Source organism: Emydura macquarii, unplaced genomic scaffold (genome assembly GCF_026122565.2).
Source record: "Emydura macquarii macquarii isolate MOO-44397 ecotype Brisbane River unplaced genomic scaffold, CSIRO-AGI_Emac_v2 contig_1748, whole genome shotgun sequence".
Taxonomy (NCBI): domain Eukaryota; kingdom Metazoa; phylum Chordata; order Testudines; family Chelidae; genus Emydura; species Emydura macquarii.
In genome coordinates, this window is record NW_027131885.1 from 209,064 (window position 1) to 278,010 (window position 68,947).

The 68,947-nt window shown below is 55.8% G+C and overlaps 2 protein-coding genes across 3 annotated transcripts; both read left to right on the plus strand.

The window, feature by feature from the left end:
* Window positions 1–8,207: 8,207 nt before the first annotated feature.
* Window positions 8,208–19,225, plus strand: SH2B1 (SH2B adaptor protein 1). 2 transcript variants are annotated; one of them, XM_067556379.1, is made up of 10 exons: window positions 8,208–8,315; window positions 8,994–9,958; window positions 10,391–10,492; window positions 10,992–11,083; window positions 11,363–11,469; window positions 14,632–14,838; window positions 15,326–15,543; window positions 15,637–15,808; window positions 16,653–16,749; window positions 17,151–17,232. In XM_067556379.1, the coding sequence occupies exons 2-10, from the start codon at window positions 9,092–9,094 to the stop codon at window positions 17,167–17,169; spliced, it is 1,881 nt and encodes a 626-aa protein (XP_067412480.1). In that variant the 5' UTR covers window positions 8,208–8,315; window positions 8,994–9,091; the 3' UTR covers window positions 17,170–17,232. The 2 variants fall into 2 exon arrangements, with proteins under 2 accessions (XP_067412480.1, XP_067412479.1); XM_067556378.1 differs by lacking the exon at window positions 16,653–16,749 and having other exon boundaries at window positions 17,151–19,225.
* Window positions 19,226–27,130: 7,905 nt separating this feature from the next.
* Window positions 27,131–48,189, plus strand: ATP2A1 (ATPase sarcoplasmic/endoplasmic reticulum Ca2+ transporting 1). The gene is made up of 22 exons (XM_067556380.1): window positions 27,131–27,415; window positions 29,108–29,125; window positions 29,887–29,969; window positions 36,834–36,938; window positions 37,239–37,377; window positions 38,487–38,567; window positions 39,042–39,127; window positions 39,504–39,801; window positions 40,069–40,235; window positions 40,333–40,421; window positions 40,746–40,848; window positions 41,267–41,398; window positions 41,700–41,825; window positions 42,519–42,737; window positions 43,567–43,902; window positions 44,106–44,326; window positions 44,758–44,960; window positions 45,047–45,132; window positions 45,269–45,610; window positions 45,806–45,923; window positions 46,729–46,769; window positions 47,616–48,189. The coding sequence occupies exons 1-21, from the start codon at window positions 27,298–27,300 to the stop codon at window positions 46,731–46,733; spliced, it is 3,075 nt and encodes a 1,024-aa protein (XP_067412481.1). The 5' UTR covers window positions 27,131–27,297; the 3' UTR covers window positions 46,734–46,769; window positions 47,616–48,189.
* The last annotated feature ends 20,758 nt before the right edge of the window (window positions 48,190–68,947 follow it).

Genomic DNA, 68,947 nt, shown 5'->3' on the forward strand with positions numbered 1-68,947 from the left:
AGCTAGACATGGAGCCATTGATCACTACTCGTTGAGCCCTATGCTCTAGCCAGTTCTCTATCCATTTTATAGTCCATTCATCCAACCCATACTTCTTTAACTTGCTGATAAGAATACTGTGAGAGACAATATCAAAAGCTTTGCTAAAGTCAAGGTATATCACATCCACTGCCTTCCCTACATCCACAGAGCCAGTCACCTCATTATAGAAAGCAATCAGGTTGGTCAGGCATGACTTTCTCTTGGTGAATCCGTGTTGACTGTTCCTGATCACCTTCCTCTCTTCCAAGTGCCTTAAAATGGATTCCTTGAGGACCTGCTCCATGATTTTTCCAGGGGTTGAGGTGAGGCTGACCGGTCTGTAGTTCCCTGGATCCTCTTTCCTCCCTTTTTTGAAGATGGGCACTATATTTGCTTTTTTCCAGTCCTCAGGGACCTCCCCTGTTGCCACGAGCTTTCAAAGATAATAGCCAATGGCTCTGAAATCACCTCAGCCAATTCCCTCAGCACCCTCGGGTGCATTGCATCCGGCCCCATGGACTTGTGAATGTCCAATCCTTCTAAATAGTCTTGGACCTGTTCCTTCAGCACTGCAGGATGTTCGCCTCCTTCCCGTTCTGTGCCACCCAGTACAGTAGTCTGGGAGCTGATCTTGTCTGTGAAGACAGAGGCAAAAAAGGCATTGAGTACCTCAGCTTTCTCCACATCCTCTGTCACTAGGTTGCCTCCCTCATTCTCTAAGGACCCCACACTTTCCCTAATCTTCCTCTTGTTAGCAACATACCTTTAAAAACCCTTCTTGTTCCCCTTCACGTCCTTTGCTAGCTGCAACTCCAATTGTGCTTTGGACTTCCTGATTTCATTCCTGCATGTTCAAGCAGTGTTTTTATAATCCTCCCTAGTCATCTGACCAAATCACAGATATACAAATGATTAAAAGTCCATTTACATCAGGTTTCTGGAAGAAATGTGGATTTGCAGGCTTATATAGTTCCCTCTGGTTTACATCCAGTACCTGGATGGGTCTAAGTCCTTCAGTTCAGTTGCAAGATGAATAGATCCAGAGGTAGGTGTGTGTCTGCAGCTAGACAGGAGCAAAGACAAAATAGTTTCTCTGGCTTGATCTTATAAACCCCCTCCTCCGGCCATGCGGCCTGTGGGCAGTCACAAGACCCAAAATGGAGTCCATAGTCACATGGGCCAATCCTGGTGACTCCTCCGGTGTGCCTGGGGTCCATAGTCACATGGGACAGTCCTGATGCTTCATCAGGTAGGCTGCCTGTAATAGAGTCCAGAGTCACGTAAGCAGGTTCTTATGACTCAGTGGTGATAATGGTTTCTCCCTCAGGGCCCCTTGCACCTGGGAATGCCTTAATGGGCCATTATGCAGGCCATTGTTCTGCAGCCTTCCTATCTGGGGTGTTGCCCAGGCAGAACAATTTGAAATACAGATATCTCAAATACATCTATAACTTCTATTTCAAATATTACACATGAACATAAGTATTATTATCTTACTTAGCACATTATAACCTTCCTAACAATACCTGACATGGCATATCCCACATGGATTATTATGATTCTGCCATACTGATGTCACCCAATATACTAAATGCCCCCCCCCCACACACACACACAAGCCAGCCCGCATGACACCTTGTTAAATGCAACATCACAGGCTTCGGTCTACTTCCAGACCTTGTTCTGGCCAAGGAGTTCATGTAGTGGTTTTAGTAGTGTTGCTGACTGTGGAATAAACTTTCCATAATAATTCAATAGTCCTTGTCATGCTAGCTGGATTGGGGGGGAGGAGAGGGGGAGCATTTATTATATTGTGTGACATCAGTATGTCAAACAATCATAATAATTCATGTAAGATATGTCATGTCAGGTACTGTTAGAAAGGCTATAACATGCTAAGTAAGATGATAATACTTATATTCATGTGTTATATGTGTAATGGAAGTTATGGATATATTTTATATATCTGTATTTCAAATTGTGCTGTCTGAGGCACACCCTAGACAGTGGCGGCAGAACAATAGCCTGATTAATGGCCCATTGAGACATCCACAGATGCAAGGGGCCTAGGGGGAAAAGCCAGAGGTATACCTGATGAGTCACCAGGACTTGCTCATGTGACTCTAAACTCCATTTTGGTTCTTGTAAAATTCCACAAACAGCATGGCAGGGGCCAGAGGATATATAAGGCAGAGGCCTGGGAATCCATTTTGTCCTTCAGTCGGGATTCAGCTTCAGCTACCAACCTACCTCTGGATCAGCTCATCTACAACCGAACTGAAGCTGTGAAACAAAGGACTGAGACCCATCCAAGTACTGGATGTATACCAGAGGAACTATACAAGCCTGCAAACTCCACAATTCTACTAGAAACCTGATGTATATGGAATTTCAAATCATTTGTATATATCTGATTGCTTTTATCCTTTAATATTCCTCTTATGGTTTGTTTCTTTCTTTTTATAATAAACCTTTAGTTTTAGTTACTAAAAGATTGGCTGGCAGCATGGTGTTTTGGGTAAGATCCAAACTTATATTGATCAGGTACTATGGCTGACTCTTTGGGGTCAGACGGAACCTTTTTAGTAAAGAGCATAGAGTTTAAACAACTGGTCTCTTTACTGGACCTAGTGGCTGACTGGGGGCCGGAGACTGGAATGCAGTAAAGGGGGCTGTGTGTATTTGTATACTGACTTCTTGATAACCAGTGTGGGAAATCAAAAGCACAGTTTGTGGCTGGTTGAGAAGTCTGGCTTCAGTGCCACCCACCAGTGCTGGGAGAATCTGCTGTCCTTTTACAGCCTGCCCTGACCTTAGCATTCTCAGGTGGCTACCCTAGGCATGGAAAGGTCATAGCCCTAAAAAAGAGCGAAGTTGTCTTACATTTTGAGGAGGTGGAACTTCCATAATAGTCTTGACTTTTGCAGGAGCCTTACAAAGACCAGTAGCATCTATGATATGTCCCAGATATTCAACAGAGGGCCGGAAGAAATCAAATTTGTCTTTACGGCCCCCTGGGCCATACTCTTCCAGTCTTTGTAGGACAGCCTCCAAGTTCTTAAGGTGATACTCCTCATTCTTGCCAGTGACCAGGATGTTGTCAAGATAGCACTGGACTCCTGGTAAGACATTCCAGATCTGGTCCACAGCCATCTGGAACAAAGTTGGAGCAGATGTTATTCTGAAGGGCAAGCGACAGAATCAGTACAGCCCTTGGGAGTTCTTATCGATGTGCGTCTGTAAATACGCCTGACACAGATCAATCTTGCTGAACTTTTGTCCACCAGCCAAGCCAGCGAAGAGTTCATTGATGTGGTGAAGAGGGTATTGTTCTGCACACAACACTGGGTTAACAGTAACCTTAAAATCCCCACAAATCTGAATGGAGCCATCTTTCTTCAATACTGGAATGATTGGCATTGCCCCTTGGCTGTGGGTAACTGGTACTAGGACTCCATTTTTGACCAAGCGCTCCAGGTCCGGATCGACTTTCAGCCCTGATGGCATATGGTACAGTTCTGGCTTTCAGACATTTTGGTTGGCTGTCAGGCTTGATGTTCAATTTCACAATGATTCCTTTCATACTTCCCAGATCTCCTTAAAAAAACAGCAGCATGTTTCTTTAATACAGCTGTCACACCTGTTTCTCTCTTAGCCATCATGCGCACTTCTGCCCAGTTCAGCCAGATCTTCTTAAGCCATGATCTTCCAATTAAGGCAGGGTAATTGCCTTCCACCACAAACAGTGGCAGTGTCCATTGAGCTCCACTTTAACATCAGTAGTACCCAACATGGATACAGCTTCTCCAGTGTTACATCTTCAGAACAATTTTTGTCAGCTTAAGCAGAAGATGCTTTAACTTCTCCTTATACACAATGTCTGAGACCAGCGAAAGTTCTGTTTCTGTGTCCAGTTCCATGTGTACAGGTTTACCTTCCAACAGTGGGGTTATCCAATATTCAGACCAGTCAACTGCCATGGAGAGGATGTGGAGTGGCACTACTTCTTTTGACTGAGTGTCTCTTTGATCATCCTGAGCCTGCTCTACCGTGTGCAGATTTTTCCTTTTGGTCTGCCACACAGCAGGCTTCTTTTTCTCCTGCTTGCCTGTTCTGTTAGACTCTTCTTTCTTATGTTTTCAGGCACACTCAATGTGTCTCTTTTTGCCATATTGTTGACACACTAGGTCTTTACACCAGCATTCCGATGCATGGTGACCCAGCTTTCCACAGCGATAACATTCCCGGCTCCCCACTGTCTTGTTGGTAGGTTCTTGTGATGCCTTATGTACTCTGGTTGATGCACTTAGTTGTTGTGCTTCCTTTGCTGCCAGTTCCATGGAAACTGCAATTTCAATGGCCTTCTGCAAGGTGATATTGGCCTCTGTCAATAGGCGCTTCTGTATTGCTTCACTGTGCAGACTACACACTAACCTATCACGCAGGTTGTCATTTAACACATCATTAAATTCACAGTGCTCAGTAAACTTTTTAAGAGCTGCTACAAATTGGGCAACTGTTTCACCTTCTTCTTCATTCCTTTTGTGGAGCCTAAATTTCCGCAATTACCAGTGGTTTTGGGAAAAAATGTACCTCCAGGATTTTCATAATGTCACTGTAAGATTTTGTGCCTGGCTTATCAGGTTGCACTAAGCTGTGCAGCAGGCTAAATATTTTAGCTCCCATAAAATTTAAAAACTTGCCACCTCTTATGATCTCCAATTCCATTTGCAACAACAAAAAACTCAAAACGCTCAGTATATGAGCTCCATTGCTCCACAGTTTCATCAGAATGTCCCGGGGCCCAGTGAGCGTAGTCATTGCTGCCTTTTTTTTTTTCTTTTAGTGTCTTTCATTCATGTGTGTTGGGGGTCATTCACACACAACTACTAGTAATTTCCTTTCACTAGCACAGCTTCCTTCCTCCCGCTTCCCAGTCTGTCTGCTTTACTTTCAGTTTCTGCCGTTAGCACAAACAGCACAGGCCCCATAACAGCGAAAGGTTTTCCTTACATTTTACTTCCACATAGATTCATAGACTTTAAGGTCAGAAGTGACCATTATGGTCATCAAGTCTGACCTCCTGCACACTGCAGACCACAGAATCTCACTCACCCACTCCTGTAATAGACTCCTATCCTCAGCTGAGTTATTGACATGATCCTGATCTATGAAGGCCTGTGCTGATATAAGGGGAGGTGCAGAGCTTACATTCAGTCAGAGCTGTCCAGAGTGGAGCTCCAGTAAATATTTTCAAACCTACGGGGCTGAAGTCCCCAATGGGGGTGGAGGCACTCCAGGGAATACTGTATGAGAATTTAAACCCTGTGGAGGTGATTTCTGATAGCTCTTTAATCCAGCAGAAAAAGGTAGAAGGAGCTCCAGTGTCCAGTAGCTGAAGTGAGACACATTCATATGAAAATAAGGCCCAAGTTTTTAATTGTGATGGTAATTAACCATTGAAACAACTTACTTGCGGACAGGGTGGGTTCTCCAGCCCTTGAAGTCTTTAAATGAAGACTGGCTGGTTCTTGTTACTGTGACCCATCCATGCCCAAGGCAGCCACCTGAAAATGCCAAGGTCAGGGCAGGCTGCAAACGGAGAGCAGGTTCTCCCAGCACTGGTGCACGGCAATGAAGCCAGTCTTCCCAACCAGCCACAAACTGCACTTCTGAATCCCCACAGAAGCCAGTATACAAATGCACACAGCCCCCTTTACTGCATTTCAGCTCCAGGCTCCCAAATCAGCACTAGGTCCAGTAAAGAGACTAGTTATTTAAACTCTATGCTCTTTACTAAAAAGGTTCCCTCTGACCCCAAGGGGTCAGCCACAGTACCAGTTCAATATAAGTTTGGATCTTATCTAAAATACCACACTGCCAGCCAATCCTTTATTAACTAAAACTAAAGGTTTATTGTAAAAAAAAAGAAATAAACCATGAGAGAAATGTTAAAGGGTCAAAGCAAATCAGATACATACAAATGATTGAAAGTCCATATATATCAGGTTTCTAGAAGAAATGTAGAGTTTCAGGCTTGTACAGTTCCTCTGGTATACATCCAACACCTGGATGGGCCTTAGTCCTTCGGTTCAGTTGCAAGTGAATTGATCCAGAAGCAGGTATATGTCAGTAACTGGACAGGAACAAAGGCAAAATGGTTTCTGTGGTTTAATCTTATATACCCTCTGTCTCTGGCTATGTGGAAACTTACAGGAGCTAAAATGGAATCCAGAGTCACATGGGCAAATCCTGCTAACTCTTCAGGTATGCCTTTAGTTTCTTCCTGGGCCCTTTGCTTCTGTAACGGTTTTGATGGGCCATTAAGCAGGCTATTGTCCTGCTGTCTCTCTGTCTGGGGTGTGTCTTATAGAGCATAGTTTGAAACACAGGTACATCAAATATGTCCATAAACTTCCTCTACACACACAGCACATGAATATAAACATCATCATCTTACTTAGCACTTTATAGCCATTCTAACAATACCCGACATGACATATCTTACATGAATTATTATGATTGACATATTGATGTTAATCAATATGAGAAATGCCCCCCCCCCCCCCCCCACACACACACACACAATCTAACCAGCGTCACAGTTACAATTAAGGCACAAAACAGGGACACTCAGTTTCTGGTGCCACTTTACTCAAGACAGCCACCACAAAACTCATTCAATTGAAAGCTTTAGCAACAACATGCACCTGCAAAACAACTGAGCAGACCTCCCCAGCGGACAATGACAACAGGTGTACCAAATATGTAGGCTACATGAGGCAGTTGTGTGGGTTCTCAGGTTTCTTCAGATTCTCCAGACTCTCAACTTCCATTGAAAGAGTAAGTGTCTAGGCCTCATGGTTGTAGCGATGATTTAGACACCTCCATCCTTAAAGATGACAAAAGCCCTGGCTGGGATGATTTAGTCGGGGTCGCTCCTGCTTTGAGCAAGGGGTTGGACTAGATGACCTCCTGAGGTCCCTTCCAACCCTAATCTTCTATGATAACCTTTCCCAAACAACCTATGTGTAACTACTGCTGCCTGAGCCCATCTCTTGTAGAGGGAGGCGCTGCCCCCAGTGTGACCAACACAGCACCACTGCCTGAGTCTGCCAAGAGCCTGAGCCCATTGTTCCAACCCCCCCTCCCCCCCCGGGCCTTATTAGTTGGTTTGGGGCACCAGCGCCCACAGGAACTGTTTAGTGGTGGTAACAGGGGTGTGGGTTTATGCGTTGGGGGGGGGGGGGCATAGAAGATGAGGGTTGGAAGGGACTTCAGGAGGTCATCTAGGCCAACCCCCTGATCAAAACAGGCCCAACTCCAACTAAATCATCCCAGCGAGAGCTTTGTCAAGCCAGGCCTTAAAAACCGCTCAGGATGGAGATTCCACCACCTCCCTAGGTAACCCATTCCAGTGCTTCACCACCCTCCGAGGGAAAGTCAGGAGCTGTTGCAGGACAGGGGTGCGACCCCCATCTGTGCCACCCGGGGCCCTGGTGTCCAGGCAGGCCCTGAACCTGCCGCCGCCTGTTCCCTGCCCGGCCTCCGAGTCCCCAGCCGGCGCTAGCAACGCACTGCAGGACGCTCTGTCCCCGTGGGGGCCGGCCTCTATGGCAGGCGCCGCTCTAGCCTCGCTGTCAGCCAGGACTCGGGTATGACAGCAGCTGCTCAAACTCTCCCCCCCCCCGCTCTATGGTGTTGTTTGCCTCTTTCGAGGTTCCTTCTAGCCCGACCACCCCCCTCTATGGTACAACGGTGACGTTCTAGCCTCCATCGGCTCATCTCTATCGCCCACTGGAGTCGCTCTGGCGCCGCGTCTCTCTATGGTATTATTTTTGCGCCCCCTCCCCCGGGGTTGTCGCTCTAGCGAACGCGTCTCCTCTCCATGGTAATTCTACCCCGCAGACGTCGTGCTAGGCAGCGGCTTCTCCCCTCTGTGGCGCTGACCGCCAGCGGATGCCGCTCTAGCCTTCCCCCAGCCCCTGTCGATGTGTTTCTATGGCCGCGGCAAGGGAGACGCTCTAGCCGGGAACTGTTTCCTCTCTATGGTACGGTCGTGGCGCAGCCGCTCCGGTGCGGCTGCCGGCGGTGGGCTGGGGGGAGGTTTCCGGTTACTTCCCGGAAGCGGAAGTCGTAGCGTGTGGCGTAGGGGCTGAGGAGCCCCGGAAGCAGAAGTGACGAGACCCCCCCCCAGGGCCTTGGCCCCCCCGTAACGGAGATAGACCGACTCGGAAGCCGCCGCCGCTGCTGCCGCCGAGACCCGGGAGGAGCCTGAGCTGCCGGGCGGGATGGTGAGACTCGGCCCCGCCCCGCTCCCGCGGCCCCGTTAGGCCCCGCCCCACCCCCGCCCCGGTGAGAATGGAGCTGGGCCCGGGGACAGGAAGGTGGGGGGCGCCCAGCGGGAGGGGGACAGATCGGTCCGCCCCCCCCTGTCCCCTGCTGTGGGGTCCCTCCCCCCATCTCCAGTGTCACCCCTGGAGCCACCTTTTCCCCCTTTCCTCTGGGTGTCTCCCCCACCCCGTGCACCCCCAGGCGCCTCATTGCACTGGGCCTTGCCTCGCCATGCCCCATCTCCCGGGGGGGACCCCCCACCCCATCTCCCACTGCCTCTCACTGCCCCTCACTGCAGGGTCCTGGTGTCAGTAGCCTGCCACGGACCCCCACAGCCCGGTACCATGCGCCCCAGAGTCTCTCTGGGGCTCTCCCCATCCCCTGGAAGCATTCCCCAGGCTGAGGTCTCTCTCTGACCTGTGCCCTTTTCCAGCTTTGCTCAGCTTCCCTGTCATCTCCTGTGTCTCCTCATGCTAGTTCTTCTCTCTCTCTGGAGCTATGTCCCCTTTGCCCATCTCTTCCTGGCATACCTCCAAAGTAGCTGTGATCCCCTGGCCTCTCCCTTCTTCCTTAGTGCCGTGTTCCCTGGTTTTCTTCCTTGCTTGTCTTCTCACTTTCTGTCTCCCTCACTTCCCCAGGTGAGCACGACAGCAGCAGCAGCAGCAGTGCCCTGGTGGTCAGGATCCTGGTGCCCAGCCCCTCCCGGGGCTCCTGTCTCCTGGGCTGCGGTAGCAGCATGAACGGCAGCGTGGCGCCACTGGGGGCGGTGGAGGCGGCAGCACCGCTGCCCTCACCCGGCTGGCGGGATTTCTGTGAGGCCCATGCCCGGGCGGCTGCCTTGGACTTTGCACGGCGCTTCCGTGCCTTCCTGAGCGAGAACCCACAGTTTGCAGCACCGGGGGCAGAGGCTGCCTTCTCCCGCCGCTTCGCCGAGCACTTTGTGGAGCACTTTGAGGCAGAGGTGAGCCGGGCCTACGCCGGTGACTCACCCCCCCGCTGTGACATTGCTCCCTTCACTGGCGCCCACCATTGCCCTGGGGGCATCTCCTCCTCCTCCACCCGTGACCTCTCTGAGACCTGCAGTGACTCTTCGGTGGCCTCCCCAGTGGAGCCGCAGCCCGGCTTGGCCTCAGGCCTCTCCAGCAGCCAGTCTCGCAGCTCTGAGGATGTCTCGGCCTCTGTCACGGCTGCCAGCACCAAGCCTAAGCTCAAGAAGCGCTTCTCCCTGCGCAACGTCAGCCGCAGCGTGCGGGGCAGCGTGCGGGGCATCCTGCAGTGGAAGAGCTCTGCTGAGTCTCCCACCGAGGAGGAGGCTGGCGGGGCCAACACCAATTCCAACTCCTCAGGGGGTGGGGCCACGGACTCCTTACCCACCGAGCGCTGGACGCACAAGTTTGAGCGGCTGCGGCTCAGCAAGGCACCAGCCCCCAAGGTGGAACTGTCCAGTGTGCGCCGGGAAGGTCTGCTCAATTATATCGTGGCCGATGACAGCGGGGGGGGAGGTGGCAGCCGGGCCCGATGGCAGAAATGCCGGCTGTTGCTGCGGAAGGCCGGCAAGGGAGAGGGCGAGGGCTACCTGCTGGAGTTCTACATCCCCCCCAAGGTGAGGGGGCAGCGGGAGTTACACACCATCCTGGGGGGCAGCCACTCTTTGGGTGTGATGGGATTCTCATTGGGGGGGTGTTGGCAGGAGGTGAGGGGGGTAGAGTCTCAGGTCTGGGGTGGCAGAGAGCTGTGGTTCAGGATTGAGGAGCCAGGGGCAGAGCCGTGCGGGTTGAACTTTGGGAAGAGAGAGGGCTTAGGGGGCTAAAGCTGGACTCCTCAGTTCCTGATCTGGCTGTACAGCCTTTGCAGAGCCCCTTCCCGGGTCTGCATCCCAAGTGTAACAGATGGATAATGACCCCATGTCCCCAGCTGCCCAGCCCATTCCATCAGCCCCATGTGGGGAGGGGACATGTGGCTTGACCCATGGACCCTCTCAGGCTGAGTTGACTGGGGGTCCCATCTCACCTCACTGTCTCTGACCTGCCCCCAGTCCACCAAGGCCCGGGTCAGCATCCTCTGTTCCGCGGTGACAGACGTACGGACCACCACACCACTGGAGATGCCTGACAAGGAAAATACCTTCGTCTTAAAGGTGGGTGTGTGGGGGGGGAAGATTGCTCACGGGCCGGGGGAGGGGGAATCAGCACAACCCCATTCCCTGCACAGCTGCTGCTCCTGTAGGTCACACTCAGGGCTGGGCTCCCCCTCCATGGGTGGAGCAGGTGGAACCAACTGGGTGTGTGTGACCCCCAGTGGGGGAGCAGGGAGGAGGGAAATGGCCCTCAGTGTTGAGGGTCTGAGTAGGAAGGCCCAGTGCTAGTGACCCATCTGTAGAGGAGGGGTGTAAGGGGTTCCCATATCAGGGAAGGGGGTGCCCCACAGACTGGGAGGTTGGGGGTGGCCCCACAGAGGTGAGTAGGGGGAGTTCTGGAGGATGACCTGGAGGTAGGGTGGGATGAGTGGGAGGTTTGGGATTCCGGAGTGGCAGAAGAGGGGTGCCATAGGGATGGGGAGTTGGTGGAGGGAGGGCACTGTGAGGGGCAGCGAAGGGGGTGCCCGGGGCGCTGGTGCTGATCCGGTGTGCCTGGCAGATGGAGAACTCTCTTGAGTACATCCTGGAGACGGTCGATTCGCTGCAGATGAGGTTGTGGCTGGCTGACATCCAGGACTGCATGAGCCCAGGGTGAGTGAGTCCAGCCAGCGTCCGGCCCCGACCCCCGCTCTGACATCTCCCCCCACGCGTCCCCCTTGCCCTCCCTGGGGATGCTGTCCCTGTGCTGTCAAGACTTCCGCTGCTGCAACTTGCCCCCTGTCTTGCCCTGGCTGCCTCCCCTGGGCCTGCGCTCAGTGCAGGGGGGGCCGCTGTGCGCTGGGTTCAGATCCCCGGTCCCGGGAGGGAGGAGTCTGGCAGGATCCTTGGGGGAGCGTCCGTTCCCTGTGCATCATCCCGGTGTCCCTTCAGGGAGAACGTGGACAGCATGGACCTGCCCTGCCTCAACCACTCAGAGAGCATGCCAAGCCGCGAACTGCCCATGGTGCCTGGCGACAGCAGCGAGCGGCTCTCACAGGGTGAGTGACAGCGGAGACTCCCGGTCCTGCCGCCCCCCCATGCCAGCTCCCCAACCATTTCCTCCCATACTAGCATCTCGTAACCCAATCCCCAATCTCTCCCCCGTACCCTCCCCATCCCTGCCCCGCCCCCCCGTACCAGCACCACCTAGCCAGACCCTACCTGTACCCTCCCCAGTCCTGCCTCCTCCCATACCAACACCCCATAGGTGGACCTGTATCCCCAGGCCTGTTGGTCACTGTCACAGATCCACAGGATCAGGGCCATGGCCCTAGCTTTGGAACAGTCTCTGCGAGGAGCCTTCAGTGGGCCAGACCCCCGGGATCTCCTTCCTGGATAAGCTGTGTGGCTTCACCACCTCCTTAGACGGGACTTCTTAGCCTGCAGCCCCGCCTGTCTCTCCAGCTCTGTTCAGCGGGTCCCACCGAGCCAGACTGATGGAGACGTGCCCATACTGCAGGGACGGGTGCCCCTCTCCCAGCATTTGCAGGGACGTTCACATGGCTGGCACGCAGCAGATGTGTGAGTCAGCTGCGCGGCCCAGGTAGCCCTTGGGGGAACACAGGGGTGCAGGATAAAGCCCGGCCCATTCCGCTCAGCCCGGAGCCTGGCCAAGCTGAAGGGATCCCTCTCAGGTCAGGCTCTGTCTGTCCGATCTTCTTTGTCAGACTCCCAGGTGCGTGGGCTGTTGGAGGCAGTTGGGGCACTTACCTTCCATCATTCACCCCCCCATTCCTTTGTTCCTGAGCTGGGGAGATGTGGCTCAGCCCCAGCTAAGAGGCCGGAGTGATATTCCCTGCATCACTGAGTTGCTGTGTTCCCTTAGCTCTCTAGCCTTTTGCACCACTTTCCTGTCAGAACAGTCACGCACAGCCACTGGCATGTCAAATCACTCCCAGATGTGTACATGAATGCTGGCACCGCCATCTCTGAATAGATACAGGGCGCTGCCCGCGTATTCCCAGGCCCAACCGGGACATCCAGAAATGTGCGTCTTATGCTGCTCAGTAGCCCCCGGACGGCATCAGCTCGTCAATAGTCCGATATTCTAGCAAAGGGTAATGTTTTGCACCAGCCTTTTGTTATCCCAAGCAGAGGTTTCCCCAAACGCTTCACTGGTTTAGGTAAAATAATAACATAAGTTTATTAACTAGAGACGGATAGATTTTAAGGGGTTATAAGTGGTAAAGCATAAAAGTCAGAATTGGTTACAAAAGAAATAAAAAGATAAAACTGCATGCTAATTCCTCAACTTTACCAAACCAAATAAGGTTTGAAGCAAACATCATTCTCACTGTGCCAGATGCTGCAGGCAATTCTCAGTTCACAGGCTGGGTTTCCTTCCAGCCTGGTACCACTCCCTTCAGTTCAGTATTCTTCAGGTATTCATTGATGATATGAGTGGAGTGATGTAAGGTAGGAGGTTAGAGGCATTCCCCCTCCCCCCCTTTTATACCCCAGCCCTTGTGTGCTGGAAAAATCCTCGCTAGGTGATGTGGGCAGGCAGCTCCTTTGCGTACATGAGCTCCCAACTGTCTTTCAGATGAATTGTAAATTTCTTGCTTACAATTTCCCTGCTGGTGAATCTCCGATGAAGCAAGTAGTGGCCATTTAGCATCTAGCTGGCTTTGAGATATTGGCTTATGGGTGTTATACAGAATTACAATGTATTTCGGCGACAATCATACAGCAAAGCCTCATTTGACAGGCAGTGATGTTACACGCATTTCAACAGGATAATAATGTTCAGCAGGTTATGAATTTTCAAATGATACCTCACACGGCATCCTTTATACCAAGTATATCACGGCCATAGAACAGTGGTGACCAACGGGTGCAGGGTGTCACAATGGGGAAATGCACATGGCTCGGGGCTGTTGGTTGCCAGGTATCAGTGTCCAGGTAACTGGATTGGTCATTGTTTTCTGAAGAGCTTCATTGATGTGGGCCCTGGCAGCACCCGTACCTGTGTCTTTGCTTCTCTCAAGAGTGCACAGGTCTGTTCTCTGCAGCGGGTGACAGGGCAGCACATGAGGGAAACTGAGGCGTGCACAGGTTTCATAAAAACGTTACAAAAAATTCTCACTTTGTTACAGTTCTCTGGTACCAGCACCCCATAGCCAGTCCCCCAGTCCTGCTTCCCTCTGCTGGTACCGGCACCCCATAGTCGGCCCCTTAGCCTTGCTCCCCATCCCAGTACTAGCCCCATAGCTTGCCCCCCAGCCCTACTTTCCCCGGCCAGTACCAGCACCCCATAGCTGGCCCCCAACCATGGTACCAGCACCCCATAGCCGGCCTCACAGCCCTGCTTCCCCCTCACCCGGTACAAGCACCCCAAGACCTGCTTCCCCCCAGTGCCAACACCCCATAATTGCTTCCCCAGACCTGCCTGCCCTTGTATTGTTACCCCATAACCAACTTCCCCCCACCCTATATTAGCACCTCTTCACCAGATCACCAATCCCTTTTTTACCTTGTACCTTCTCAGCCTTGCCTGTCAGATTGTCTCAGCAACCCATAACTAGATCCCCCAAACTATCCCTGCTTCCCACCATACCAGCACTCTCAGATACCTGATTCCCCCCATTCCTATATACCAAGCCCCCCGGCTGTCTTTTCCAGGTACATCTGCCACCCTAGATACCTAGTCTGTCTCTCCATACCCGACTCCCTTCTCCTCTGCCTGATTCCTCCTGCTTATACTGGGCTTCTGACTTCTCTGTTCCCATTTTCTCTTGTTTACAGCTGTAGGGGGTGCGGTGAGCCCACGCTCAGCCAGAGCTAGCGTGGCCTCCCTGTGGCTGGGGGCGGGAGGGGGTGCAGGAGGAGTTACCCCCCGGCCCCAGGGGATCCCCAAGCAGCGATGGGCAATGGGGGCTTTATTCACCCATGTCTTAGGCAACGGTGGGATGCGCGGGGGCCATGGAGAGGAGATGGAATAACTGTGGGAGAGGAAGGGGGAGCTGAGGTGGGTTCACAGGGAGGCCGGATCTGGGGAATGTGCTGCCCTGGATACCGCAGGGTTCAGGGATTGGGGACTTCTAGGGAAAATCAGACCAGCTGGCCCCGCTGAGGAGGGAGCATGAACCAACCTTGCACTGAGTCCGTCCAAGCACCCCAGCTCTGTAGAGTTGGTAACCTCACCTGCCTCTGTTCCCCAGGTGCGTATGGGGGTCTGTCCGAACGCCCCTCAGCTTCCCTCTCCCCCAGCTCCGTCTCCATCGCTGCTTCCCACTTCAACTCCATGGAGATGCTGCCCCCTGAGCTGCCCCCCCGGATTCCCATTGATGAGGCAGCTGAGCGGTTGCAGGGTCCCTACCCCCCCAGCCTGCTGCACACGCCCTTCCCCGACACTCCGGATGCCACAGGTATGGGGCAGAGGAGTCGGGGACATTGGGGGAGGAGGAACTGGGGGTACAGTGGGGGTTCGTGTAGCCAGAGACGGGGGGGTTCCAGGTGCTGTACAGGGGAGCAGGGCACAGAGAGGGGAAGAGATTTTGCAGGAAGCACAGGTTTAATTGGGGAGGGGGTGGGGTCGAGGGGGAGATCTTTGGTGAGGGGTGTACTTGGGGGGATATGGTACAAGCAGGGAGCAGGTCGGGGGCTGGGGACACTGGTTTGGTGGGGGGCGGGGGGATTGGGTTTGTGGTGGGGACGCGCTGGGGATACAGTACGAGCAGGGAGCAGGATTGGAGGGAGGCTGGGGGTACTGGTTCGGGGGGAAGGGACAGGTCTGTGGTGGGAACATGCCAGGAATGCGGTATGAGTGGGGAGCAGGGCCGGGCAGAGGGGTGCAGTTGTTGTGGTCAAACATGTCCCCCCCACATGCTGTTTCAATCCCCTCTGCCATGTCAGGATCGTTCCTGTTCCAGGGGGAGCCAGACCCTGGTGGGGGTGACCCCGAGCACCCCCTCTCCGAGTACCCTTGGTTCCATGGCACCTTGTCCCGGCTCAAGGCCGCCCAGCTGGTCCTGGCCGGTGGCACCAGCAGCCACGGTGTCTTCCTGGTGCGGCAGAGTGAGACCCGGCGTGGGGAGTACGTGCTGACCTTCAACTTCCAGGGCAAGGCCAAGGTGAGCACACAAGCCGGTGCCAGGGAACAGGGCCAGGAGCGGGGGGCCGGGGTATCTGCAGCCATGGGCTCATCCATTCCGTCCCTCTCCCAGCACCTGCGCCTGTCGCTGAACGACGATGGGCAGTGCCGTGTGCAGCACCTCTGGTTCCAGACCATCTTCGATATGCTGGAGCACTTCCGGGTGCACCCCATCCCGCTGGAGTCAGGCGGCTCCAGCGACGTCACCCTGGTTAGCTACGTGGTGGCCTCCCAGCGGCTGCACGGTGAGAGCGTGGGGGGCAGCCCTGCTGCACGATGGGGTGGGAGCACCGGCAGCCCCAGGGCGCTGCATTGTGGGGTGCCCAGGGTGGGTACGCGGCTCATTGTGGCGCTCGCGGCATATTCATAACTGGCTGGAGGAGGCGTGGCTAGGGGGTCCCGTCTGCCTGCTCCCCCATCAGGATCTGGGGGGAAGGAAGGGGAGCGGTGTGGCTGGCTGTCCCCTCTCTGTCTGTCCTGTTTGTCTGCGTGTTTGGGTCTCTGTGCCTGGGTGTCCCCATCTGACGCTGGAGAGTGTGTGTGGCGGGGAGGGGTCTTTTCAGGCTGGCGCTTCTCCCATCTGGCTGCAGGGAACATGTGTCTGTGTCTTGCTGCTGGGGGAGGAAGCTGGCGCGTGGTGGGAGGGGAGGGCATGTGTCTCTCTGGGGTGGGGGGAAGGCGAGCACACGAGTCTCACCCGGGGAAGGCTGGGGGAAGGTGGGGCAGGGGGAAGGAGGGTGTTTGTTTTGGCCTGAGGGGGGCATCTGGCCTGAGGGTGTCTGGCCTAGGGAAGGGTGTGGGGTTCGCGTCTGGCCTGGGCGGTGGGAAGGGGAGCGCAGAGGGGCAGAGGTGGGCAGGTGCCTATGGCCCCGGGGGGGGCGGCAGGCATGTGTGTTGTGGGAGGGGATGGTCCAAGCCCTCTTTGTCCCGTGTCTGTCCTTCCGTCCGTGCTTTGTCGGTGTCCCGTCTCTCCTCACATTTGTCTGTCTGTCTTCCCTGTATCTCATGGGCGTCCCTGTCTCCCCCCGTCCATCCGTCCCTGTATCTCACGGGCGTCTCTGTCTCCCCCCGTGCCCCCCACCCCTGCAGGCAGGGACAGGGCCGGCAGCCGAACCGCCGCATGTGAGCCAACCCAGCGCAGCCCCGACTCGCCCGGCCTCGGCTCCATCGGCGCGAATGACTGTTTGTAAGTGTGAGCCGTGCCCGGCCCGGCCCGCCCCGCCGGGGAGCGAGTGTCTGCAGTGTGCGTCATGGCCCATCATGCCGTCCATGGGGGGGGTGCGCTGGGGAGCTGCCGCTGCTCCCCATAGAGAGCTTGGGGCACCAGGGATCCCCAGCTGGGGGGCAGCAGCTGCTACATCCCACCCTGGGGTGGTTTGGGGCGTCCCAGGGGTGGTCAGGCTGCTGTTCCTTGCCCCCTCTGCCCTTGCAGGGGCCCATTGGGCCGTGGCAGCTTGTGACCCTGTTATTCATGTCGGGATGGGTGCCTGGCACCCCATTACTGATTGGGGGGACCGGAGGCTGGGGTTTGTGTCAACTGCATCAGCTAACACTGGACCCCCTCTGTCTGTCTGTCTGTCTCCACAGAGCCGAGCACCTCCCATAGCCCGCCCCCCTCGCCCCCATCCCGGCACCCAGCTCCGGTGGGAGGCCCCCAGCAGCCCTCCTGGCTCATCCCTGATGCCCCTGTTTCTGGTGGCCCCTCCCTGCTGGAGGAGGAGGAGGAGGGGGGGGGCCCAGGGGACCCGGAGGATGGGGCTACGGGGAGGCTCCTGCAGCTCCAGGCTGAGGAGCCAGAGGGGGGCATGGGGCACGCCCGGGCCATCAACAACCAGTACTCCTTCGTCTGAGCCATGCCGCCCCACTGAGTGCCCTACAGCCCTGCGAGGGGGAGCCCCTGCCCCCTTGGACCCAGCTTCCCACCCCCTCCCCACCTTACATGTCACGGAGGCTCGCCCCTCCCCCCGAGGCCGGCCTCAGCGGTACAGACCCCATTGGGACATGAAGCTACGCCCCCCCCCCCTCCCCATTGGCAGAGGGCTGGTCACTGAAACACTACAGGGCAGGGCCCCTAGAGCCCGAAGGGGGAAGTGCGGGGCTCTGTCCGATTCCCCCCAGGGCGGGGGGGTCTGTCCCTCCCTGGCCCCCCACAGCTCCACATGTTGTCACTGAATGTATCCAGTCTCCGAATGTACCCACATGCATCCCTGTGTGACCTCTGACTTCCAGGGAGCTCAGCTCCCTTCTGTTTTCCACCCCCCACCCCCAAAATCAACTTATTTATGCGCCTCCCCGGAGCCAGCTACGGGACCGGAACCAACACACCACGTTCGACTGGCCGCACCTTATGGACCCCCCTCCCCCCCAGTAAATTAAAGAGAAGATGCTATATATGTACGTCCCCTCGTATGTCCCGCAACCTGTGCGCTGCCCCTCCCCCCCAGTTCTCTCCTCCCCACATGATATCACCCCCTCTGCGCCCTGCCCCGTGGCCCTGGCCCACCTCTCATGGGGCGTCCTCAACTCCCCTTTTTAAAATTTATTTTTCTACTGTGGAATAGTTGGATTCTCTTCCCCCTGCAGTCCTGACTCCGCCCCCTCCTCTGACTCCACCCCCCAGTCCTCTGACTCCGCCCCATCTGGTTTTTATTTGGGCCGAGGTCTGTCTCTGTCTGTCTGGTTTTTGTTAATTTTTTTTGGCGTTTGTACGAACCTCGTTCACCTTTTAAAGAAAAAGAGGGAAAGAAAAACTCGCCTGCAGCGGCTGTGGCTCTGTCTCTTCTGTGCCCTGGGGGCGGTGTGGCCTGGAACGTCCCACGTGCATCCCCGCCTTCGCCCCCAGGAGCAGCCACCCCAGTGCAAAGGGAGTTTGGGAGAGAGACACCCCAAAGGGGCCTGGGCTGGCAATGGAGTGGGGGGTGACTATGGCGGAGTAGCGCCCCCCAGCAGCCAGTGTGGGATGGGAGGGGCTAAGCGTAGGAGTGGTGACACTATGGGATAACACCCCCCCCCCCCCCAAGGGCAGAGACAGCAGGGTGCTGGGAATGGCGGGCAAACATCTTCTTTGGGACTCCAGTCCCCGGCCCTGGGTGTGAGCATGCCAGAGACGCAGGTGGACCCCAAAGATACCCACCTGGCCCCAGCTGTTAGGGCTGGAGAGTAAACCCCTCCCCCCGTCAGACTCACAGCCCCACGGCGCGGTGAGGGTGCTGCTGAGGATGGGGAGCCTTGCCTTGGCCCTGCTCTGCAGCCTAGCTGTGGGGGTTGCCCCCAGGGGGGTGATACCCCTGCCCTGGCCAGAGCTGGGCTGGGCCATTATCTTGGTGCAGAGGGGACGGGGTGGGCCCCCGGGGGGACAGTGGGGGATCGCTCCCTGCTCCAGGCTGGAGCCGTGGGTGACGGCATGTGTGGGGGTGAAGGATAAAGCTCTACTGGCCCCCTCATCCCTGAGGTTGGCTCCTGGCTTCAGCTCCTCTGTGCCCCAGCCCTGTCTCACTGTAATGGCTTGGGTCCCCCTGACCGGCAGCTCCCAAGCGGAGACTGGTCCGCCCGGGTGCTGGGAGCTGGCTGAGCCACCAGGGGGAGCTGCTGGTCCCTGTGGTTTCTTACAGCGGCCCTGGGCCCAGCTGCTTCCCTTCTGCTCCTTTGGAGCCGGGGTACCCCTGGGGGGTGGGGGGAAGGGCGTTTGGAAGCTGAGAGAGAATAAACCAGCTTGCTGCAGATGGGACATGGGAGTCATGGGGCACCTACAGGGCTGGGGGGTAGCCTGGGCCTGGGACAGGGGGGCAGGGGGTCAGGAATGAGGGGCACTGGCAGAACTGGGGGGACACAGCCCAATTGGGCTAGCAGGGGCTGCAGGTCAGGAGTGATGGGCACCTGGGGGGCTGGAGTCCAGGACTGGGGATTGAGGGGCATCAGCAGAGCCTGTGGTGGCCTCATTGGGCTTCTATCCCCAGAGCAGACACCAGCTGCCCTTGTTCTGGGGGCTGTTATTGGGGGGTGCTGCAGAGGGGTGAGGTGTGGGGTTAGGGGGCTGGCCCAAGGGCCGGGGGGCGGGGAGCAGTGATCGGAGGGGATTTGGGGCAGGGAGGGATTGGGGGCTGTTGTGTGCTGGCTCTTCCCATCGGGATCCCCCCTTCACCCAGCCTGGGGCAGAACTGACTCATCCCACTCCAGGTTGGAGCAATGTCTTGGCACAGGGGGCCATGGGTCCTGACCACATGGGCAGCTCCGTTCCCCACCCACTCCCCATGGTCTGGGGGGGACACTGGCTGGGGAGATCAAGCCAAAGCCCTTGGTCCCCAGCTGGATCTGCCCGTGGAGGCTGAGTCCGGTTCTATGGGGCAGCCAGCTCCTGCCTCTTCCCCATGGTCAGCCCCAGTGGGTTGAATGGGTCAAAGAGACGGCACTCCTTGAGGGGGCAGGAGGCTGTGGAAACCTAAGGCCACCTGAGAGCCTGCTCCTCTCACAGCAACGACCACCCCAGAGCATCCCACCAGCCCCCCAACCAGCTCTCGCCCCTTGAGAGCCTCCCGGCCACCTCTTTTTACTGGTTGAGGCTGCTCTGTGTGACCTTGTTGTTCCCAGCAGTGTGGAGACAGACAGGGCCAGCTGTGTGCTGCCTGGGTGGGGGAACCAACCAGCCCCCTCAGGGATCCCTTGGAAACCTGACCCCTTGTTAAACTGCCTGTGGAAGGGGTGGGTGGAGGAGGGGGGCTAGAGAGAGGACACAGGCAGGGTTATTCCTGCTGCCCACCCCAGTTTCCTGCCCACAACATCATTTGGACCCCTGGGCCTTATGAGCAGCCTTAGTGCATTGTCCCCAAACCAAGAGTTGCCCTGGGGCAGCAGCTCAGTCGGGCACATGGATGCTCCAGCAGAAGGGCCCAGCTCAGAGAACCTCCTGCAGGGCTCTCTGCGTAGCCCCAGGCGGGGAGGTGGGGGCAGGCTGGGCTTTCAGAGAGAGAGGCCCCGAACCCCGCAGGGTAGGTTGGCCCAAATGTGTAATGCCTAGAGGAGGTTGGAAAATTGCCTCCCCCCCTCCCATGGATTTCTTTTCCCGGGAAAGGGGAACCTAGTGAAAATGTCTTTCCCACAGGACAGGTTTAAACTAATCCAGATTGCTTTTTCATTTTGGCTTCCCATGGTGACGACGACGTATTTACTTGTATTGCAGTAGCACCTTGGAGCTTCAGGCACGGAGCAGGAGCATTTCACTGGAAAACAGCCATTTTCCCGAGACATTTTATTTTTAACCCAAAACCACCTTTTTGTCCCTGATTTTTGGTCCATGTCTTTTAATCTGGTGTGCATCTGGCTTGGTCCTTTGAGCTTCTGCCCCACCCGACTCAACCAGTTTCCAGGCAAGCCTGCTGCTGGGCATGCAGACCGCCGCCTCGGTGTCTCCCTCTTGGTGGGTGTGGAGTTGAGGCAGCTGCCCCAACCCCAAGTATTCAGAAATTAAGAGAGCAGCTTGAAAACCGGGTTTTCCACCATGCAAAATGCCAGAGGCTGTTTATTCGCCTGCTGGCCTCTGCACCCTTCTGGGGCTTGCCGTCCCCCAGCCTGTCTCACTGACTGCAAAGGGCAAGGGTCTGACTTATGGATGCCAAGATCCTGCTGCAATCACGGGACTCCAGGAGCTGGGGCTCAGTGGCAAACCTCAAACAGGGTGAGAGCTGGCAGCAGAGCCGGAGCGGGGCATGGAGCCGGCTGGGTGGGGCCATGTACAGGTTCCTGCGACCTTTTTGCCACCAGCAGGAGTTGAGGCTTGGGTGAGAGCCAAGGGCATGAGCTGCTTCCTTGGCTGCTGGGCAGATGTCACTGAGGCAGCAGCTCCCCGAGACCCTGCTGCCGGGCTGAGGCTAGAAGGCTCCTATGGTTTTTGTTTGGCTGTGGAAAAAGGCTGGGGGACTGAATTGCAGCCCAGGGCTCCAGCTGGCTGGCTGGGGGAGCACTGTGGCTAGGAGGAAGAGGATCACGGCCACCCCCCACTACAAAGGGGACTTTGTGCCTCTTCCAGGGACCTGAACTGGAACACAAACGTGCTCAGCCCATGGGGCACTGGGCCCTCTCTTTGCCTAGACACAGCAGTCACAGCCCATGTATGGGATGTGGGGTGGGGTGAGTGCCCCACACGTGGGACATCGGGCGGGGTGAATACAACCCAGAGGTTCCTTGGCTAAGGGTCCCCTGTTCTTTGCAAACAACTCGCACCTGAGATCTGACAAACTCACTACGCCAAACAGGATTGTGTGGGGGCATCGCCAGAAAGATTGATGGCCCTTGTGCGACGTGCGGGTGGGCACAAGTTGTGCACAAGGAAAGCGTGTGTTCTGGCCTTGGAGTAGCGCTCAGTTGCCGGGAGGGCTGGGCCTTGGAGCGTGTCTCAGTGTTGTCCCCCTCCCCAGGCAGCCAGGGGGTGCCAGGGTCTCATCACCCCGGCCACATCCCACACCAGTCAAAGGGAAGCAGAGACATCTCCCAAGGACCTCCCTGGGGCCGGGGGGGGCAAAGCGAGGACTGCAGCCGGCTGGCGGGTGCCTGCCGAGTACAGCCCAAGGATTGCCAGGACACCGGAGTGCAGGGAATAGCCCTCGGCACTCAGTCGTCAAGGAAACCCCTGGAGGTGAGGGGGGCTTTCGTGGAAGTCTGGCTCCTGCTTCTTGTGAAACCAGCCGGCGCAGCTGGGGCTTTGCAGGGAGAGCCTGCTCTGTGAGCCAGGCCCAGAGACTCGGATGGGCGGCACCGGGGTGGCGGTTCAGGCTTTGTCCCGGGTTGTAACTGGTTGTTTCCATCCCTTCCTCACTGCCAGGCAAATCTTTATTCTCACTTCCATACATCTGCTTCCCTTTCTCCCGAGGGCGGCTGCTCCTTGGGGCGCTGGGTCAGGTAAAACCAGGTCACACGGCTGCTCTGGGGCAGAGGGGCTGGGATTTCTGTGGGTAGCCAGCATCGGGGCTGGACGTCACCGGGGAGCGACTGAAAGGGACGCGGGGCCTGGGGTGCAGCTACCGTTACCCTGCGAGATGAAGTCAGGGCTGGCGAAGCCTGGAGGAGAGGGTTTGAGTGGCTGACAGGTGGTGGGGGCCAAGGAGCTGCCAGACAGAAAGACTCTGACCGGGGACCCCAAGATCTGGCACAGGTAGTGCCCCATATAATGGACCTGGGGCTCAGGGGTCAGTGCCCCACATGCAGGACACAGAAGGCTGCAGGGGGTCAGTGGGTTAATGCCCTGGCATGGGGCAGGCCTGGCCACACATGCCCCAGGAGGGGGGCCAGAGCTGGGGATGGGGTAGGGCAGGGCAGAGGGAGCAATGGGGGGTTACTGGCAGCTGTGCCCAGGCTGGGGGTGGGGGTGGGACTCTCTGCGCTGGGATCCCTAATCTGGGGGCAGCAGCTGCTTCACCCCCGCCCCCCCGGCTGGGCGGGTTATTTTCAGCACAGGGAGCCTGGCGGGCCCCTTATAGGGTAGCGCTGCCTGGCCCAGCCCAGCTCCTTCAAGACGGATCCGGGGGGGGGGGGCCGAGGTTCCGGAGCAGCCCCTGCACACACGCCTGTGCCGGGGCCTGTGCTTGCACTAGGGCCTCTTCTGGGACACCAACACGCTGCCCCAGGCACCGCCGGCTCGAGGCGGGTGTGACCTCACCCGTGTCGCTGATGGGTGGGGGGGGTCATGCCTGTACTGCTTGTGCTCACACAGCCCTGACGGGGGCTAGAGCTCCCCGCCCCACCTCGATACAGCACCCCACACCCAGCCCCCCCACCTCAGTACTCCACCCCACACCTGGACCCCACCTCAATGCACTGCCCCACACCTAACCTCCTGCCTCAATACACTGCCCCACACCTAACCTCCTGCCTCAATACACCGCCCCACACCTGACCCCCCCCATCTCAGTCCCCAATATGTCCAGCTGCCCCGATGCACCTACCCAAGTACACCCAGCTCCCCCACCCCCAACCTCAGTGTGTCCTGGTCCCCAGTTCCCCCTGCCCTCAATCCAGCCCTAGCTCCCCCTCCAGTCACAGGCTGGACCCTGGCTCTCTCCCTGACCCCCACATGCTGGACCCTGGTTCTGCCCCTTGGAGCCTGCTCCTCCCAGTGCCATTCCCCGCCCCCCATGTCAGGGAATCACTGTTGCCCTTCCCCCTTCTCCCCGCCCCTTGCTGGGATTCCCCCTCCCTGGGGCCTGGCGCAGGCTCAGCTGGAAGGAGGGTGGGGGGGACAGACCAGGTCAGCTGCAGCCCCCAGCGTAAGCAGGGAAAGGACAGTTTGGGAACCGTTCCCGCGCCCCCCCAAGCGTGACCCCGCAGAGTGGGAGAGTGGAAGAGAGACCAACTCCCTTAAAGCTGTCACCGTGGTCCAAAGTCAGGCATGGTACACCGCAGCAGCCAGGACACCTGGGTTCTATTCCCCACTCTGCCCATGGCTATCTGTGTGATCAGCTCTGTGCCTCAGTTTCCTTTTACTCAGTGCCTGTGGGGGCAGCAGCCCTGGAGATACCCTCTCCTGCACACCATTAGCCCCGCCCCCCAGTCCATCTCTCTGGTTGCTTATTCCCCCTCCCCTTAGAGCTGTGGGGAGCCACGGCCCAGAGAGATCGGCCCAGATTGCATGGGGAGCCGGACTCTGTCATCCCAGCTGCCGCGGCCGGGTTGGGGTGACCCATCCGCTCCAGAAACCACCAGCGCCAAGTGGGCCTGGAGTTCGACGACATCTGGGGCAGGGGGCTGTGTGCACGAGAAACAGTCGTGGGGCGTCCTCCTGCCCCCTGCCCAGCAGAGCTGTGGGGCCCTGAGTACCTGCCCTAAAGACATTGGCATGACCCCTTCCCGGGGGTGCCTGTGCTCTGAACTCTGAGCCCCTCCCCCCCGCAGCATCCCCACATCCCTCCTTATCCATCCCCCCGGCCGCCCTCTGCAGGCGCTGACACTGCCAAACGGCAAAGGTTGCGTGGGTAACTGGAGCCGGGACGGGACGGGCAGCAGCTGCTTCTCGCGTTACTGGCCCCAGAACACAGTCACTTTCCGTGGGAGGCAGCGCTGGGCCTGGCCTGGCCGGGGGGGGAGGTGGGGCTCGGGCACGCTGTGGACACTGGCAGCGTTGCTGCGTTGGCCCCATCAGAGCAGCCCCCCTCCCCGTCTCTGAGCGATGGGCTCAGGCTCTCTGCAGACTCAGGTTGGCCCCTGGAGTCACATGTTGTGCCTGGGCCCAGAGGCTGCCCCGCCATTCACAGTGCTGCCCTGGCAGAGCCGGATGGGGCTGGGGTGGGGCGCTGCACTGGCTCCGGGGATGCTCAGAGGCTAGGAAAATGGTGACAGAGTTGGAAACACTTCAGTAGGATGGAAGATGAATGCCCCTCTTCGACTCCTCTGGGAGCCAGGGCTCCTGGGTTCTCTCTGTGCTCGGGGAGGGGAGTGGGGGCTAGTGGTTAGAGTGGGGGAGCTGGGAGCCAGGACTCCTGGGTTCTCTTCCCAGCTCTGGAGGGGGTGAGTGCTGAGTCCCGCAACAGCTGTGCCACCCCTGTCAATGAGGACACGGGTCCGGGGTGGGGACTAGCCACCCCAGCCCCCCCGGAGCTGGAGCCGTAAATTAACTTTCCTGCAGCACTTAATAAATCAGCCTCCATCATCACCCCCCCTGCCCTGAATATCCCAACTGCCCCACAACTCCAGGGCCAGGGTGGGGCCAGTCACCTCAGGGCAGGCCCGGGAGCAGCCGCTCAGGGGGCTGGGGTGGGTGGGAGGCAGGCTGGGATTGCAGTTCCCTCTCTGGCAGGGACTTGGTGGGCTGAGTGCCAGCAGGCCTGGCCAAGCAGGGGGTCCATGGGGTTGGGGGCAGGGCCCTGGGGCAGCAGGGGGAAGGGAGCTTGGGTGACTCACCGGCCACCAGTTGTCAAGCTGCTGCTAGAGACCCCGGTGTCAGCCCGCCTGGAGAGGAGGCTGAGACACGATGCCCACCCTCACACAGTCCCATGGACAATGCCTCATTCCCCCCCAGGAGCTGATCCCAGCTGGGGGAGGAGGGGTTGGTAAATGTCCCATTAACAACCAGGGCCCCCAGGCCAGGATCCCCCTGTGCCCTTCCCCCCAGAACCCGACCCCCCTACCCAAATGCTGCTGGGTTCCCCCCCACACACCCGATTCCTGGTGCCTTTGCTCCCGTTCTGTCTGGGGATACAGCGTCCCCCCAGCCCCAGCTCAGCTGTACCCTGTTTACACTGCAGCACCAGGGACCAGGCTGAGCTGCTGGCCTGCACCCTGGCACTGCTTCCCCCCCAGCCCCACTGCGAGAGCCCCAGGTTCCCTCACACCCTCACTCAGCCCTCTGCCTTCCACCCCATTTCCCTACTCTGCCCCCCAACAGCACCCCAGGCCACGTGTCACGCCCTGATTCCCACCCTATCTCCCTGAGCATCCCTCCCCCTTCTACCTCCTGTTCCCAAAGGGTCTGAGGGGAGACCCAGTGAAAGCGGGATCCGGGGGGGGGAGGGGGGACGCTGTATCCCCAGACCCAGAGACCTGGCCTCTGGCGTGACTGAGGTGTAGTGTCTGGTGAGAGAAGCAGTTTCCCAGGGGTTACTACACAGGCCGGGCCAGAAATAGCCCCCCCAGGCAGCATCCAGCGTCTACGTGGTCTTGTCCTGGTGCTTGGTGGGACCGAGGGCAACACACAGACCGAGGACAGGCAGAGACGGGCCATGCCTAGGACCCAGCTCTCCCCAAAATTGACACCTGGAAGGAAAACCCCCCTCACTTCCCTCCCCCAGGTTCTTCATCCCCAATGGTCACCCCCTAGCTGTCACCGGGGCTCCTGATCCTTCCCCTGAGGAGGGATCCCCAGGCTCACAGCCCCCAGTCCCAGCTCTCCAGGCCCTTCCCCTGAAGAGGGGGTCCCTGCGGCTCCCGGATCCCTGCGGGACTGGCTCGCCTCTCCTCACTCAGGCCGTCCGGCCAGGCTGGGGTGGTGCGGTGCCAGGCAGAGCCCAGCCCTGTGTCGCGAGGTGAATGGCCTCTGTCTCTCTGTGCACACACACGGTGCCCAGCTGCGCCTCTCAGGTCTCTGGGCCTGGGTCTCCAAGGGCGGCTGGAGGCGTGTGCACGGGGAGCTGGGCAGATCCCGGGTGTAGTGTGGCTGGGGGGGCAGACAGACAAAGGGTGGAATGGCCAGAGGCAGGGGGTGAGGAAAGGCGGGCGAGATGGGCCCTGAGCCGCAAGTGTCCATTATGGCCAAGTGACGGGAATAACCCGGCCCAAGCCAAGGAGCAGGGAGGGGGTGGGGTGGGGTGTTTCTTGCAAGGAGCTGGCAGACGTTGAGTGACATCTCGGTGTGCGGCCGCCTGAGCCGCTCCGAAGTCACCTCATGTCCTCCCTCCGCTGCCTCAAGTCAGCAAAAATACCTCCCTGCACGGCATGCCATATGTGTGCCCGTGTCTGCCGTGATGTCAGGGGAGCTGCCCAATGGCAGCCCGGGGACGGAGCCCGGGAACCTGCCCCGCGGGCTCCCTCATAAGGGCCAGGCACAGCCCCAGTCCCCACTGAGGGCGTCGATCCTGGGACGGGTGGCGCGGGCTCCCCTGTTGGATACTGTGCGTCGAGGGGGGCCATGGTCTGCTGAGCAGCAAGGGAGGCGAGGGGAGACGCGCAGAGACCAGCCGAGTGGCCGGGGGCTTGCGAGGGGCAGAGTCAGGCGAGCCGGGGGCCCAGGGCTTACTCTGGGGCTAGGGCAGCCATGGAGAACTCCCACGCCAAGACCGTGGAGGAGTGCCTGGCCTACTTCGGCGTGAGCGAGCACACTGGCCTGTCGCCCGAGCAGGTGAAGAAGAACCTGGACAAATACGGACCCAACGGTAAGTGCCGGCAGTGCCCCCGTCCCCACGCGACCAGCTGGGCTGGGCTGGCCACTGGCAGAGGGAGGGGGAGAGAGAAGAGTCATCAAGAGCTGGAGAGAAAAAGAGGCAGAAAAAGGAAGCGGGATGGAGAGATGGAGAAAGAAGAACAGCTGGATTATTTGTGTGGGGGAGAGAGAGCGAGCAAAGGGCTGTGTGGGGGGGGGGGGGTGAAAGAGGAAGGCAAAGGGGTAGCTAGCGGGATGGAGAAAATGGAACAGGTGGCTAAGGGTGCATGGTCTTGGCTGGGCACCCACAGAGCAAGGGATGGAGCCAGAGGCACTGAGCGGCGGGTGTTAGCCTCCGGGGCCTGGGAGGGGTGGAGCAGAGTGAGGGGAGCCAGGTGTCAGGGCAAGGATGGTTCAGGAGGGCTCCCAGTGCAGTATCGCAGCTGGGGGGAGCCGTGTGTCAGAACCAGGGGGGGGCCGTGTGTAAAAACCGGGCTGAGAGCCATGTGTCAGAGCCAGGGGGGCCGTGTGTCAGGGCCGGGAGGGGCCGTGTGTAAGAGCTGGGCAGGGAGCTGTGTGTTAGGGCCAGGGGGGGCTGTGTGTCAGGGCCAGCGGGGGCCGTGTGTCAGAGCCGGGCGGGGAGCCGTGTGTCAGGGCCAGCGGGGGCCGTGTGTCAGGTCCGGGCAAGGAGCCTATTGCAGAGAAACCAAAGCTGCAGACACAGGCAAGGCCCAGCCGTCCTGGGGATGAGGCAGCTGCTCCTTGGCTAAGAATAACCCGCCTGTAATTCCCTCTGGAATGGGTCGGACACCAGAGCTGCTGCTGGGGAGGGAGAAGGAGCTGCTGCTGGGACGGGGCGGGGGACATCCTCCACTCTGCCCCACAGCGGGAACCCGGGGCCTCCTGCGCTGGCCCGGGCAGGAGTGTAGCACTGGATTGGCTTCGCAGCCACTGCCTGTTCTGGGCCAGGATGCGTGGGTGGCTCAGAGTGCGACTGGGCATGGGCAGGATCCCTCCTGCACCGGGGCGCCCCGCCTAGCCCCAGATCCTCCCAGGTGGTGCCTGCCGCCCCCAGCCTCACTGGGACTGGCGCATGCCCCAGAGCAGCAGGGCACGGCTCTCCAGAACTCCCCACCCAGCTGGGGGTCACTGCAGGACAGTGTGTGAGGGTGTACATGCAGGTGCGTGTGTCTGTGTGTACGTGTGAATGAGTTTATGTGTCTGCATCTGTGTGTGTGTGTGTGGGGGGGCTGTTTACATGAGCAAGAGACTGGTAGGGTCCTGGTACATCATCTCTGTTAGGCCCACACCCCCTCCCAGTGCACCCCGGTTATGCACTGGGGGCCCCTGTACGCCTGTTGTCCCCACATTTTCCTCCTCCCTTCAGCCCTGCACGTGTGTCTCAGTGTGTAGTGAGCACACATGCATGCACATACACGTGCACGTGAACACACACACACACTTTTCCTTTATTCTGGCCAAAGGAGCCAGGGATCCCTGCCCCATGCTGTCCTGTTCAGGGCAGTTGCACCCGTTGAACGAACCCTGGCAGCTCCTGCTGCATGTGCCACGTCCCCTCTTTGCCCTGTCCTGGCTTGGGCCTCATCTGTCCCCTGCAACCTGCCCGGGGGGTTCTGGCTCTCGGTGCTAACCAGCCTCTTCTCCTCTCTCCCTTCGCTCCTGGTGGCGGCGTCTCCATGGGCAGAGCTCCCGGCGGAGGAAGGTGAGTCCCAGCCACAGGTGGCAGGCGGCCCAAAACCACAAAGTGCCCAAGCCCACAGCAGAGCCACATGCTCCTGGCACCGCCCACCACATCCTCAAGCCTGCCCAGCGCTTGCTAACCCAAAGCTCTGAGGCCAGCCCCCGATCACAACCCGCTGCCCCCTGGGCCCTCCAATAACCCAGTGACATCAATAGCCCCGTACCCTGCCCCCTGGGCCTCCATAACCCAATGCCGTCCATAGCCCCATACCCTGCCCCCTGGGGCCAGCCTCCAACCATACCCACTGCCCCTGGGCCCTCCAATAACCCAGAGCTGCTCATAGCCCCATACCCTGCCCCCGGGGGCCAGCCCCCCTGACCATAACCTGCTGCCCCTTGGGCCCTCCCTAACCTTCCTCTCTCACCACATAACCGGACTCCCTCGGCCCCCCATGTGGTGTGAGGCTCTGATCCCCGTTACTCTCTGTCCTGCCCCTGCCGTGCTGGCTGCACCCCTGTGACTTGCAAGGGCCAGCTCTGGGTGCCCGTGGTCCACGAAGGATCCGTCACGTGACATCATCTTTCATTAAAGGTTAATTTGTAATTTCCAGAGACTCCAGGACAATCCTGGGGGGTAGCAGCCCCGGGGCCTTGGTGTCCCTCTCTCTGCTGTCCTCCTGTTACCTCTGACCCCCTGTGCTCCCTACCCAAGGGAAATTGGGCTGGGATCCTGGGGTGAGGGTGGGGGGGTCCTGCCACTCCCTGACCTGCCCCTCTCCCCAGGCAAGTCCATCTGGGAGCTGGTGGTGGAACAATTTGAGGACCTGCTGGTGCGAATCCTGTTGCTGGCAGCCTGCATCTCCTTTGTGAGTGACGGGAGGGGGGGGTCCCAGGTGGTGGGGAGGGCTGCAGCTCCTTGGTGAGTGATGTGGGAGCTGGGGGTGTCCCAGGGGCTGCATCTCCATGGATGACTAGGGGATCCTCAGGGCCTGGGGGCGGGATAGTGAGACAGAATCGCTCCATGTACAACATGGGAGCTGAGGAGTAGTTTTGTGTGGGAGGCTGGTATGTACTGGGACACTTGTGGGGGTAGAGACTGGGAGTCAGGATGCCTGGGTTCTAGTCCTGACCCTGCCACAGGGCTCTCTGTGCCTCAGTTTCCCCCTTTAAGTGAGGATAATTATCCCGGGTGGGTGGGGCCGGGATGAACTCCTGTATGCAAAGCACTGTGAGGTGCCAGGGGAAGTGGTGTCCCTGGGGAAGGGCCGGGGGTAACGTCCCCATGACCCCACTCCGTTGGGGCCCCATGCTGTGCTGCTGTGGCAGGGATCCTGGGCGCCTGGGGTGCCTTAGGCCAGGAGGAGAGCAGGCACTGGCTGGCGTCTCGCATTGTCCTTCACCACGACCTTTCTGTGCCGAGGCCAGGCCCGTTCCTGCCTGGAATTCAGGCTCGAAGGATTTGGTATCGGATCCCGAGGAGGCAGTGTCTCAAGTATCGGCAGCTGGGCCAGGGCAGGGGGTGGAAGGAGGGAGCCCAGGGCGGGGGGACAACGAAAGGAGGCCCAGGAGGATTGTGTGTGGCAGGTGTGAAGGATGGGAGACCCTGCCTGGGTAGGCAGTGGAGGGGGAAGGACCCCGTCCCCCACCCCTCAGTGATTCTTCCCCCCATGTGGCTTCATCAGCCCTCCTCCCTCCCATGTCCTCTTGATCCTATCTGTTGCTTGGATCTTGACATGTAGGGAGGGGAAGGGGGCGGTGGAGACAGCTGGGCCCCCCGGCCCCTTGCGTGAGTGCGAGAGGCCTGTAAACTGATCTCAGTGTCGCTGGGCTTGGGGTGAAATCTGAGCGGGCCCACTTGGGCCCAGGCCGGGGAAGGCTGCAGCTTCCCTGTTGTGTAACTGTGTGTTTGGGGGGGGGGGGGGGTGCGGAGAGCTGGTGTCTGTGCAAAAGTGGGAGACACTTGGTGGGGTTTCGGTGTGAGCGTGAGCAGGAGTGGTGTAGTGCACACGCACGTGGGGGCATTGCTGGGGGTGTGAGCAAGAGAGTGGAGAGCTGGCACCTTGTCTGCAGAGGTGTGTGTTTGCTCTGTGTGTGGATGGGTGTGCGTTGCTGTAGGCGGGGGGTGCATCTGTGCAGCTATCTGTCTCTGTGTGTGTGAAATCTGTCCATCCCCTGATCCAGAGCAGCAGGAGGTGACACCCAGCACCTCAGGAACCTAGGGCCGGAAACCTGCAGCTACCAAAATTGATTGTGCCCCAGTAGAGGGAATGGGATGGGCCAGAAATGGAAACTATTTTGGGATCAGATAGGTTGGTGAGTGTGTATGGGATAGATAGATATCTGTACCAGGACTCAGTTAATAAAGAATTAAAGGCAGCTAAGACAGTTAATGCCAATCAACATGGGTTTATGGAAATTAGATCCTATCAAACTGACTTGATAGCTCTGTCTGATGAGGTTACAATTTTGGCTGATAAAAGTAACAGTGCTGATGTAATATACTTAAAGAATGCTACAACATTAACATGTTTCCATTAAATAGACTAAAAACTGGCTAGCTGATAGGTCTCAAAATGTAACTGTAAACAGGGACTCATCACCGAGCAGCTTTGTTTCTAGTGGTGTCCTGCAGGAATTGGGTCTTGTCCCTATCTAACATTTTTATCAATGACCTGGAGAAAATAGGAAGTCATCGCTGGTAAAGTTTGCAGAGGACACAAAGATTTGGGGCCCGTTAAATAACGAAGAGGACAGGTCACTGATACGGAGCGCTGTGGATCATTTAGTCAGCGGGCACAAATCAACAATATTAATTTTTATATGGCCAAATGTGAAGTCAGATATCTGGGAACAAAGCGGGTCAGCCACACTTACGGGATGGGGGCCGCCATCCCGGGAAGCAGTGACCCTGAAAAAGATTCAGTGCTTGTAGTGGAGAATCAGCTGAACATGAGCTGCCAAGTGTGATGCTGTGGCCAAAAGAGCTAATGTGCTCCTGGGATGCACAAACAGGGGATTGTGGGTAGGAGCAGAGAGGTTATTCCATGTCTGTGTTTGGCACGGATGTGACCAGATCCACTTCTGGTGCCCACAATGCAAGGAGGGTGTTGATAAATTGGAGAGGGGTCAGAGAAAAGCCAGAAGAATGATTGAAGGAGTAGAAACTTGCTTTAGGGTGATAGACTCAAAGAGCTCCATTTCTTGTGCTTAACTATGAAAAGGTGACATGATCCAATCTATACCTACCTACCCGGGGAATGAATATTTGACAATGGACCCTTCAGTCTAGCAGACAAAGGCAGAACGAGAGCCAACATCTGGAAGTTGAAGCTGAACAAATTCAGAGTGGAAATAAGGTGCACATTTTTAACAGTGAGGGTCAATAACCACTGGAACCGCCGACCGAGGCTGCGATGGATTCTCTGGACCTGGCAATTTTTTAAATCAAAGTTTAAATCTTTTCTGGAAGAGCTGCTCTAGTTCAAACAGGAATTATTGCTGGGAAGGCCTGTGTTGTGCAGGAGGGCAGACTAGATGAGCAGAGTGGTTCCTTCTGGCTTTTTAATCTATGATAGATAGATAGATGGGGTGGGGATAGGTAGAGAGAGAGATTAGGTAGCAACTGGCATAGGCAGGGAAATAGGATTTAAAGAGCCACAAACCCTGGCAATGACCAAAAGCAGAAACTTGAGAATAACTGATGTAACCCTTCGGCCAGACAGAGCCGGCAGCGGGCAGGGCCGGGTTCTATCTCTAGGGGTTCCTGTCAATGATACAGCACCAAACTGGCTCGAGCCCCCACCTGGTCACTGGGGAGATTCCCCACTAGCCCCTGGGCACCCCAAAAGGCAATGCTTCCCCTTTTGCAAGCACAGTCTGAGTGTAGGAAATAAACCTTTTAATAACAGGAGGGAAATGACACAGCGCTGGTTTGGGAAAACAGTGCAAACAGAATTCATGAACACAGTGAGCAGAATCTGCCCTGCCCCAGGGTGCATGGGGCATGTCTTGTGCCTCTCCCATCTTAGCTGCATATCATGGAGCTTGACTAGCCCCCTCTGCTGGCTTCTACCACCTGTGAGGCTTGACTAACACCCGCCCCCCGCTAGCTGTTGGTCTCTCCAGGTTTCCCCACTTTTGGTGATTCCAGCTCTAGTAAGTTCATCTTTCTGTGACCTCAGCTCTCTGTTTGTAGGGAAGCCCTCTGCTGACGCAGGAGCATTGTTTCTGCTTTTAACAAAACACTCCAAAAGGAATCTCATTAATTCTATCCTCTAGCAGTAGGAAGAAGTAGTCCCCCTATGCTTAGCAGCAGCAGCCCTTGATCAGGGTTAGTACAGCCTTTACAGAAAACCCCCCTACTATTCTCACAGCCTGCTGGCATCCGAACGCCTCCTTTGCTGAGTTCTGTTCTGGTGAGAGTGAATCTTTCATCAGACCAGGCTAAGCACGGTTCTGCTGCCATGTGTTCATACAGTGAGGGGGGCAACATTTCATTACCCCTGCAATTAACACTGCAGTGATTTGTAACCCAATCCCAGCCAGAATGACCATTTCCCATCATGATCAGCACCCAGGTGTGCTTATGCAGATACAGAGCCCAAGCCAATAGAGCGTCCCCCTTTCAGCTGGCCACTCAGACCTTGCTTACAGTGACAAACTTAGGGCTGGTCGACACTAGAGAGTTTTGGCGACAAAAGTCAGTTGTTTGTGGACAAAACAGCAGAGGTGCGCACACTGAAATGCTCCTCCCACCGATGGAACTGCCCTGCTGTGCCGACATAATAAAACCACCTCGACAGAGGTGTAGGGCCTATGTCAGCGTAAATAGGGTGACACAGTGTCAACACTGGGCTCCTGACATGGGCTGTTGGCTGTCATTCTTGTCAATTTCTGCTGGAGCCCTGAAACTGACAAGAAAGCCAGGCTACTGGATCCCAGCTCCCTTGGAGAGTGAGATGCTCTGGGTGCCTTCCCCTGGCTCCCAGGGGGAACAGGGAGCCTGTGGGGCAGCCAGGCTTCCAGCAGGGAGCTGCTGGCATAGCTGAGCTGAGAGACAGGGCTCTCAGCTCCCCACACTGCCCCTCTTAGATTAGTGTAAGAGCTCCTGGTGAGGACGCGCACCCCCGACCCAAGGAGGGGTGTGTGAACATCAGCCACCGCAGTAATTGCTGTGGTGGCTGTAAGTCGACCTAACATAGATCGACGTATGTTTGTAGCGTAGACAAGGCCTGATTAACTCTGTCACTGACACCGGAGGGAGGGGGATGGTGATAATCACATGCTAACGCGTCGCTACTGCACAGCCTGAGCTGCAGGGGGCGGGTTTTACAGAGAAGCAGACACCTGGTGGGGTGGGAGGGGCCTGGGGTATGGCATGGTAGCTGGTGCTGTTCTGGGTCACTACCATGCCCGCCCTCTTCTCCCACAGTCCGTTCGCTCAGCCCACGGGTTGTGTTTTCCCTTTGCATGGGAACGTGAGCTGTTAGGGACAGGGACGTCTCTTCCTCAGTGTTTGAGCAAGTGCCTGCATGATGGGTCTGCGCCTGGCTCAACAGGGCCCTGATTTCAGTCAGGGTCTGCGCAGTGCCTGGCACAACAGGGCCCTGATTTCAGTCAGGGTCTGCGCAGCGCCTGACACAGCGGGAGTGCCAGGGGTTTGCAAGGTGTGGGGTTCATACAGACTGTTATTGCCTTCCTGGAGCAGTGCAGCCAGGCAGGACCTGCAGTGCAGAGCAGACTTTTCAGAACGAGGGAGCACTGCTAAGGCACCTTGTTAGTGTGGGAAAGCGGAGGGTAAGACAGTCCACATGGGCAGAATGTCCCATGTTCTCCAGGAATCCACCTTGGCCTGCTGGCCCGCTGCCTCGCCTTGTCTCTGTAGCTGTGTGTGTTCTTACTACAGTCATCTGACCCTTTGCAGCCTTTGTGCTCCCCTTCCCGCCCTACATTCCAGCCCTGGGGCTTCCATACACGTGGTTATTTCAGTCCGTGCTTAATGATGCAGCCCTACCAACTCAGACACCCTGTCCCTTGCCCCCTCTTCCAGGAGATGCAATTAGCCCCTGTGCCCCCCAGCAGGTGACACGACAAAGTCAGTGGGTAAACTGAGTCATGCCTGGAGGAGCAAAACAATACATTAAAAACAAAAATTATAATTAAAATTCCCACATTCCCAACAAGGGAACCAGTCTTGATGGAGATCCTGGGCTGGGTCTGTGCAGCTCCTAGCACCTTGGGACCTGATTCTGGCTATGTTCTGGGCAATGCTTGGCAGAAGGGAAGTCTTGATCTCAGTTGAGATCTGTACAGCACCTGAGACAAGGTTCCACAATAACAGAAATACCAAACTGAGCAATGAGCGTTGGGAGCTACGCAGCTGCTACCTGAGTGAGTGTGAGGCAGGGTGTCGCGTGCCGAGTGTGCGAATGGAGAGAAGGATAGCGCTGTGAGTGTATGGGCTGGTGCTGTGTCTGTGTGTGTAGTCCTGTGTGGGGTGGGGGTGTGAGACAGTGATATGTAGTTCTGGTGGGGGGGGGGGGGCCTCTGGCCATGTGTCTAAGAAGGTGTAATGCTCTGGGTATGTGTGTGACTGTGTGAGAGGGTGGAGCTCAGTGTGGGAGGAGAGGGAGTGTAGCACTATGAGTGTGTGTGTGGGTGGATGAGAGAGAGCTATGTGTCCAGGGGAGGGTGTAGAATAGTGGAGAGGTGTAGCGTTCTGGCTGTGTGACTAAGTGGGTGTAGCTATCTGTGGGGGAGGGGTGCAACGCTGTGTGAGTGTGTTGTTCTGGGGGGTGTACAGGAGAGTGTAGCGAGGAGGGTGTTGTAGCTCTCTGGCTATGTGGTGAGAAAGGTGTAGCACTTTGCGGGGGGATGGTGAAGCTCTGGGGCTTTGGCTGTAGGTGGGAGGGGTGTAGTATTCAAGGGTGTATGGGTGTGGGGGGAGGGTCTAGCTCTGTGGGGGAAGGGAGGCTGTAGCTCTTTGGCCATTTGCATGGAAAGGTGTCGCTCTAGGTGGGAGGGGGAGGAGAAGGGAGGTCTGTAGCTCTCTGGCCATGTGGGTGGGAAGGGTGATGTGCTCTGGGTGTGTGTGAGAGAGTGTAGATCTGTGGGTGGGTGGAGTGTGAAGGGGAAGGGAAGTCTGTAGCTCTCTGGACATGGGAGTAGGAAGGGTGTAGCACTCGGGCTGTGAGTGAGAGACTGTAGCACTGGGGAGGGGGAGGAGGAAGGGGATAACACTGATTGTGTGTGAGAGGGTGTAGCTCTGGGGCTGGGAAGGGTGTAGCACTTTGTGTCTGTGTGGGAGGGTGTAGCTGTGAAGGGTGGGAAGAGTGTAGCACTCTGGGTGTGTGTGGGAGGGTGTAGCTCTGAGTGTGTGGAGGAGGGTGTAGCTCTGGAGGCTAGGAAGGGTGTAGCATTCTGGGATGGTGTAGCTCTGGAGGGTGGGAAGGCTGTAGCGCTCTGGATGTGTGTGGGAGGGTGTAGCTCTGGATGTGGGAAAGGTGTAGCACTTTGGGTATGTGTGGAAAGGTGTAGCTCTGGAGGGCGGGAACGGTGTAGCACTCCGGGTGTGTGTGGGAGAGTGCAGCTCTGGAGGGACAGAGGGGAAGGAAGGACTGTAGCGCTCCAGCCATGTGGGTTGGAGGCGTGACTTTTGCTGTGCACGGGGAGGGCTGGGCTGTAGTTCACACATGCATGAGTGACTCCGGCTGTGACTCTACCCCGCCAAGGTGCTGGCCTGGTTTGAGGAAGGCGAGGAGACGGTCACTGCGTTCGTGGAGCCATTCGTCATTCTCCTGATCCTCATCGCCAATGCCATCGTTGGAGTCTGGCAGGTAACCTGGGGGGCCAGTGACACCCCTCCATGTGCTAAGCAGGGTCAGGCCAGGTCAGTACCTGGATGGGAAACTGCGGAAGTGACCCAAGACATGGGTCGGGAGACTGAAGGGGTCACTGATGCTATGTCTCACCCCAGAGGGGGGCTGCATCTTGGCACTGGGCGGTGGGCTCCTGTATAAACATCCCCCCACACCCCACCTGAAAGATGGCTGCATCTCAGTGCTGGGCAAGGGGCCCCTGTGTACCCAGACCCAGGGGTGGCGGGCAGGGTGTGACTGTCGGTGCTGCCCTGGCAGGAGAGGAACGCTGAAAATGCCATCGAGGCCCTGAAGGAGTACGAGCCCGAAATGGGCAAGGTGTACCGCGCAGACAGGAAGTCCGTGCAGAGAATCAAGGCCCGAGAAATGGTCCCCGGCGACATTGCCGAGGTGGCGGGTGAGTGTCTGGCCTGGCCCTGGCTACACGGGGACAAAGGTGCTGCCGGGACCAGGGGGCAGAGGGAAGAGGAGCGCCCTTGGGGCGAATGTCAAACGCAGCCTGGGTGCCAAGGGGCAAAGATCAGCCGTGACCTGCCAGTCATGCTGTGGCCATGATTATCCCCAGTCCCTCTGCAAATCAACCCCCCTCGCCCTTCCCCTCTGAGCGGGTGACTGGGCGGCTGGTTCAGCAGTGCCCCGTCCCGGCTCTGGCTGTGGGGCGGACGCGGCTCCGTCTCCCTGGCGCAATGGGATTGGGAACAGAGAGTCCCTGGCCCAGGCTGAAAGCGGAGCCCCGTGGAATCCCCTGTGCATCGCACTTGTTCTGTGACAGGTGTTCCTGAGCCCTGGGCTGCTGCCAGCATCCCCCCCCCCCACGGCCGGCCCCAGCCCTCCCAGCAGTGCCTGCCAGCCAGCCGGGAGCCCTGACCTCGCCATCTCCTTGGGATCCCCCTAGGCCAAGGAAGGAGCTGGGGTGGGGGGGGGGGGGTGGGCCGAGGCGCCGGGCGCTCCTTTTATGGGCAGTGCCAAGCGTCCGGGGAGGCAGGAATGTGATGAGCCAGGGTGACGAGGACAGGGCCTGGCAGGACAGAGAGGGCACCCGGGGCGGCGGGGAGGGGAGACACCGAGCTGATGGAAAGGGTCCCGATGTGGGGTGGCAGCGAGGGATACGCTGCCGGGGTTGCCTGAACCCTGAGAGCAGCAGCTGGCGGGAACAGAGGGGCTGTGTGTGTGTGTGTGTCGGTCTCCACACGTACCGCCTCCCCTTCCCCCCCCCCCAGTGCTGAGTCCTGGTGCTGCATATTGCTGACACCCAGTGGCCATGTCCCCCACACCCTCAACCCTTGCCTGGTCCTGGGGCCACAGGAGTCCAGTGCCTTGTACCCCAGGGATGAACTGAGGGGGGGCAGAGTCACACAGCCCCGGGGCGATGTCTGCCCCCAGCACCCCCTGCAGCCCGGCTGAGTGGATGTGGGGTGCAGGGCCTGCCCTCCAGCCTTTGGTAGGGGGGACACCCCCTCCCCCCCCACGTCCATATGTCATGGCGGCTCCTGCCTCTCCCTGCAGTGGGTGACAAGGTGCCCGCTGACATCCGGATCATCTCCATCAAATCCACCACCCTGCGAGTGGACCAGTCCATCCTGACAGGTATGGGGCCTGGGGAGGCAGAACTAGGCTGGGGAGCGGGGCTGGGCTGGGGGCGGACGTGAGAAATTCAAGCTTGTGAGACTGAGCCTTGGGGTGTGCAGCTGGTCTTTGTGTGTCTGGGGGAGTTGGTGTGTCTGTGTGTGTGAGGTGGGAGGTATCTGGGAGGTGTGTGTGTGTCACTTTGTGCGGGTGGGGGTGTTGGAGTGTGTGTGTGTGTGTGGTGGAGTGTCTGGGAGGTGTGCGTGTGTGTGTCACTTAGTGTGGGTGGCAGTGTCTCTCTGTGTGACTGTGTCCATGTGTCCCTCAGGCATATCTGTGGGTGAGTGGGTCTCGCTGGGGTGTAGGGGGGCATCTCTGAGTTGCTGTTCTGCTCCCTGGGTGTATCTGTGTGTCTGTTGGTGCCTGTCTGTCCGTGTGTGTCTGTCTGGCAGGGCTCCCAGGCCCCTCATCCTGAGCGTTCAACCTCTCTGCCAGGCGAGTCTGTCTCTGTGATCAAGCACACGGACCCTATCCCGGACCCGCGCGCTGTCAACCAGGACAAGAAGAACATGCTCTTCTCGGTGAGCATCGCACGAGGGCTTGAGTATCGCCCCCCCACACTCGGAGGGCTGCCCCCTGCCCGCCCAGCCGGACAACTACACCCCCAGCCATCCCCTCTCCCCCCAGTCAGACAACTGCCCCCTCATTCACCCCACCTTGCACCCCAGCCAGACAACTGCCTCCCCTGGTCACCCCCCCTGCACCCCAGCTGGGGAGATGCCCCCCTCCCAGGGTCACCACAAGATTACAGACCTGCCCCTGGGGGTCACCAGCCCCAGGCCTGAGAGTCAGACAGAGATTTGCCCTGCTCCCGTCTCCTGGGCTACATGGGGGTTGCCTGTCTGCTCTCCATCAGTGCCGCTGCGCCCCCCCTCCATGGCTCCCCTCCCCCTGCAGGGCACCAACATTGCGGCAGGCAAGGCTGTGGGCATCGTGATTGCCACGGGCGTGGGCACAGAGATTGGGAAGATCCGGGACGAGATGGCGGCCACCGAGCAGGAGAAGACGCCCCTGCAGCAGAAGCTGGATGAGTTCGGGGAGCAGCTCTCCAAAGTTATCTCGCTCATCTGCGTGGCCGTCTGGCTCATCAACATCGGCCACTTCAACGACCCCGTCCACGGCGGCTCCTGGATCCGCGGCGCCATCTACTACTTCAAGATCGCCGTGGCCTTGGCCGTGGCAGCCATTCCCGAAGGTCAGTCTGTCCAGCGGCGGGGCCAGTGTCTGTCTGAGCCGCCCCAGGCTGAGTCCCTCTGGCGTTTGTCTGGCCGTGGCACCCGGGGTGGGAGCGCCTGAGCCCAGCTGCTACCAGGAGCCTTGCTGAAGCCCTCTGGAGGCGACCAGATTCCAGCTGTTCCCCGCCCTGTGGCCCCCCCACCCACTGGGACCCCTTTGTGTGGGGCTCTGGCAGCGACTGGGTGGTAACGCGTTGGGCGTTAACCTCCCCTCCCCGCCCCTGCAGGTCTCCCCGCCGTCATCACCACCTGCCTGGCCCTGGGCACGCGCCGCATGGCCAAGAAGAACGCCATAGTCCGGAGCCTGCCCTCCGTGGAGACGCTGGGCTGCACCTCGGTCATCTGCTCCGACAAGACCGGCACTCTCACCACCAACCAGATGTCCGTGTGCAAGGTGAGGGGCCCTTCCCCGGGCAGGCCCCCCATGTGTCCTTGGTCCACAGCCCCTGGGCCACTCGCCCTGACCCACCCGGCTCCCTCTGTCTCGCCAGATGTTCGTGGTCGACAAGGTGGAGGGAGACATCTGCTCCCTGAATGAGTTCTCCATCACCGGCTCCACCTACGCCCCCGAGGGAGAAGTGTGAGTGTCCCCTGCTCCCCGTGACCCCAGACGTGCCCCCCCCGACCCCTGACATTGCCCTGCCCCCACCTGCCACCATCCCTCTTGCTGCCACTTGGTGGCTCCAGTTCAGCTGCCCACAAACTGACTCTGTTTTTCCATCTCCTGCCCACAAACTGACTCTGTCCCCTCTGCACCCATCCCCCATCTGTGTGGTCCCTGCCTCCCCCCACCCTGCGCACCCATCCCCCATCTCTGTGTGTTCCTACCTCCCCCACCCCGTGCACCCCTTCCTTCACCGCATCTCTGTCTCCCCCTCCACTCCCCTGCCCTGTGTCTCCGCAGGCTGAAGAGTGACAAACATGTGAAGGCCGGGCAGTATGATGGGCTGGTTGAACTGGCCACGATCTGTGCCCTCTGCAATGACTCCTCCCTGGATTTCAACGAGGTGAGCACCCCGCACTCCTCCTGGGGCACCGTATACCCCTTGTCCCTCTCACCCCTGCCTGGCCCACGCTGGGTTCTCCCCCGCCTGGGTTACCCTGCACCCCCATACCCACCCCGCCTGTGTCACCTGCACCTCCACTCTCCACCCCGCCTGGATCACCTGCACCCCCATCCCCCACCCCGCCTGTGTCTCCTGCACCCCCATCCCCCACCCCGCCTCTGTCACCTGCACCCCCTGCCACCCTGCACCCCCACTCCTCACTCCGCCTGGGTCACCCTGGATTCTCCTGCCTTCTGGGTCACTCTCTGCCCATCTGCCAGCACTGCTCAGATCCCATGTGCCCACTCTGCTGCCTGGGTACCCCAGGCCCTGCTGTCTGCCCCGCACTCCAGCCCTGCCCTGCTGCATGTACTTCCAGGGCAAGGGAGTCTATGAGAAAGTGGGGGAAGCCACTGAGACAGCGCTGACCTGCCTGGTGGAGAAGATGAATGTTTTCAACACAGACGTGCGGAGCCTCTCCAAGGTGGAGCGCGCCAACGCCTGCAACTCTGTGAGTATTCACCCACCAGCCCCAGATACCCCCTGCTGTCCCCTCTGGTACCCCCCCACTGTGCCCCCCCCACACCAAAGCCTGCCACTCTGGGAGTGTTTGCCCCCCCTCCCGCTACCCGTGCCCACCCGCTCTACCCCTCCTGCCCTGGCCAGCAGCAGCCGTGTTGCGCTGGGCTCGCTGGTCCAGTCTCAGTGTCCACTCCGGGCTGGGTGGCCATGCTGAGTCGGGGGGAGGAGCTTCCCTGGGCTTTTGGGGGTTGCTGCTGCCCCGTTAAGGCCCGTTCCTCCCCCCCACCCAGGTGATTAAGCAGCTGATGAAGAAGGAGTTCACCCTGGAGTTCTCCCGCGACAGGAAGTCCATGTCCGTGTACTGCTCCCCCGCCAAGGCCTCCCGCGCAGCTGTGAGCAACAAGATGTTTATCAAGGTCAGTACCCGTCCCCCGTCCCCGGGGTACCCAGGCACCCCCTGCAGTGATGGAGCAGGGAATCACCCCATTCCCATGGTCACCAGCGGTGACAAAGTGGGAAAGTTCTTAATGTTTTCTCTGAATGTTGTGTGCCTCAGTTTCCCCTCTAGTCACGAATCCAAGAGGAGGGGTAAGGGTGTGCGATCCTGGCAGAGACCACTAGAGGGCAAGTGTGGCTTACTCTAGCCGCTTGTGCACAGATGATGGCTGGAGCCCAGCCCCTGCCTGGAGCCTGGCGGAGGTGCTGGGGAGGGGGGGGGGAAGTGGTCAGGTGACCTCCTTGCAGGTGGGGAGGGGAGAGGAGAAAGGTAAGGGGAGGGGAGGGCAGAGGCGCTTCAGCTCCCCGTTTGGTATCGCAGCGCTGCGGTGGGTGGGAGGCTCCATCCTTTATCTGGCCCCTTTGGAAACGAGCCCTGCGGCCCCACAGCTCCAAGACGGTGTCTCTGGGCGCCAGCCTCCCTGGGGGCTCCTGCCGCCCCACCTCAGCTGAGTGCAGACTTGCCCAGCCCTCACCCTGGTCCGAGACCTGGGCTGCCTGAGGCAGCCTCTTCCCAAAGCCCCGTCTGTCTGGGCCTGTTGTCCATCCGTCTCTCGCGCTGTCCCTGCTGCCCTCTGTCCGTCTCTCTCTCTCTCATGCTTTCGCTCCCCCAGGGTGCCCCTGAGGGGGTGATTGACCGCTGTAACTATGTCCGGGTGGGCACCACCCGTGTCCCCCTCACGCCCCTGGTGAAGGACAAGATCATGACCATCATCAAGGAGTGGGGGACGGGGCGGGACACGCTGCGCTGTCTGGCCCTGGCCACGCGTGACACCCCCCCGAAGAGGGAGGACATGGTCCTGGAGGACTCCACCAAGTTCGTTGAGTACGAGGTCAGGTTCAGGCCTCCCCTCCCGGGGCCTGGTGGGAAGTGGGGCGGGGGGGGGGGGGGAGCTGGTGTCCTAGCACCCGTTCTCCAGGGGCCTGGCCTGTGTGGGGCAGGAGAGGGGGTGGCTGGGGGTGTAGTGGGGCCAATGCGTGTGCATAGTGAGTCCCCCCCCCCCCCGCCCTCCCAGCTGTCTCTGACTGTTGTGGTGTGCGTGGGGATGGGTGTGGGGAGCATGGGGGGGTGGTCAGGGTAGTGGGGGTGGGGTTGGGAGGTGGAGGTAAGTTGAGGCAGTCGTTGAGGGGTCAGGGTTGGTCGAGGCATGGTGTGGGAATGAGGGTGGGTGTTGGCTGAGGCTGTGGCTGAGGGGTCGGGGGTTGGCTGGGATGTAGTTGGGCGCTGGGGTGGGGGGACTGGTTGGGCATTGGAGGTGGGGGCTGGTTGGGGCGTGGCTGGATAGGGGTGGGGGCTGGCTGGGTGCTGGTCAGGGAGATGGGAGTGGGGCTGGTTGGATGGTGGGGATGGGGCATGGCTGTGGGGCTGGTTGGGAGTGAGGATTGGGGGGCTGGTTGTGTGCTAGGATGGGGGGCTGCTTGGGGTGTGGTTGGGAGAATGGGACTGGGTGGCTGTTTGGGGTGTGGCTGGGGGGCTGGTTGGGGGCTGGGAGGCTGGTTGGGATAGTGGGACAGCTGATTGGGCACTGGGGGTGGGGGCTGGTTGGGGCATTGTTGGGGGGCTGGTTGGACACTTCAGGCAGGGACTGGCTGGGGAGCTGGCTGGGCGCTGGGGGGATGGGGGAGTCTGCAGTGGGCCTAGTGTGCGTCTCACCCCTGCAGGTGGACCTGACCTTCGTGGGCTGCGTGGGGATGCTGGACCCGCCGCGGAAGGAGGTGATGGGCTCCATCCAGCTGTGCCGTGATGCCGGCATCCGCGTCATCATGATCACGGGGGACAACAAGGGCACGGCCATCGCCATCTGCCGCCGCATCGGCATCTTCAGCGAGGAGGAGGAGGTGACCGGCAAGGCCTACACGGGCCGCGAGTTCGACGACCTGCCCCCCGCCGAGCAGCGCGAGGCCTGCAAGCGAGCCTGCTGCTTCGCCCGTGTCGAGCCCACCCACAAGTCCAAGATCGTGGAGTTCCTGCAGTCCTTTGATGAGATCACGGCCATGGTGAGGGGGCTCCGGGAGGCGGGGGCACGACGCCAAGGGTACCGTCAGGGCGGGGCAGAGCTGCGGGGAGGGAAGAGGGTCGCTGCCATGGCCTGGGGGGGAGGGTGCGATCAGGGACTGTGCGCTTAGGGGGTTCTGGGGGGTCAGGTGAGTCTGCTGCATGGGGTCAGTGGGGTCTCCGTGGCTCACCCCGCCCCCCACAGACAGGTGATGGGGTGAACGACGCCCCCGCGCTGAAGAAGGCTGAGATCGGCATCGCCATGGGCTCTGGCACGGCTGTGGCCAAGACGGCCTCCGAGATGGTCCTGGCCGACGACAACTTCTCCACCATTGTGGCGGCTGTGGAAGAGGGACGAGCCATCTACAACAACATGAAGCAGTTCATCCGCTACCTTATCTCCTCCAACGTGGGCGAGGTCGTCTGGTGAGTGTCCCAGCCCCCAGCCAGACCTCCCTGCCCCATCAACCCGTGCCAGCCTCACCCCTCCCAGTCCCAAGCCCCCCAGGCTGTGCCAGCCTTGTGTGATGAAGTGGGAATTTTCTGTCATGTTTTTGTGAGGCCCACGTTGGCCTCAGTTCCCCTCTATTTTGCATGGTCCCTGGGGCTGGGGCTGAGTTTGCTCTCAGGGCGGGCTAGGAGACCACGGGGGATGCATGTCCCCTCGCTGGCTGAGCCGGGAGGGGGTTAAAAAGGCCGACCCACATCAGTGAAAAATCGGGCTGAGACAATGCAACTGCCTCGCCCAACCCCGGCCCCCTCGCACCGCTCAGCCGGTGGGGGAGTCCCCACCTCTCAGCAGGGAGGCCAAGCAGCCCCCGGCTCTGCCAGCCTCTCACCCCCCTTTCGCCCCACAGCATCTTCCTCACGGCCGCCCTGGGCCTCCCCGAAGCCCTGATTCCTGTGCAGCTGCTGTGGGTGAACCTGGTGACTGACGGGCTCCCGGCCACCGCCCTGGGCTTCAACCCCCCCGACCTGGACATCATGGACAAGCCTCCCCGCAGCCCCAAGGAACCGCTCATCAGCGGCTGGCTCTTCTTCCGTTACATGGCCATTGGCGGTAAAGCCTGCCCCCTCCCCCAGGACCTCCGTGCCCCGCTCCCCTCCCCCCCCCAATTCACACCTCCCTCTTTGCTCTGCCCACAGGGTACGTCGGAGCCGCCACCGTGGGAGCCGCTGCCTGGTGGTTCCTCTATGCAGAGGATGGTCCTGGTGTCTCCTATCACCAGCTGGTGAGAACTGGCCCCAGTGCAGAGCTGGGGGGCTGTGCTGGGGGAGTCGGCGTCCCTGGCGAGGAGCTGCATGTGGGGGGGCCTGGCGGTGGCGCTGTGCCGGCCCTTTTCCCACCCCACTCTCTCTCCCCCACAGTCCCATTTCATGCAGTGCACGGAGCACAACGTGGACTTCGAGGGGCTGGACTGCGAGATCTTCGAGTCGCCTGTGCCCATGACCATGGCCCTGTCCGTGCTGGTCACCATCGAGATGTGCAACGCCCTCAACAGGCAAGGCCCCATCCCCTCCCCTCCCCTCCCAGCCCTGCTTCCCGCCCCCCCTTCCCGCCCTGCTCACTCTCCGCCGCTGTCTCCACACAGCCTATCTGAGAACCAGTCCCTGATTCGGATGCCGCCCTGGGTGAACATCTGGCTGCTGAGTTCCATCTGCCTCTCCATGTCCTTGCACTTTGTCATCCTCTACGTCGACCCGCTGCCTGTAAGTGAGACCCTGCCACCGGGGGACCGGGGGAAGGGGGCGGCGGGTGGCAGCGGAGCAGGCCCAGGCGGGTGTCATCACAGACCCTCCCCCCCACGGGTCCCATCTGCACCCTCCCACCAGCCCTGCTTCGGCCTGCGGAGACACTTCCCCAGGTTCACACCCCCTGATTTGTTCTCCCCGTGACCCCCCCAGATGATATTCAAACTGACGCCGCTGGACCTGACCCACTGGCTGGTGGTGCTGAAGATCTCTTTCCCCGTCATCCTCCTGGACGAGGTGCTGAAATTAATCGCCCGGGACTACCTGGAGGGTAAGGACCCATCCCTGCCATGGGGCAGGCCGGTCCCAGCCGCCCCCGCTGCCCACAGGACCCTCCCGTCAGGATTCGCCAACTGCAGCCATGACGTGAATTTGTGCAGATGCCAGTCCCGCCCGATAGGGCACAGGGCAGGGACCTGCCCCCGGAGTTCCAGCTGGCACCAGGGTGCCGCCCCCATCTCTGTCCTCCTCCCCACTACCCCTCATACTAATAATGTGAACCATCCGCATCATCTGTCATGTAACAGTCCCATCCAGGGCAGCTCAAACGGGCCCAGAACAGCCAGAGCACCACAGAGCAACCTGCACAGAGCCAGCCTGCTTACTGCCATGGGGGCCAGAGCAGGGGGCTGGGAGCCAGGACTCCTGGGTTCTATCTCCTCTGTAGGAGGGAAGTTGGGTCCAATGGTTAGAGCAGGGGGTCTGGGGCCAGGACTCCTGGGTTCTATCCTGGCTGTAGGAGGGAAGTGGGGTCCAGTGGTTAGAGCAGAGGGGGCTGGGAGCCAGGGCTCCTCTTTGTTTTTACCCCATCAGTCACTGCCACCTGGTGCAATCCTTGCCCTTTCCCTGCGGGGAGGTTGAGTTTCCCATCTCCCGAAGGGGCTGGCCAGACGGGTGCTGAGTCCCCCCGCTCTGTGCTGTGCTGCGGCGCTGTGGGTTTGAGCCGTGCGCCCTGGATGGGTTTCACCTTCCATCTCTCCATCCCATGTGCAGGTCTGGACTAACCCTCTCCGCCCCGCCGTCTGCCCCCTCTTGGCTCAGTTAACTTTGGTTTCTTTTATCCTTTCCCCTTGTAGCGTAATCTCCTTCGCTCCATCTCCTTGGTCCTGTGTCTCAGGTACCCCACGAGGCTTTGCGGCATGCCTTGCCTGCCCCATGTCTGCCTGTTGCCCGGGTTGCACAGAGAGGGAGCGTGCGTCACTGCCAGCTACTCCTAGCTGGGACCCCATGGGGTGGGGCTGGCTGGCGTCACCCATTTGAGCTTCAGCGCTGGTTCCCCCCACCCCTGTGCCGCGCTCTGCCTGGGCTGGGCACCCCGTTGCCTTCCCTGTCCCCCTTCTGTGTTTGTCTGTTCCCTTCCACTGGCCCCAGGGCTGTGGGCACAACGCGCTCGGACGCTGTCCCATGGGCTGCTGCAGCGCTGGGGGCAGGGGATCGTCACCCCCTCCCCCCGCCTGTCTGCCTCCAGCTGCCACCAAAGGAGCCAGTTGCTGTTGCTCGTGTTTCCACTGGCTGCTGCTCTGGGGGGGGGGGGGGGGAGGGAGGGGAGGGCTGGCGACGGAGGCTCCTGGCACCCCTGAGATCCCCGCTGCGCAGCTGATGTTTCATCGGGTCAGGGGACGTGGCAGCTCTGAGCCCCGCGTAGTGCTTGGATTTCCCCAGGCGTTAGCCCCAGCCAGCTGCTGGCCCTGTGCCAGATGGGGGCCAGGACCCGGCCTGGCTCCGGGGAGAGAGCCCCTCTCTACACGAGGGCTGCCTGGGATGGCGAGTTCCAGGCACGAGGGGGCATGACGCTCCCGCAGGCCAGACTACAAGGCCTTTCTGACCGGTGGGCAGGGGTTAGAGACTGGGCAGCCACCCACTGGACTGCAAACCCGGCACCTGGGGCTGGGCACCAGTCTGCACCAAGCCCCTCCTCCCCCCACACATGCCCTGTCTCACATGTTCCTCTCTCTCCCCGCAGTGGGTTCAGAAGATGTGAAGAGAAGGAAGAAGTGACCTCTGGCCCCTATAGAAACTGCATCTTCACCTCGAACAGTGAAGAATCCCTTGGTGCCCCTCTGCTCCCTGTGGTCCTGCGCTCCCTGCCACCCTCTTATTTAACAGCTGCTCCCCCTCCACCAAAGGCCTCCTGCAAACTCCCCTCTCCCCCCCCCCAGCCGGGGGCGGGGGCAGCACAGGGCTTTGCCTGCTGCATTTGGAGAATGGGGGGAAGCTGCCCCCTTGCAAACTGCCTTCCTGTCCTAGCTAAATCGCTTCTGTACATTTTGAACTGCTAATCTGTCCCCGTGCCCAGCCCATCTCCCCTCCCCCTGCCATCTAGCCCATATCTTCACTGGGCATCCACCCCATTCGCTGTTACCAGCTCACACCCAGTAACCATCTCACCCACCCGGGTTTTTTTTTTTAAATGCAAAACAATAATTGAAGAGATGGAAAGATTCTGTTAGGACAAAGTGACACTCCCAGAGGAGGGAACGAAGAGACTGTTCTAGCTGCTTATTTATTGACATTAAAGGAGAAACTCCTTAACTCTGCCCGAGCTCCAGCCTCTTCCTTCACCTCGTGGGAGGGGAGGGGAGGGGCCGGGGCTGGGCCACATCAGCTGTTCCTGCCAAAGGTACCGCAATTGGCCTCACCTTCCAGAAAGGGCCGAGATGTCCCCGGCAGAGCTCCCCCTGCTTGCCCTGGGGGTATCACTGCCTCTCAATGGCTGCAATATGCTGCTGCCAGAGAGCTCCCAAAGCCCAGCAGCTGTTTGCATTTGGGCTGGCCTTGTCTTTTGCGGCCCATTCTGTAACCCCACTGACTCCAGTGTATGTTGGACTGGGAGCTCGACCCCCCCGGCTGCTCCATTGGAGACTTGCTGGCATAACTGGAGTGGTTTTTCACCACGGTATAGCCAGGGCTCTTTGTGAATACTGGGGGCGCTTTGCTCAAGCACTGTGACTTTTTAAAAAAATCCCCATTATAATTCCATAGAAAAACGAGAAATTTTTAAGAGAAACACCTGTAAAACGTGCGCACTGTTGAAACCAAAGCAGGGGGGGAGGAGGATGTGTGTCCGTCTTTGCAGCATGGGTAGATTCTAGGCTCATCCTTTGAATTGGTTTTTGGGGGGGAGGGTCTCTCTGTGAGAAGCAGCCCACAGGTGGGGATCACAATCTCCATCCCCGCTTATCCCACTTATCCTTGCAGCACAGGCCAGACCTGGCCAAGGATCAGTTGCTTCCTGGCCCCTGTTTCTCTGCTGCCTCTTTGCGACAGAGAAGAGCTGGAGCAAATGAGAGGAGAGCAGATGCCTGTTGGCCCACGTGGTGCACAGTCTGCGAAGGTGGAAGGCAGGGGCAAAGCTAGCTCCAAATCGGAGCAGATGCAAATGAGTGGCTGCCGGTGCAGCAGGTGATATGAAGGTGAGGTTTGGGGTTAGGGCTTAGGGTTATATTGGGCCCCTATTACAGCAGGTACTGGGGCAAAAGACTGCTGGGCCCTGGGCCACATTCCTGAATCCAGCCGGCTGGCAGCAGAGGTTGCTGTGCCAGGCTGTGCCCTGAGTGGCTGGTGTCTCTATTAGGCAAAAGTTGGAGAAGCAGGAGACACCCGGCTAGCACTGGGAGGCACTGATTGCATGGTGAGAGAGATGCATGAGGATAACAGATGAACTTGCACTGGGCCCCTCAGGCATTAATGTCAGGTGGAGCTGCGCTCTGTGTGTATCCACTGGGGGCAGTGACCCCACTGGCCTGGATTGAGGGGCACTTGCAAAGCTGTGTGGGGAACTGGGATAGCCCTGTGGATTGGGCACTGGAAGTGGTCCAGGGGTGGGGGCTTGGCTAGCAGTGGGGGCTGTGGTTCAGGATTGTGTGGCACTAGCAGGGCTGGTGGTGCTAGGAAGGACCAGAAAGTTCATTGCCTTCATGCTAAGCCCAAATGGGATTTGGAGGATGCAGGGAAAGGAAGGGGAAGGTGGACCATGCACCAAATTCCTTGTTGCCACGCCCCACAGGGAAATCATGGCCAGAGCACCGACAGAAGTCTTCCAGTGCTACCTTGCCACACCCTACAGCTACCCTAACAAGGTGCTGAAGGACCAAGGGCCACCCTTTGAGTCACAGATGGTCAAGGAATTGTGCTTTCTATATGGCAGCCACAAGCTAAGGAAGACAGCCTGAATTCTTTGCATTGGTCTGCACGGCTGAGTTGTGAGGGCCGGAGATTCCCACACCTGAGCCAGTCTTTTTAGTGATAAATCTAAGGAACTGTCCCAGATTGAGGTGTCCTTAGAGGAGGTTTTGGAGCAAATTGATCAATCAAACAGTAATAAATCACCAGGACCAGATGGTATCCACCCAAGAATTCAGAGGAAGCTCAAATGTGAAATTGCAGAACTACTAGCTGTGGTATGTAACCTATCATTTAAATCGGCCTCTGTACCAGATGACTGGAGGATAGCTAATATGATGCCAATTTTTAAAAGAGGCTCCAGAGGAGATCTTGGCAATTACAGGCCGGTAAGCCTGACTTCAGTACCAGGCAAATTGGGTGAAACTATAGCAAAGAACAGAATTATCAGACACATAGACGAACATGATTTGTAGGGGATGAGTCAACCTGGTTTTTGCAAAGGGAAATCATGCCTCACTCTAGAATCTACTAGAATTCTTTGAGGGGGTTAACAAGCCTGTGGACAAGGGTGATCCAGTGGATATAGTGTACTTAGATTTTCAGAAAGCCTTTGACAAGGTCCCTCATGAAACTCTCTTAAGCAAAGTAAGGTGTCATGGGATAAGAGGGAAGGTCCTCTCCTGGATCAGTAATTGGTTAAAAGATAGGAACCAAAGGGTACGAATAAATGGTCAGGTTTCAGAATGGAGAGAGGTAAATAGGGTCCCCCAAGGGGTCTATACTGGGACCAGTGATGTTCAACATAGTTATAAATGATCTGGAAAAGGGGTAAACAGTGAGGTGGCAAAATTTTCAGTTGGTATAAAACTACTCAAGATAGTTAAGTACAAAGCAGACTGTGAAGAGTTACAAAGGGATCTCACAAAACTGTGTGACTGGGCAACAGTCTAGATTGGCTAGATCACTGGACTTAATGGGTAGTGATCAATTGCTCGATGGCTAGTTGGCAGTCGGTCACAAGCGGAGTGCCCCTGGGGTTGGTGCTGAGGCCAATTTTATTCAACATCATTAATGATCTGGAGGATGGGGTGGATTGCACCCTCAGCAGGTTTGCAGATGACACTAAGCTGGGGGAGTGGTAGATACACTGGAGGCAGGGATAGGATACAGAGTGACCTAGACAAATTAGAGGCTCGGGCCTAAAGAAATCTGATGAGGTTCAACAAGGACAAGCGCAGAGTCCTCCACTTCGGACGGAAGAATCCCATGCATTGCTATAGACTGGGGACCAACTGGCTGGGCAGCAGTTCTGCAGAAAAGGACCTGGGGGTTACAGTGGACAAGAAGCTGGCTATGAGTCAGCAGTGTGCCCTGGTTGTCAAGAAGGCTAACAGCATATTGGGCTGCATTAGTAGGAGCATTGCCAGCAGATGGAGGGAAGTGATTATTCCCCTCTATTCGGCATTGGTGAAGCCACATTTGGAGTATTGTGCCCAGTTTTGGGCCCCCCACTACAAAAAGGATGTTATTTACTCTTTCACATGACTGAAGAACTAGGGGTCACCAAATGAAATTAATAAGCAGCAGGCTTAAAATGAACAAAAGAAAATGTTTCTTCGCCCAATGCACAATCAACCTGTGTCACTCTTTGCTGGAGGAGGTTGTGAAGGCCAAGGCTATAAAAGGGTTCCAAAAAGAACAAGATAAGTTCATGGAGGATAGGTCCATCAATAGCTATTAGCCAGGATGGGCAGGGATACAAAACCAAGCCTATACCCTCTGCCCGTGAGCCAACCAGACACTGCGTGCAGGCCCTGTCAGAGACGAGGCGCCTGTGGGAACTGACCCAGATGTATAACACGGTGCACACCTCCACCAAGCACCAGCCAATGTCACTGGGCTGCCATTGGGCGGTGACTTACATGGGGGGGATCCCCATTGGAAGCACCTGGATGTGGTCCTGGCCCCCAGGCATGGCAGGAGCAGTGGGAGGAGGTGTGGGGGGGCCAAGGGAGGAGGCTCCCAAGCCTGACCCAGGGGCGGTGGTGGTGGGGGAGAACAGAGCAAGGAGGCGGGAGCACCCCGACATTCTCACTGGTCAAACTGGGGGGTGGTCACCCCTACTTAGAATGACCATATTTCCCAAAGGGAAAATTGGACACCGCACAGGGCTTGCCCAAGCCTCCCACCCACCCCAACATGGAGCTGGCCCAAACCGCTTGCCTGAGCCCCCCTCACTCCCACGTGAGCTGCCTGGTGTCGCTGTGGGGCTGGCTTTGCCACTTGCCTCCCTAGCGTTCCTCTGCACCCTACTAAGGGTGCGAGCCCCACTTTTTTGGGGGGCAAAACTGGGCATTTGTCCTGTTTGCTCCTGCCAGGTGTCAAGGGCATTCAGCATTTAACCCTTGAGGCACCTCAATGCTTTATAAAATTTAATATTTCTTTAAATAAGCACCAGAGGATGTGGCCGTGGCTGTGGCAGCCAGAACCAGGAGAATGGGGAGAGATTCTGGATCCTTTTTGGTAACAAAATAGCAGAGAAGAGCTGCAGTAAAAGAATAAAACATTTAGAAGACAATGCCCCTCTGGAGCAACAGCAGGGGTGAGGTGCACAAAGACGCAGTGTTAGAAACCCTGAGCCTTAATGTGGTTCTGAATAATCAGAATGTCACTTTGTTTACAGAGTTTTCATGTACTCGTATGAAACAGTTACCTCTTATGTAAAAATTGATATGGTTAATATAATGTGATAGCCGTTAAACTGTGGAAGAAATGTGCATTTCCCCATGACACATGCAGTGTATATTGTAGAAGGGGTGAAAGAAACGTAAACAAAACCTGCTATTTAATTAAAATCCTGCAAGGGCTCCAAAAAGATGCCAAGATAGGTTGTTTTTTCTTTTTCCGATCACTGTGTGCTTTAAAATCAAACAAAACAGACAAACAAACCCGTACTTTAAATTTTTAAACGAGCCCAGTGAATGTTGCGGAAAAAAGCCAGCCCAACAATGTACCAGGTAAAAAAAGAAATTATCAAAGAAACCAAATGAGCCCTGGTCAAAATGGTTCCATTCCTCACAACTGAAAGCAAGGAAGGGGGCTAGAAAATTGCTTATTTTAGTTTTCAAAATCTCAAAGGAAAAACTAGTAACCAGTGGTGTCTGTGCTGATGTGAATTACCTCGCTGCCAGGGGAAGGAGAGAACTGCTCATGATGGTAGCACAAAGGGGCTGCATATAATGGACGCACCTGGTCAGCAAGTAAATTCGAGTAAGTAAGAAGGCTCAAATTATAACCCTCCACGTCCACGAAAGGGAGGAAAGTCAGGCCTGATACTGTGGAACAGGTTGACCCTTAGAAGGCAAGAGTCCTTTACAAACTTAACCCACTGAAACCCCAAGGATATAATTAAATTAAAGCCTATGCAAAGATTCCAAGAGGATATTGAACACACTGGCTTCAGAGATAAATTTGTCTAAATAAAAGATATGGTACAACAAGATATTTATAAGCACCCACTTGGAATATATTTGCTCTGTTTCTTACCTATTCCCAGTCTGTCTGCTTCACTTCGGTCAAAACAAAGCAGAGTCTGTTTTAGTTTCAGTTTGAACTGTCTGTGTAAACAGCCCTGCCTCCAAAACAACAAAAAAGTTTTTTCTTAATTGACTTTTACTTTTACGCCGGTGCAGCACAGGTCGATTCCATCTTCGTTGCCACTTTTGTTATGTTAAATCCTTGGAAAGTACTTGTATTCAGAGAGAAATCAGCACGGAACACAGAGAGATGCAAAGCCATGAAAAGTCTTTATTGAACTAACATTAAAACCAGACAGGACTGGCTGAGCCATCCCCTAATAGTCTAATTCTATTGCTATGGCAACAAACTAAGCTCCATTGCTACAGCAACCTAGCAAAACACAAAATACACAACACCCCCTGTTGGGTCTCTTCCCTGAGACGGGAGCCAGTCTTCCACTGGAATCAATTCCCCTCTCTGACCAGCTAACCCCTGCCCAGCAGGTGGAGATCAGAGCAGTGCTGTGCTCTTACCAGCTGCTGTTCTCCAACTGGCCAGGTCTCGCTATTCTGGCTGGCCACCAGGTGGAGACAGGAGCAAATCCTCCCATTAGGTGCTCCCTTTTCAGAGTCATGGGAAAAACAGCCCAGGACCTGGAGAAGGAGGTCCAAGAGATGCTATCTCTGGGTGTAATCCAGCCCTTGAGCCTTTCTGGCAATGCTGGTCCCCAAGAAGGACAGGACGATCCGATTCTGAGTGGACTATCAGAAGCTGAATGTCATCACCGTGTCCAAAGCCTACCCCGTGCCTCAGATGGACGAGATTCTAGATAAGCTGAGGGGGATCTCATTACCTCACCACTATGGATCTCACCAAGGGCCCTTAGACTCAGATACTAGACAGAAATCTGCACTCATCACCCCCATAGGGCTCTTTGAGTTCCTGGTCCTGCCTTTCAGCCTCAAAGGAGTGCCTGCCACCTTCCAGCATCTGGTGGACCAGTTACTGAGGGGGATGGAGAGCTTTGCCCTGGCATACATTAACGATATCTGCATCTTTATCTGGTCCTGGGAAGACCATGTGTCCCAGGTAAAGAAGGTGCTGGGTTGCCTGAAGGAGGCAGGGCTGACAGTGATGGTAGAGAAGTGTAAGATGGGGATGGCTGAGGCTACGTACCTGGGCCACAAGCTGGGGAGCAGCTGCCTAAAGCCAGAGCCGGCTAAGGTGGAAGTGGTCAGAGACTGGCCTGGGCCCCAAACTAAGAACCAGTTCCAGGCCTTTATCGGGATGGTAGGTACTACTGGAAGTTTGTACCTCACTTCAGCTCCATAGCTGCTTCCATCACTGAACTATGTAAGAAAGGGAAGCCAGAGAAGGCGGTCTGGACCAAGCAGTGCCAGAAAGCCCTCTGTGTGCTGAAAGAGGCTCTGATCCAGGGCCCGGTTTTGGTAAATCCAGTTTTTGGCAAGCCCTTTATAGTGTTCACAGACACCTCAGACACAGGGCTGGGTGTGGTGCTGATGTAAACCCATGGTAAGGGGGAGACACACCCCATCATGTACCTGAGCAAGAAGCTGCTGTCCCAGGAACAGAGCTCTGCTGCCATAGAGAAGGAGTTCCTGTCCATGGGTTGGGATCTTAAGAAATTGCAGCCGTACCTGTTTGGTCGGCGCTTTGCTGTGTACACAGACCCCTCGCCTCTGACCTGGCTACACCAGATGAAGGGGGCTAACGCCAAGCTTGTGAGGTGGCATCTGATCCTCCAGGATTACGATATGGAGGTGGGCCACGTTAGGGGGAGTGCCAATGTTATAGCTGATGCTTTGTCACGGAGAGGGGGGGCCTGAACTTCCCCAGGTCACTGATGGAAGTGACCCCACTCGGTTCAATCTCAAAGGGGAGAGATGTGAAAAAGTGGAGATATGCTAGAGGTTTTCTCTGAGTGCTGTGTGTGCGCCTCATGTATTTCAGTGATGGGACCTGGGTGTGTGATCATTGCAGAGACCACTAGAGGGCGGATGGGCCTTCCCCAGACACAAGTATGCAGACAATAGCCAGGACCCCTCTGCCTTGGGTCAACCAGCTGCAACAGGTTGCGGCAGGTAGAAACAAGGAGAGGTGGCCACCCTGCCTGGGAAAAAGAAAAAGTACTGGGGTGGGGCAAGAGTGTGTCTGGGGGTGGGTGGCTGGAAGGGCCATTCCCCAGTGGGAGATCACAGGGAGCAGAACCCAAGAATGGAGACTGGAGTTTCCCAGTTGGTCGCTGCTGTAACTTTTTGATTCATCTGCTAACAAAATCTCTCTATGCTGTGATCCTGAGAACTAATAAACTCTCCTGACTCCCATGTTGGCTGTGAATCGCTTCTGACTTCAAGGTGGGGGGCATGGCCCCTTTGGGGACATGTAGGAGCTCCCCAGGGGCCCACCAGTGGGACTCACAGGTAGAGCTCAGGCAAAGCAAGGGGGCTGAACACTCCGAGGCCTGATTCAGGAGGCGGCTGCAGTGGTGTGGGGGGACCTGAGGGGAGACCCCGTCCCCATGAGTCCTGATTGGCTTCACCCCGAATGGTTCCAGAGCCCCAGTCCCGTGGGACTCCATTACAGATGGTCACAGCCTTCACCTAGTGGAGCAACATAGATTATAATATTAAAAAAATAGAATGGACAATTCAGAGTTCTTAGCCAGTCCTCTGCATGTCCTGACATTCTGTGCTAGTAGAGGAGATTTAAGCTGAGACTCAGGGTGTTATAGAGAAAAATTAATGGGTGCTGGGGAAACTGTCATGGTTTTTTCAGCACCCTACTGAGGATGTTCACACCAAACTTAGATACACAGGGAATGGGTAAGTGAGTGACAGTCTGACCCACTGTTTGGAAGGGAATGAGTGTTATAGGAGGCACTCTCGGGGTGCAGCCTGGAAGCTGTTGGAATCATGCCCCCCAACTATTCAGCTGGGTTTGCCTCTCACACTGCTTTGCAGGTGACTAACAGCCAGCTCCTTCAGACCCTATCACCCAGGATGACAGCAGGTGGGGCCGGACACCCAGCTGAGTTACTGGAGTGCTCTGCCTGAGCCACTCATGGACCGACAGTGAAGGCAGCAGACATTTCCCCCAGCTTCCCAGCTTGGCCCCACAGGAGTATATTCCCAAAATTAGACTGTCTTGCACACTGAACAGAGGTTTGTTCAGTACAAGTTTATTAATAAGTCCACCCTGCCCTCCGATGTGGGGAGAATATGTGCCCATCACTGTTAACCTGAGCTGAGATTGCCTAAACTCTTCACTCAGAAACACACCGGTTAAGATAAAACATTAACCAAGCTTATTAACTACAGAAAAATAGATTTTAAGTGATGACAAGGGGTAAGCATGAAAAGACTGCAAATAGTTACCAAATAAATGAAAATAAGATCACAGTATAAATTCTACACCCTAACAGGATTTGAATCTAGAAATGTCTCACCCTAAGAGATGGCACAAACAGGCTACAGCTCTTCAGCACACAGGCACAGACTGCTTTCCTCACCTGGGACCATGCTTCCACCAGTCCAAAGCTGTCTTTGTCTTCCTGATGTTCCTTCAGGTGTAGAGCTGTGGAGGAGTGAAGCCAAGTGATGATATCACTTCACTTCTTTTATAATCTGTTCCAGAAAACTGGAACAATCAATGCTTGTGACCTGCGGGAGGTGAGGTAGCATCCTCATTGGTCAGTCAGGATCCAGTGCCTACGTGCTTCCTCATTGAAGTCTCCATTGTAAACAAACCCTGTTAGGGGATTCCATCCTTGATGGGAGAGAGATCACCATCAACGCTGTCTGGCCACTCCACTGCTGTGCCCGAAAAACTGTTTCTGGGAGTTTCCCACCTTACATGTTTTAGTAGCATTTTCAGCCATATTTTATGACTTCACATTCAATTCACCAGGTATTAATGTTCAGCAGATTATGACTTTTAAAATAATACCACACAAGGCCAACTATGACAGAACATATCATAATTTATGTGACAGTGGTGAATATGGGGGTGTACTATTTGTAATCCGGGAAGTGGTAAGGTGCTGTGGCCTTCCTCGGAGCCTGGGCCCGAGGAAGGGTCATGATGCCCCTGCTGGGCAGAACAGGGCCCAACAGGCCAAACTGCCTGGCAACAGAGAGGCGGAGCCAAGGCAGGAAGGGGAACTATAAAAGGCTGGCCTAGCAGCTCAGTAGGAAGGAAGCTGCTGCCAGAGGCAGATGTGTCTTCCTGAAGGCTGTGACCCAGACCCAGCGGCTGTTTGGAGAAACTGCCCCACCGAGCGGAACATCCAAAACCTGCCTGGGCTGCCGGGCCCTAGTGATTGGACAGGGCCACTGAGCCCTAGTAGCTGGAACGAGCCACCTGAGACTCCTGGGTGGGAAATACCCCCTGAGGCTGGCCTTGACCTGGAGCTGATGGAACCCTGTTATCACCCAGGATGACAGCTGATGGAACCCTGTGGACCGGAGGAACCCCTGGGACCTGGAGGAGCTGCCCTCTGCTGACGAGCCAGAGAGGTTTCCAGACCTGCTGCCGGTCGACAGTGAGGGACTTGTGGGACTGCTGCTCGCCTTCTACCCCAGTGATCTGGAGGCAGACTACGGCCTGCAGGTACCTGGGGACAGGATGGGAGGAAGTGGCCCAGGGACAGTCGACTAGCAAGTGGCTGAGGCAGGGGCTAAACCTCGTCAGCATGTTGCGGTTGGATCCCCGCTGACTCAGTGGCAAATGGCTTTGCCACTGATAGGGCCCTGGGCTGGGATGCAGTGGAGTCAGGTGGGCCTATGTCCCCCTCCCCTCCCTTCCCTAGCCACCCTGGGAGTTCTTGATACCCTCTGAGTTTGGGAGACAAAGGGTCCCAAATTCCATCTGCCCCGCCTGCTCCAGACTATTTTACTAGCCCCGCCTGTGGGAAGGCCGGGGGCCATTGACTGCCCAATCAGCCCTGCCTGACTTGCAGGCCAGGGACTGCAAACTGCTTGCCTGCCGTGCCCTGCCTGAGGGCCGGGGGTACCAGATTACTTGCTAGCCCGCCTGTTGGAGGGCTGGGGCTACAGACCCTGAATCAGCCCTGCCCTATGGGAGGGCTGGAGGGCTACAATCTAGGAAGGAAGTCTGCCCCACTGGGGCCGGGGGTAAAGACTTGTAAACGGGCACTGTTTATTCCCCTAAAGGAAGACGTTATGGCCTTCCTCGGAGCCTGGGCCCAAGGAAGGGTCGCAATGCCCCAGCTGGACCGTGCCACTGGCTTACAGGGGTTTTCTGGAGTGTTGCTTTTAGACACAGAATGTCCCAGTGAGTTCTTGCCTTCAGTAGACCAAGTAATTACAATGCTGATAGTCAACCAACTTCTGTTGGTATTTAGATCTTCCATGGGCAAGCAGTCACAGTAGTGGTGAGCTGGGAAGAATGCAACCTTCCAAGTATGGACTGTAGTGGGTCATTGCCATCCCAACTCTTTTGCTTGCCTACCTACAGTCCCAGCCTACTATGACTCCATCCAGAAGACCGAGCCTGCTGAGGCCACACCAGAAATGGGAGACAATGTACCAGCTTCATGGTACTTCATATTAACTTATCCTAGATGCCTGAATGTTGAAAACCAAGATACCCTGGTATTCAAGCTATAGTAATTTCAGTTGTATTTACATTTGCGTTATATTTCTTCTGTGGTTACTAGCAAACAAGCAATTTGAAAGAGTTGGCAAGAACCAGGAAATACTGATTCATCTCTCAGGCACATAAGAGCCAATATATTAGTTTATTTTTTAGAATTCATGTATTTCATCTTAGCTTCAGACTACAAGATAGAACTGGGAGCAGACAATGTCTTGGCCTTTTGGCTAAGGTTAAGTACCTACAAAGGGAAAATATAGCTGATATTAAGTGTCTCCATTTAGCAGACAAAGGCATAACCACATCCCATGGTTGGATGTTGACATTAGAAAAATCCAAACTGGAAATAGACAACTTTTGAATGGTGAAGGTGACTAACTTTTGGAGCAGCATATCAAGGATGGACTATAAAATGGATAGAGAACTGGATAGAGCATAGGGCTCAACAAGTAGTGATCAATGGCTCCGTGTCTAGCTGGCAACCGGTCACAAGCGGAGTTCCCCAGGGGTTGGTCCTGGGGCCGGTTTTGTTCAACATCTTCATTAATGATCTGGAGGATGGGGTAGATTGCACCCTCAGCAAGTTTGCGGACGACACTAAGCTGGGGGGAGTGGTAGATACCCTGCAAGGTAGGGATAGGATACAGAGTGACCTAAACAAACTGGAGGATTGGGCCAAAAGAAATCTAATGAGGTTCAACAAAGAAAAGTGGAGTCCTCCACTTAGGAAGGAAGAATCCCATGCACAGCTATAGACTGGGGACTGACGAGCTAGGCAGCAGCTCTGCAGAAAAGGACCTGGGGGTAACAGTGGATAAAAAGCTGGATATGAGTCAGCAGTGTGCCCTGGTTGTCAAGAAGGCTAATAGCATATTGGGCTGCATTAAGAGGGGCATTGCCAGCAGGTCGCGGGAAGTGATTATTCCCCTCTATTAGGCATTGGTGAGGCCGCATTTAGAATATTGTGTCCAGTTTTGGGTCCCCCACTACAAAAAGGATGTGGAGAAGTTGGAGAGAGTCCAGCGGAGGGCAACAAAAATGATTAGGGGGCTGGAGCACAGGACTTATGAGGAGAGGCTGAGGGAACTGGGCTTGTTTAGTCTGCAAAAAAGAAGAATGAAGGGGGATTTGATAGCGGCCTTTAACTACCTGAAAGGGGGTTCCAGGGAGGATGGGGCTAGGCTGTTCTCGGTGGTGGCAGTTGACAGAACAAGGAGCAATGGTCTCAAGTTACAGGGGGGGAGGTCTAGGTTGGACATTAGGAAAAAGTTTTTCCCTAGGAGGGTGATGAAGCACTGGAATGGGTTACCTAGGGAGGTGGTGGAATCTCCATCTTTAGAGGTTTTTAAGCTGAGGCTTGACAAAGCCCTGGCTGGGATGATATAGCTGAGGTTAGTCCTGCTTCGAGCAGGGGGTTGGATTAGATGACCTCCTGAGGTCCCTTCCAACTCTAATATTCTATGATTCTATGATGTGGTTAGTTCTACAGTTGGTTGAAATTTTTTCATCAAAACTTTTTTTTGATGAAAGATAGCTTTTTGATCATGTATAGGGGCATTTTAGCAACTAGCCAGGTGTCAAGCCACTGCCAATTTTTGGGATAGACTCATTTATTCTGCTTGCTGCTTTTAGCATTTTTCAGGTCTTTGCAGGAACTTAGCATAAGTAGGCCAACTAGGAGAGGGTGGGCAGTAGACAGTGAACACGTGAAGTGAGCCTGACTCTGTGCATTCTCTCTCTCTCTGAAGATGCTGGGGCAAATTCTGTGAAAAATAGGAAGTCTGGATATACGTTAGAACTGCAGCTATGAGGAAATTATTGCTAGACTAACAGCTAAGACTGCTTGCTTAACAGTTCTTTTTTTCGTGACGTCTCGGTAGCTCCTCCTCCTGCCTAGTGATCGATTTGTTTGGTTAGCTATGTAACATTTTTCTTGTTTAAAGTGCCTCTGTAACTTTTGGGGTATAAGAGGGAGGTAGCAAGTCTAAATCAGGGGATTGCTTTGTGGACACATTCGGAAGGATCTCCAAGCACAGACGGAGGGACTGGCCATCCTGAAATCTGTGACTGAATCACCCAAAGACGGCCCGAAGACTGCCTTAGAGTAATATTACGTTTTTTGAGGTACTCTAATGACCTATTGTATTTGTACGTGCTTAAGAGTAAGAAGTGGAGACTTTGGTGAAAGCATTTGTAATAGAAATTAGTGGGGACTGGAAGGAAAGCTTTAAGTTAATAACACTTGGTTTTGATTTGTCTGTGCCAGCCATATAGTAGGTGGATGTAACTGCATTTCCTTGGTTTATGTCCTGATACCAACTCGCAGAGACTAAAAGTTACTGGGTCAAAGAATAATCAAAATGAAATTTTCATGGAAATCTTCCATTTTGGTCAATTTTCTGGGTTCATGGCAAACTCCCCTCCCCTCCAGAATTCTCAGTAAATACTTTGTGGATTTTGGTAAAAAACTCAGTTTGTCTTCAATTTTTTTGGTTTGGTGGTTGATGAAGCTGAAAAATTCTCATGGTAAATTTCAGATGAGAAATTATCAGTGTTTCCTGCAGGAAATAACTGGCTTTTTTTTTTTTTTGGCAAGATCTAGTTAAATCATTTGGAGGTCTTTAAATCATTAGATTGGCCATCTTCCTAGGGATGTGCTCTAGATAACTCACAAGCAGAGACAGGAACATAACTTTTTTGGGGTTTGCTGGCAGTTTAAAAAAAAATGGGTTGGTTGGTTGTTTCAGGTCAACAGAAAATACTTTTTTTTTCACTATTTCTGATTGATTGAAAATTCAGAACCAAAGTACCTTGGGGTCAAAAAGTGTTTCACTGAGCAGGAGACAGCAATCTCCCCCCACTGCCCAGTAGTTGGGCCCTCACCTGGCCTGTGGAAGATGCAGGTTCACCCCTCCCCACACTCTTTGCTATTCTGGGATTCTCCAGAATATTCTATTCTTCAGAAAATGTTCCCTTTTATATAAATAAATATTCATTGAGCCAACCAGGAAGGAGGAGTTTGCTCTGGTGGTTAGGGCCCTCACCTGGGTCAGGGGACACCTGACTTCCAGTTCCTGCGCCGATGAAAGTTCAATTTATCCCAGGTGGAAAAGCTCCAGCCAAGGAGCTGGAGATGTCCAGCCCAGCCCAGCCCATAGGCTGGTGCACAGGGCTTTTACCTGGGATAGGGGAAACATGGGTTCAAGTCCCTGCTCCAGCTGGGTGCCCTAATCACTGGGGTAAGGTGGGAGGGGATAACTCTGTCTCCGATTTGTGAACCATGTCCACATCCCCTTGTGAATCTAGCCCTCCAAAATCGAAACGATAATTCCTTTCACTGCAGGAATTACTGTGTGAAATTCTGTGGCCTGTGCTATGCAGCAATGATCACAGGGATCCCCTTCTGGGCATAGAGCCGAAGCCTGCAGGCTTACACTATTGCCTAACTTCATGCACTCTGAGCAGTCCCATTGAAATCAACAAGACTATTCACATGCATAATGTTAAGCACAGGCCTGAGATTTCTGCAGGATCAGGGCTGGGGAGTCTCTGAATCGCAGCATGTAAGTTGAGTAGCTCGCAGATTCAGCCTTTGCATAAGATGGAATCAGATGCTGACACAGATTCAATAGGTTTTCATCTCCAGTTTCATTCCACCTCTGTTCATTAAACAAACACAACCAGGTGACAGCATGCTAGTTTTACTCCAGTGAGGATGATGGAGACTGAGGCAGCTGTGCAGTGGAACTCCATTACACTTGTGCCTTCTTCAAGAATGTCACTTGTCCTCATGGGCAGCCACAAGTTATGAGTCTCTGATTCTGGCAGGGAAGTGCCGTCAGCTTCTGTTCAAGAACGTTATCAGAACAATTTGTGGAAATGATTATTAATACTCAGCAATATAAAGTCTATTAGTGACTAAGCCATAAAAGTTGCTTGTATTTATGAAGGAGGGATATATTGCCACCTAGTGGTAAGTCAATAAAACCTACAAGACTCATTTTAACATCTTCAGTATCAGCCTGTTTCTTTAAAACCTATCAATGCTTAAAAGAGACATGACCCCATCATATTTACCACCCTGAAAGAAAAACAGCAAACAGAGCTAAAATATAATTTGCTTGAGAAGCTGACACAGTGCATCTGACAAAAGACCAGTTAGGACAAGGAGTAAGATTGGGTCTCAATAGCTACTGAGGCCCCGTAGCATTCAAACACTAATCACAAATATAGTTTGACTAGATTTGATTGAGAATAAACTAGTCTTTAAACGCTACAGCCAAACACTTGTGTTTTACGATTGGCATTACTGGCTGTGAAAGAATTCTGTATTTATTCACAGATCAATACAAAGAGCGCAGTAAGGGTGAAGTTCCCACAATATTCATTCAACCGCCTCACTGGGGGCCTGAAAGGGAATGCCATCTCCAAATGTTATGGACTCCAATCTAGCCTTTTGTGAACAGAGACACAAGACCTGGAAAACATCTATTCTAAATGTCTAGTCCGTTCTCTTCACCACCGCAGAATTGTTCCATTTAATACACTTCTAGTGCTTCTCCAAACTACTTCTTTAAACAGTCCCAAGCAATGGGACTTCCACTACTTCCCTCACGGAAGTAGTTTAATAGATCAGTAAGTTCGGTTTCCCCGCTGGGTTTTTACCTTTCATTCCATTATTTATAGTTATTCACCCTTGAACTCCACTAGCACCAGCATTTACTCCCTTCAGATACTTGCAGATAGTTCTAGCCCCACCTTCGTTTGCCAAAATACATATTTAGCGATTCAACTTTCTTCAAAAACATCCGATCGACCACTGCAATAAAGAGCCGTGTCAATCTCTGGAATGGTTTTGTGTGCTCCACGTAGAAGGTAAGGGCTCGTCTCATGTCCAGCGAATGCCATCTCCTCTCCTCCTCCGGACCATGAGTTTAGGAAAAAACACGGGGAGAAAAATATCCTGATTACAATGAAATTGGGAAACCACCTTGGGCAGAAAGGCCGGGTGTGGTCTCAACTGAACCTTATCTTTATAAAACACCATATAAGGGGGCTCCGAGGTCAGGGCCTGAATCTCGGAGACCCTCTTTGCAGAGGTAATGGCCACTAGGAAGGCTACCTTCCAGGAGAGCAGGAGCAGAGGGCATGAAGCCATGGATTTGAAGGGGGCCCTGTGAGTCATGAGAGGACCAGGTTGAGATCCCAGGGAGGCACCGGGTCATGGACCTGTGGATAAAGCCTCTCCACCCCCTTGTAGTACATGACCGCTGTGTTGTCTTTTAGCACCTACACCACCCTGCCCACAAGGAAGCGGAGGAACACTCTTCATGCCAGGCGAATGACACTGATGTGCAGGCGCCTCTCCTCTCTCGACCAGATCCCCTGGGTTCCACTGTTGGTGCTGCTATGGGCCCCCTGCCCTATGTTCAAGGCATCCAATATTAGGGTAATCGAGGGGACTAGTTCCTCAAATGGAACATCCTTCAGTACTGCCCGGGGGTCTTCCACCAGTCTAGGGAGGCTAGGACGGGTGGGGGAACTGTGACCACCCGATCCAGGGGGTGTTTGCTCAGGACATATACTGAGGCCAGCCATGCTTGAAGTGGTCTGAGCTTCAGACGAGCGAGTCTCACCACGCACACCCAGACCTGGACTCCCTGCACCTCACAGCCTGGAGACTCTGTGGCTGACGGAGGGAGAGAGCCTGCTTGGTGCAGGTCCAGCAAGTCCTGCTCGGCAGCAGGAAACCTTCCACATAGGTCATGTATCGGGTTAAGTGGAGGTGGTTTACCTGTTGGGCGGAGTACCGGGGTATTCAACCCAGTCTCTTGCCTATACAGGCGATCCTGGAGTACCTGATTCAGCTAAAGCCCAAGGTCTGGCGCTGGCCTCACTGAAGGTTTACCTGGTGGCCACTTCGGCCTTCCATCAGCCGCTAGAGGGGAGATTGCTGTTTTCCCATCCCATGTTGGTCAGGTTTCTCAAGGGGGTAGAGAGGCTTTATCCACAGGTCTGTGACCCAGTGCTTCCCTGGAATCTCAACCTGGTCCTCTTGAGACTCACTGGGCCCCCTTTGAACCCATAGCTTCATGCTCTCTGCTCCTGCTCTCATGGAAGGTAGCCTTCCTGGTGGCCATTACATTAGCTAGGAGGGTCTCTGAGATTAGGGCCCTGACCTCGGAGCCCCCTACACGGTGTTTTATAAAGATTAGGTTCAGTTGAGACCACATCCAGCTTTCCTGCCCAAGGTGGTTGTCATGCGGGCTGGCTTGAGTGGGGGGGCATTTAGTATATTGGGTGGCATCAGTATGGCAGAATCATAATAATCCATGTGGGATATGCCATGTCAGGTACTGTTAGGAAGGTTATAATGTGCTAAGTAAGATAATAATACTTATGTTCATGTGTAATATTTGAAATGCAAGTTATAGATGTATTTGAGATATCTGTATTTCAAATTGTTTTGCCTGGGCAACACCCCAGATAGGAAGGCTGCAGAACAATGGCCTGCATAATGGCCCATTAAGACATTCCCAGGTGCAAGGGGCCCTGAGGGAGAAGCCAGCATCACCACTGAGTCACCAGAATCTGCTTACGTGACTCTGGACTCCATTGCTGGCAGCCTACCTGATGAAGCATCAAAACTGTCCCATGTGACTATGGACCTCAGGCACACTGGAGGAGTCACCAGGATTGGCCCATGTGACTCCGGACTCCATTTTGGGTCTTGTGACTGCCCACAGGCTGCATGGCCGGAGGAGGGGGTTTATAAGATCAAGCCAGAGAAACCATTTTGTCTTTGCTCCTGTCCAGTCTGCAGACACACACCGACCTCTGGATCAATTCATCTTGCAACTGAACCGAAGGACCTAGACCCATCCAGGTACTGGATGTGAGCCAGAGGGGACTACAGAAGCCTGCAACTCCACATTTCTTCCAGAAACCTGAAGTATATGGACTTTTAATCATTTGTATGTCTGTGATTTACTTTAACCCTTTAACATTTCTCTCATGGTTTATTTCTTTCTTTGTACAATAAACCTTTAGTTTAGACACTAAAGGATTGGCTGCCAGCGTGGTATTTTAGGTAAGATCCAAGCTTATATTGATCTGGTGCTGTGGCTGACCCTTTGGGGTCAGAGGGAACCTTTTCAGCAAAGAGCAGAGAGTTTAAGTAACTGGTCTCTTTGCTGGACCTGGTGCTGATTTGGGAGCCTGGAGCTGAAATGCAGTGAAGGGGGCTGTGGGCATTTGTGGACTGGCTTCTTGATATCCAGTGCGGGGTAATCAGAAGCAGTTCGTGGCTGGTTGGGAAGCCGGGCTTCAGTGTCACCCACCAGCGTGGGGAGAATCTGCTCTCCTTTTGCAGCCTGCCCTGACCTTGGCATTATCAGTTGGCAACCCTGGGCACGGGTCGTATCACAGTGGTTTCCCAATTTCATTGTAACCAGGATATTTTTCTCCCCGTGTTTTTTCCCAAACCACATGGTTCGGAGGAGTAGAGGATATGGCATTCGCTGGACGTGCGATGAGCCCTGGCCTTCTACATCGAACACACAAATCTGTTCCGGAAATCAACGCAGTTCTTCGTTGCAGTGGCCGACCAGATGAAAGGTTCACCTGTCTCCACCCAAGGCATCTCCTCATGGATTACATCGTTTATCACGTTATGCTATGAGCAGGTGAGGGTGCCACTCCTGGGAACCATCACAGCACACTCAACCAGATCACAAGCTTCGTCTACAGCCTTCCTGGAGAGAGTGCCTGTGCAAGACATCTGCAGAGCCGCCACCTTGTCATCGGTGCACACCTTCACATCTCACTATGCCATTGTCCAGCAGGCATGGGAAGACGCAGGCTTTGGCGGAGTGGTGCTGCGGGTAGCCCATCAGTAACTCTGACCCACCTCCAAGGTATTGCTTGTTAGTCACCTATAGTGGAATGGACATGAGCAAGCACTTGAAGAAGAAAACAAGGTTACTTACCAGTAACTGCAGTTTTCGAGATGTGTTGCTCATGTCCATTCCATGACCCACTCTCCGTCCCCGCTGCCGGAGTTGGCAGAAAGAAGGGAGTGAGGGGGCAGCGCCTCATATACTGTGGCATGTGCGCGGGGCTCCAGGGGGCGCTGGAGCTGGCCCTACAGAATCTGCTAAGGGGAAAAAAGTTCTGGTAACTGTGCATGGAGGCGTGCACTCACCTATAATGGAATGGACATGAGCAACACATCTCGAAGAACAGCAGTTATTGATGAGTAACCTTGTTTTTCTTACGGGGTGCCCGTGTGAGTTTTTGTTAAAAGTTCCATTTGCTGATAAGTAGGAAATATAAGGTTTTGCTGTTGCTAGAGACATTGTTTTAGCCCACTAAGGCTTGTGATTGGTTAGAAATATTGTATCATTAAGCTTTGAGCAAAATATTTGGTTAAGCCATAGATAAGGAGCACTCTCATTTTAACTATAAAATGCGGGTCAGAAAAGAAACTTGTTGGAACCTAACTCTGGGACACAGCTCAAGACCAAAGCTGCTAAAAATTTTAACCCTGCATGAGCAGACTGGGCAGAAGTCGGAGCCCCAGATGAGATTGGACCCTGACTGGCCATCAGGAGATATCTGCCTGCTTTATTGGGAGTGGTGAGCATTAGATGCTTGCATGTGTATTCTGTTGATTAATTGTTAATTGCTAATACATACATGTACATGTTTAAGTACAGATCCACATAGTCCTTACCACTGGTCACAGGGTCTCTGCTGTCCCCACCATAGCTTTGGTAGCCTATTTCACTCCCTTCTATATTGTGTAGGAATAAAGAGTCGGGAGGAATGGTGGAGTAGGCAGCCCCTGTCCATGCAGGGAAGCTCACAATAGGTTAAGATATCCTCAGGAACAATGAGATTGTTGATCTGTGTGTGACCTTGACTGGAAAAAAAATTAAATTATACTAAAATTCTATACCATTCCCTGACTCCCCCAGACCAGAGAATTTGAAACACAGATCTCTATATTTGCCTCATATTTTGGGTTAATAGGTTGACCGGTTAATTGCACAGACCCACTAGGAGATGTTATTAGAATTTGGAAAAACCCAGAACCATTCAAAGTTCTCTGTTTCCTATTTTATTTCTATTTTGTCCTCTATTGCATGGCTGGCTACAAAAGGGAAACCTCTGAAAAACAAATAAAGGAAAAAAGTGGCTATTCATTTATTTAAAAAAAAAAAATGTCATTAGCCTGCCAACATAAAGAGAATGACCAGTACACGGGATGTTTTTGTGTAACGCTTTCAAAATGCAGGAACAGAAAACAGACATTATGGGCTGGATCCTCAGCTAGTGTAAGGCAGTTGAAGTCAGTCCAGTTTAAGATCTGGCCCAGAGTGTCTGCTTTAAAATAGAAGGTGATAGGAAAATCTCTAGGCCAGGGGTTCTCAGGACACATTTTTTGGTGGCCTCAGGGTGCAGCCACCAACTTTTGCTGGTGGCCACTCTCACACTTTTCTCTAAAATACTTAATTAACTTTAGGAAAAACAAATAAATCTGCACCTAGACACGTCCAAATCATTGTAATTCATGTATTGCGAGCTAGTGAATCTGCTGTGAAAAGTGATTCTTGTATGTTTGTTAATACCACTTTTCACAGCAGACTTACTTAGCTCTGGAAAGCCTGGGAGAAATTAAGCCCTGGATGGGGAGTCCGGAGAAGCAATGGGGGCCAGAGGTGATGGGAGTGGGGTGCCAGGGGAGGCAGCGGGGGCCAAAGCCCAAAGTCCAGGGGTTGGGGACCAAAGCCCCATGGCCAGAGCCCAAGTCCCACAGCCCTTGGGAAGGCGGGGAACTCAACAGCTGCCTGCTCCTCCAGTGTTGTGGCCCATGTGTCTCCGGGTGGGAGGGTGGGCAGAGAGGGAGACTCGGGTCTGTATGAGTCAGGGCTCAAACTAAAATGTCTCCCTGCCTACCCTGTGCAACCTCTGTACAGGTGGCGAGTCATGGAGCTTTATTTTTGGTCTCAGTCT

What these genes read in the sequence shown, in the direction of transcription:
- SH2B1 (XM_067556378.1), top strand. Translation starts at nt 9,092, where the DNA reads ATGAACGGCAGCGTGGCGCCACTGGGGGCGGTGGAGGCGGCAGCACCG. An exon ending in CAGGACTGCATGAGCCCAGG is followed by an intron (nt 11,084 to 11,362) that starts GTGAGTGAGTCC and finishes GTGTCCCTTCAG; the next exon opens with GGAGAACGTGGACAGCATGG. An exon ending in CAGCGAGCGGCTCTCACAGG is followed by an intron (nt 11,470 to 14,631) that starts GTGAGTGACAGC and finishes TCTGTTCCCCAG; the next exon opens with GTGCGTATGGGGGTCTGTCC.
- ATP2A1 (XM_067556380.1), top strand. Translation starts at nt 27,298, where the DNA reads ATGGAGAACTCCCACGCCAAGACCGTGGAGGAGTGCCTGGCCTACTTC. An exon ending in GTGTCTCCTATCACCAGCTG is followed by an intron (nt 45,133 to 45,268) that starts GTGAGAACTGGC and finishes TCTCCCCCACAG; the next exon opens with TCCCATTTCATGCAGTGCAC. An exon ending in TCTACGTCGACCCGCTGCCT is followed by an intron (nt 45,611 to 45,805) that starts GTAAGTGAGACC and finishes TGACCCCCCCAG; the next exon opens with ATGATATTCAAACTGACGCC.